Source organism: Macaca fascicularis, chromosome 6 (genome assembly GCF_037993035.2).
Source record: "Macaca fascicularis isolate 582-1 chromosome 6, T2T-MFA8v1.1".
NCBI classification, from domain to species: Eukaryota; Metazoa; Chordata; class Mammalia; order Primates; family Cercopithecidae; genus Macaca; species Macaca fascicularis.
The window spans coordinates 15,310,713-15,381,572 of NC_088380.1; the positions used below are offsets into that span (position 1 = coordinate 15,310,713).

Genomic DNA, 70,860 nt, shown 5'->3' on the forward strand with positions numbered 1-70,860 from the left:
GGTGTGCGTTGGTTATTCACCGGTCCGGGGGCTGCCGCACTATGGCCTCTAGAGTATGTGGGGTAATAACAGTCAGTGGCTGCCCAAGGGTTAACTTAGCAGAGTTTTTGACCAGCATAGCGGTGGCTGCCATGATACGGAGACATGGGGGCCAGCCGGCCGCCACAGGGTCTAGCTTTTTAGACAGGTATGCTACCGGTCTTTTCCAAGGCCCTAATTTTTGGGTCAAGACCCCTTTGGCAATTTCTTGCCTCTCGTCCAGGAAGAGGGTAAAGGGCTTTGAGGTGTCCGGTAACCCAAGGGCCGGGGCAGACAAGAGTGCTTGTTTTAGTGCCTCAAAAGCCAATTGATGCTCTGTCTGCCAGGTGAAAGGGGTGTTCTCCTTGGTGAGTGTATAAAGGGGGGCGGCCAGTTCAGCAAAACCGGGTATTTACAAGTGACAGAACCCAGCAGTTCCCAAGAATTTACGTACCTCCCTGGGATTTCGTGGTGGTGGAAGGTGAGCCACTGTCTCTATGCGCCCAGGGGTGAGCCACCTTTTTCCTTTACTCAGGATATACCCCAGATATGTTACCTTGGTCTGACAGAGCTGTGCCTTCTTGGCGGATGCCCGGTATTCTTTTTTACCCAGTGCCTGGAGTAGATGCCTGGTACCTTGTATACAGATTTTCTTTGTAGGAGTAGCCAAGAGGAGGTCATTTACATACTGGAGTAGAGTCACGTCTGGATTTTGGGTCCGGAAGTCGGTCAGGTCTCGATGAAGAGTCTTATCGAAGAGAGTGGGAGAGTTTTTGAATCCTTGGGGAAGCCGGGTCCAGGTCAATTGGCCCGAAATTCCTTTCTCAGGATCCTTCTACTTAAAGGTAAAGAGTTCTTGGCGGCCGGGCGCGGTGGCTCAAGCCTGTAATCCCAGCACTTTGGGAGGCCGAGACGGGCGGATCACGAGGTCAGGAGATCGAGAGACGATCCCGGCTAACACGGTGAAACCCCGTCTCTACTAAAAAATACAAAAAAAAAAATAGCCGGGCGAGGTGGCGGGCGCCTGTAGTCCCAGCTACTCGGGAGGCTGAGGCAGGAGAATGGCGTAAACCCGGGAGGCGGAGCTTGCAGTGAGCTGAGATCCGGCCACTGCATTCCAGCCTGGGTGACAGAGCAAGACTCCGTCTCAAAAAAAAAAAAAAAAAAAAAAAAGAATTCTTGGCTTTGGGGGGCCAGAGGTAAACAGAAGAAAGTATTTTTTAAATTTAATACTGTATACCAGTTATAGCCTGGTTTTAAGGTGCTGAGTAAGTTGTAAGGATTGGGGACCGTGGGATGGATGTCCATGGTTTTTTTGTTAATTTTTTTTAAGTCTTGGACAGGCCTGTAATCCTGAGTACCAGGCTTTTTTACTGGCAAAAGAGGAGTGTTCCAGGGCGAGCGACAAGGTCGTAACACTCCGAGTTCTAGAAATTTATTAATGTGCTGCCGAATTCCTATATGAGCCTCTCGGCTCATGGGATATTGCTTGATAGACACGGGCACCGCCGTGGGCTTTAGATCAATTATGATTGGGGCTTGATACTTAGCTAGCCCGAGTCCTCCCGTTTCCGCCCAAGCTTGGGGAAAATCTTGCAACCAAATATTAGGGAGGCTAGTGATGACCGGAGCGTCGAAAAGCCGATGCTCATCTTGCAGAGACACAGTTAAGATTTGGATGGGCTGACCGTCCTGATTTAATACCTGGGCCCCTGTCTCGGAGAAATGGATTTGGGCTCCGAGCTTGGTCAGAAGATCTCGCCCTAGGAGGGGGTAGGGGCATTCAGGTACCACCAAGAAGGAATGTGTCACCATTCCTTGTCCAAGATTAACTGTCCGGTGGTTAGTCCACTTGTGCAATTTTCCCCCTGTTGCCCCCTGGACCCAGGATGTGCGGGAAGACAGGGGCCCGTCTGCCTTTGTCAAAACTGAATGTTGAGCGCCTGTGTCCACCAAGAAGGTGGTGGGTTGCCTCCCTACAGAGAGAGTTAGCCGGGGCTTGGGGGGGGCTCCAGAGCCTTGACACCCCTATTCGCTATCTTCACCTAGGGTGAGGACAGCGGCAGGTTTCTTTTGGTCTTTAGGACGCTTGGGGCAATCTTTGATTTAATGTCCCCGTTCTTTGCAGTAGGCACACTGGTCTTTTTCCACTTTTGGCCGCCTTCGCTTCTCTCCCTCTCTCCCTGGTCCTTTCTCTTTCACAACTGCCGCCAGGATTTTTGTTAAATGCTTATTTCTCACTCGGTCCCTACGATTCTCTCGCTCCATCTGTTCCTTCGCTAACCTGGCTTCCCTTTCCTCAGGGGTTTCTCTCTTATCATATACTTTTTTTGCCTCCCTAACCAATTCCTGTAATCCATAGGTTTGGATTCCATTTAGTCTTTGGAGTTTTCCTTTTATATCTAATGTAGCTTGGTCTATGAATGCCATAGCTACGGTAGTCTTACGTTCTAGGGCCTCTGGATCGAATGGGGTATACATTTGGAACCCTTCCAGAAGCCTTTCCATGAAGGCTGCCGGGCTTTCGTCCCTTTCCTGAGTTATGGTCCTTACCTTGGCCAAATTTGTGGGGCGCTTTCCTGCCCCTTTGAGACCCGCCAACAGAGCCTGGTGATAGATTCGGAGACTCTCCCTACCTGGTGCCGTTTCATAGTCCCAGTCTGGGCGGGTGAGGGGAAATCCCTCGTCTATTTTATTGGGAAGTTGGGTTGGGAGGCCTCCTGGTCCTGGCACATTTTTCCGGGCCTCCAGGAGGACTCGCTGCCTTTTTTCAGTGGTTAGGAGGACCTGCAAGAGTTGCTGGCAATCATTCCAAGTGGGCTGGTGAGTGAGGAGAATGGATTCTATTAACGAGGTTAGGGCCTGGGGGTCTTGGGAAAAGGAAGGGTTATGGGTTTTCTAGTTGTAGAGGTCAGAGGCAGAGAAGGGCCAGTACTGGACCGTGCGATTGACAGTACGGAGGGGAAAAAGGGAGGATTGCCAAGTAGAAGGGCCCTCTGGGTCCTCAGTCTGCCGCAAGCGGAGACGAGGAGGTGTCGGCGGCGGCGTCCAAGGGGTGAGTTTGGGCGGGGCTGGAGAAGGAGACGGGGTGGAGGGAGGGGCCGAGGGAGAAGTTGGAGAAAGGGTAGGGGCCGAGGTGGTAGAGGAAAGAGCTGGGGACAAGACAGGGGGCAAGGGTGAAGCGTAAGGTGGAGGTCCCAGAAGGGGGTTCTGAGGTGGAGGAGGCAGGGGGTCAAGAAGGAGGAGATCTCTCTGGGGTTCATCTGGGAGGACTGGCTTAGGCGGGTCCGGATTCCGATTCTTTGGGGCTTCTAAGGCAAGGAGGGTAGATTGGGATGGGGAAGGGGGATGGAGGAAGGGTTTCACCTAAGAGGGAGGATTTCGGACCAGATCCTCCCAAATAATTATGTAGGCCACCTGGTCCGGGTGTCCGAGTGGCCCAGGATCCATTACTTTTGCTTTAACCTGCAAGATAATTGAGAGGTTAAATGTTCCGTCCCGGGGCCATTCCCCATGGAGGGTTGGCCATTCGGACGAGCAGAATGTTTTCCATCATCCCTTACGGACTTCTACAGAGAGATGGTGGGCTCGAGCCCGGACGTCAGGGAAGTGAGTCAAGGTTAGAGACAAAGGAGTCGTCAACGTCTGTCCCATTCCGTCCACGTATAACAAGGACAAAACTAAAGAAACAAAAACAAAGACCAGACAAGTAAGGAGAAGCCGCGCGGCCAGAGAGTGGCGCCACAAGATCACAAAATATTCAGATGGCAGGGGCGACCTGCCTACAGATTTGAGGAGGCTGACTGAGTCATTAGCCTTCTCCCAGACTACCGCCAGGGCGTCCCCCGGGGCGTGAGTGGGAAGGTGCCGGACACGTCTGTCCCCCTTCCCCACTTAATTCAGAAGGAGTACTCCCCAGAGTTCAGAGTTAGCCGGCAAGACAGACAGAACAAAACGAAAGTACCTGGTAGGTCCGTTCAGTCAGCAGTCCGTGGCCCGGGCCAGATGGGTCTCCGCCGGATGGGTCGGGGGTCCTTGGACGACCCCAGTTCCCGGCCAACGCACCAAATGTTGGAACTGAACTGTCGATTTTCTCCTGGGCAGGGGTCGCCGTGAAGGATTACCGACACGAGATTCACAGCAGAGAGTTATTTATTACTAGCGCGCTAGGGTCCCAAGTTTTAAGTTGGCCCTGGGACCCCGACTGCTTGTTACAGGTTGTTTATATAGGCAAACACAAGTTTAAACACAGTTTATGGCGCGAAATTTAAACAAAGCTTAAGGCGCAAAATGATTGGGTCTAGCTATGGCCTGAGTAAGGTGTCTTATGCTAATTGGTTAGAGCAGGACCTTATGAGTTTTTTTTCTGGAGTTGTTGATTCCGGGAACTTTGAGGCAGGGTGGGACCCCCGGAATTGGCAGGGTGGGACCCCATGAGGTTGTTTCCTGGAATTGGCAGGGTGGGACCCTATTAGGGTGGGTCCTTATTGAGGCAGGGTGGGACCCTATTTAGAGCCACCTGGTGTTAATTTTTTTTTTTATATGAGGCCTAGTTTCTAAGTTTTATGAGGCCTAGTTTCAATCACAAGGTGATGTCCCACAATAGGCTGTCTGCAAGCTGAGGAGCAAGGAAGCCAGTCTGAGTCCCAAAGCTAAAGAACTTGGAGTCCAGTGTTTCAGGGCAGGAAGCATCCAGCACAGGAGAAAGATGTAGGTCAGAAGACTAAACCAGTCTAGTCTTTTCACGTTCTTCTGCCTTTTTTTTGGTGGGGGGTGGGGGAGGACGGAGTCTTGCTCTGTAACCCAGGCTGGAGTGCAGTGGCGAGATCACAGCTCACTGCAAGCTCTGCCTCCCATGTTCATGCCATTCTCCTGCCTCAGCCTCCCGAGGAGCTGGGACTACAGGTGCCCACCACCACGCCTGGCTAATTTTTATGTATTTTTAGTAGAGACAGGGTTTCACTGTGTTAGCCAGGATGGTCTTGATCTCCTGACCTCGTGATCCGCCCTCCTCGGCCTCCCAAAGTGCTGGGATTACAGGCGTGAGCCACCATGCCTGGCCTTCTGCCTGCTTTTATTCTAGCCACCCAGATTAAGGCTGGGTCTGCCTTTCCCAGTCCACTGACTCAATGTTAATCTCCTTTGGCAACAAACATCCTCACAGACACACCCAGGAACAATACTTTGTATCCTTCAATCCAGTCAGGTTGACACTGAATATTAACCATCACAGTAGGGTAGTGCTTTTCCTTGTGACTACCAAGGAGATGAGATCAGGCTGTGAGAGAATCATTAACCTAACATCAGACTACTTGAGGAGGTGAAGGTTTCCTGTGAGTGACAAAGGGTCTCTTCCTTACCTTTATTTTCTTAGGAAACATCTATGATTTGCCCCTCTAGCTCTTTTTAAGTTCCACTATGTGCTATCAATGATGGGTTTCCTTTCCAAAGAAACCCATATGCTTGTCCTAAAAGGTAAGTGTAGGGAATTACTCTGTGGGGAATTACCTGGCCCTAGCAGACCAAGATACCAAGACCAGATGGATTAAATAACAGATATTTTCTCACAGTACTGGAGACTAGAAAGTAAGATTGAGGTGCCAGCTGATTCAGTTTCTGCTAATGGCTTTCTTCCTGGTTTTCAGATGGCTGTCTTCTTGCTGTGTCCTCACATAGTGAGCTCTGGTGTCTCTTCTTCTTATAAGGACGCCAGCCCCTTCATATTAGGGCCCAACCCTTTTGACCTCATTTAACCTTTATCACCTCCTTGTAGGCCCTATCTCCAAATATAGTCACACTAGGGGTTAGGATTTCAACATATGAATTTTGGGGAGACACAATTCAGTAATTCAATCCATAGCAGATACTAAGCTACCAGGAGTATGGAATTCCATCCATAGCAGATACTAGGGTACCAAGAGTATGGAATTCCATTTCAGAAGCTTTCCAGACAAATTAAGATTATCATCTGTCTGGAGGATTCTTAGAGGTGAAATTCTGTTTAGCTAGAGGCAAATGACTGATTTAATATTTTCCGGAACTCCAAGTCTGTGAATTGTAACAGCATCATTCTCTCTCCTCCTTATATACAAAACGGTTTCATTTTCATGATAACATAAATTTCATTATGACCCATACTTCTCCCAATAAAAACTCTTGGGGAAAGTTTTGGGGGTTTCCAGGTAAACTAATTTTACAGCAAGATATTTTTTTCTATTGAGCTATTTCCTCTATTTTTTCTCTATAAAGTTATTTCATTTAACTTCAGAACTACAAAAAGCACAGTAGGTTTTCTTCCCCCTCTAATTCTGTTTTTAAAAAATGGGCATTCAATTAAAACCTAGATGATGGGTTGACAGGTGCAGGAAACCACCATGACACATGTATACCTATGTAACAAACCTGCACGTTCTGCACATGTTTCCTAGAACTTAAAGGAAAAAAAAAATACAAAATACCAAAATGGGCATTCAATAATCAGGAGGCATTTTGAATAAGTCTTTAAAATTAATACTTGAGTATTCCTAGGGTAGTTAATTTCTAAGTGAAACTAACAATAGTTTCTTCCAAAGCTTGGTTACAGTCCATGAACCTATAAAACTAGAATAAACTAAAAAGTACCTTTCCTGTGAGTACTTTAGAGATTGATGTACAGAATACACTTCAAATCTAATTGTTAGTGCTGTGGTACTGGGAAATTCCAGAGAGTATAAAAATATAGGGTATTTTAACCTGACTGTAAATTATGAGTTTATGGTACTGAAAAGGGGGACTATGCATCCAACTTGCGTTAAGCTCCTTAAAGAAAATTTTAAAAAATAAGAACACTGTAATGGCTTAGCATTGTTCTTTGGGAACAGTTATTACAAGTAAGGACTACAGCATTCAATGAAAAGGAATGTGGAATCTTTCACATATTAACTATTCTAGGCAAGGCCACTGAAGCAGATATATAAATTTAAGGTGATTAATTGAAAATATAAGTTACCAAGTATTTGCAAATTACAGTACCATCATATATATTTATCTGATGTTTGATTCTAAGAAGAAACTGAAAACTGATGCATTGTCTGTAAGTTATTACATAGGCTTTTACTTAAGCTTATGGGTTTTTATGTTATTTATCTTGACATAAGAATAGGCTAATTGTTGTAATTATATCACAGTTCATGGGCTTTATTCTCATGACTGCCTCTAAGAAACTCTAGTGTTTGGCCGGGCATGGTGGCTCATGCTTGTAATCCCAACACTTTGGGAGGCCGTGGCGGGCAGATCACTTGAGGTCAGGAGTTGGAGACAAGCCTGGCCAATATGGTGAAACCCTGTCTCTACTAAAAATACAAAACAAAACAAAACAAAAATTAGCCAGGCGTGGTGGTGAGTGCCTATAGTCCCAGCTACTTGGGAGGCTGAGGCAGGAGAATTGCTTGAACCCGGGAGGCAGAGGTTGCAGTGAGCTGAGATCATGCCACACCCTCCAGCCTGGGCAACAGAGAGAGACTCTGTCTCAAAAAAAATAAAATAAAATAAAACCCCTAGTTTTTGATTTATTTAATACACATATACATTCCTCTAATCATTTCATTCTGTAATAACAGTAAAAAATTAGCATATCTCAAATATGAATATATTAAAAACTCATGTTGCCTCTCTGTATTTATTATGTATACCAGAAACATACACACCATAGACGTTTTAAAAGATAAAGACAAAATGATTTAACAGTTAATTTTTAATTTTTTTTTTTTTTTTTGAGACAGAGTGTCACTCTGTCGCCCAGGTTGGAGTACAGTGGAGCAATCTCGGCTCACTGCAACCTCCACCTCCCAGGTTCAAGAGATTCTTCTGCCTCAGCCTCTCAAGTAGCTGAGATTACAGGTGATCACCACTATGCCCAGCTAATTTTTGTATTTTCAGTAGAGACAGGGTTTCACCATGTTGCCCAGGCTGGTCTTGAACTCCTAACCTCAAGTGATCCACGGGCCTTGGCCTCCCAAAGTGCTGGGATTACAGGCATGAGCCACCACGCCTGGACAACACTGAATTTTTTAAATTAAAGGACAAAGTTAGAACAATGACTGGATATTCTTATTTTGGAAGGTCTTGGTTTAACACTTTATGATATGGTGGTTTATTTATTTATTTGGAGACAGGGTGTCACTCTGTCGCTCAGGATGGAGTACAGTGGTATGATCTCAGCTCAATGAAGCCTCCACCTCCCAGGTTCAAGTGATTCTCCTGCCTCAGTCTCCTGAGTAGCTGGGACTACAGGTGCATGCCACCACACCCAGCTAATTTTTGTAGTTTTTGGTAGAGATGGATTTTTACCATGTTGGCTAGGCTGGTCTCGCACTCCTGATCTCACGTGATCCACCCACCGAGGCCTCCCAAAGTGCTGGGATTATAAGCGTGAGCCATCGCAGCCCACCTGGGTTTTATTTTTGATTAAAAAAAGAGACCTTATTTTTTAGAACAGTTTTAGATTTACAGATAACTTGAGAAGATAGTACAGAGTTCCCATATACTCTGCATCTAACTTCCTCTATTACTAACATCTAACATCTTACATTATTATAGTATGTTACTTTTGTGGTGTTGTTGTTGTGAGACAGGGTCTCATTACGTCACGCAGGCTGGAGTGCTGTGGCGCGATCATCACTCACTGCTGCCTCAAACTCCCAGGTTCAAGAAGTCTTCCCACCTCAGCTTCTCGAGTAGCTGGGACCCCAGGTGCACACCACCACACCTGGCTAAGTTTTGTCTGTAGAGGGAGGGTTTCACCATGTTGCCTAGGCTGATCTTGAACTCCTGGGCTCAAGCAGTCCTCCCGCCTCAGCCACCCAAAGTGCTGGGATTACAGGCATGAACCACTCCATTTGTTACAATTAATGAATTAGTACTGATATATTAACTAAAGTCCATGGTTTATTCAGATTTCCTTGTTTAACCTAATGTCTTTTTTTTTTTTTCTTTTTTTCTGTTACAGGATCCCACCCAGGACACCAGAATTACATTTAGTTGCCATCTCTCCTCTTCGCTGTGCGTTTCTCATACATTCCTTGTTTTTGATGACCTTGACAGTTTTAAGAGTACTGGTATTTTGTAGGATGCCCCTCTAATGGAATTGTCTAATTTTTTTTTTTCTAATTAGACTGGGGTTATGGGTTTGGGGGAGGAAAACCATAGAAGTATAATGCCATTTTTATCAGATCATATGAAGGTTACATGCCATCAACATGATTTATCACTGAGTTCAGGTCACATATTAACTTGGTGGCCTATTGTTAACTTTTCAGTTTCTACTAAGGTCCAGTAGCAAACCAAAAGTTGTTTCTTAAAAGCAGAGTAGTTACCCACAGACAATGACAGATATTTGCTCCAGAATCCTAAGGGTTTGTACTGTGATTCACCAATGGTTGCTTGCCAAAGATTATAAACAGCACTTACTTATTTTTTGGGAGAAAGGGCCTTGCTCTGTTGACTAGGCTGGAGTGCAGTTGCATGATCATAGCTCACTGTAACTTGAATTCCTGGGCTCAAGGGATTCCTGCCTCAGCCTTGCAAGCAGTTAGGATGGACTACAGGTGTGTACTACCATACCTGGCTAATTATCTTTTTTTTTGTGTGTGTGTGTGTGTGGAGGTGGGGCTGGTCTCAAACTCCTGGGCTGAAGTGATCCTCCTGCCTTGGCCTCCTAAAGTGCTGAGATTACAGGCGTGAGCCACTATGCCTGGCCTCTCAACAGCATTTAAATCTGCCACTGACACTAAGCACCATCAGATCTGCTGGATCATATGGCCCAAATGGCAGAACTTGCCCAATAGCCTGGACCTGCTGTAGAGCCATCTCTTCTCCTACAAGGTATTGTGTATGTGTTTTGGTTTTTTTGGTTGTAAAAGGGGCCAAATGCAACAACTTATTCTTCAGCTTGCAAGTGATATCTTGACATGTCCCATACTGGTCCCCTAGAAATTTCATGAGGTGGAGGGTCCCAGATGTTTTGTGAGACTTATTTCCTGTCTTCAGACATGCAAATATTTTACCAATATGTCTAGAGTAATTGCTACTTCCTGCTTACCATGAGTAATCAGCATAATATCATCAATGTAATGGACCAGTATGAAGTTCTTTGGAAGGAGAAGACTAAATTATGACATAGGGCAACCGTTTAGGTTGCTATATCCCTGTAGAGGGACAGGAAGTTGTATAGTGGTCTTGCCAATTGAAGGTAAATTCCTTCTGATGGTATTTTCTCATAAGTATAGACGGAAAAAGCACGTGTCTGATTAATAGCTGCATACCTAGTACTAGGAGATGTGTTGATTTGCTCAAGTAATGAAACATCTAAATGGCAGTGCAACTGGAGTCACCATGTAATTAGGTTTATAAGAATCTATTGTCATTTTTCAAGATCCATTTGTGTTTTGCATGTGCCAAATAGGTGAGGGGAAAATAAATGTAGTGGTTGTCACCACCTCTGCAACTTTCAAGTCTTTGACAGTGGCACTAATCTTTACAATCTCTCCAAGAATGTGGCATTGTTTTTAGTTTGCTATTCTCATAGATATAAGCAGTTCTAGTGGCTTCCATTTGGCCTATTACAATAGTCTTTACAGGTCAGGGAAGCAATGTGGGGATTCTTCCAGCTGCTGAGTATATCTCTTTGTGGTTTTTTTTGAGACAGAGTCTTGCCCTGTCGCCCAAGCTGGAGTGTAATGGCATGATCTTCGCTCACTGCAACCTCTGCCTCCCAAGTTTAAATGATTCTCCTGCCTCAGCCTCCCAAGTAGCTGGAGTTACAGGTGCCCGCCACCACGCCCAGCTATATTGTTTTTGTATTTTTAGTAGAAACAGGGATTCACCACGTTGGCCAGGCTGGTTCTAACTACTGACCTTGTGATCTGCCCACTTCGGCCTCCCAAAGTGCTGGGAATAAAGGTGTGAGCCACCGTGCCCGGCCGAGTATATCTCTTTTAATTATGCATTCTGGAACTGGGGAAATATAAGCACAGGATGGGTCCAGGGACTCAATGGGTCTAATGAGAGATGAACCTGAGCTGAAACTCCATTGATCACTCCACCTCCCTTAGGCCTCTAGTCTGACTGGCAGGCAGAGTAAAGTTTCTGGTTTCCCCAGATTAGTATCAGATCAGAGCCACTGTGTAGTAATCCCTGACAAATCTGATTATTTCTCTTCCCGCAATGCACAATTACCCTGGTAGGTAGCTATTGGTCTCTTTGGGGGAAATAACAATATACATTTTTGGCAATGTAGCAGAGTCCTTCCTCAAGAGGATCCAGCCTCTCCTTCATTCAGAGCTCTGAGAGTGTAAACTGGCTCATCTGGGAATTGATTGAGAGGTTGTGACTCTTGTTTTGGTGATGCAAGTTAGGATGTCTGTTTCCTAGATCTAGAACTCTTGCACTTATACAGGCCAATAAGAACTTAGTAGATTGCCTGTTTATTTTTCTAGGGACACAACGATTAAGTGGCCAACAGCACAGGTCTCTGTAAAACAGACAATATTGTTTTAGCTCTGCTGGTAATTATAGTAATCATGCCCACCTACTTTTTGGCAATTAAGTGCCACCCTGGGGTGGCACTTAGGAATCCCAGTTTGATGGTAGCAGTTTCCACTGTAAGATATATGTGACTAAAGAGAAGGGCAGCCACAGATCTCTTCAAGGATGCTAGGGTTCTCCTCACAAATTTATTTCTTACAGTCATGGTAAAAGGTATGTCCTCTGGACCCTCCTGGAGTGGGTAAGCAGGTCTTAAATGATAAATCCACTCTAACATTCCAATCTCCCCAAGCCTGTGGATACCTTTCTCTACAGATAACTAGGCAGTTCTGGCACTTCAACTTCATTTAGCATAGGTCCTTCTGGGTGGATGGAGGTTAAACGATCAATGGAGTTTTCACTCAGATCCTTCTCACGGTGGGCTCAGTGGGTCCCCAAACCCATCCTGTGGTTATTTTCCTAGTTTGACATGCATAATTGGAAAAGACATACTCAGCAATTAAACACAGCATTAGGGCTTTTTCTAAGCCTCTGAGATAAAACATTGAATCCAGAATCTCTGGTGGGTCCAAATCAATAAATTTGGCCTGAAAGAATTTATAATTTTTCCACCTTGATCCCTATATGAGTTGCCTGGAGTGGTCAAGACAAAGTACCACAAACTGTGCATCTTAAAACAACAAAATTTATTCTCTTGCAGTTTTGGGGGCTAGAAGTCTGAAATCAGGTTTTCGGCAGGGCCAAGCTTCTTCGGAAGGTGCTTTGGAATAATCCTTCTTTGCCTTTTCTTAATTTCTGCTGGCTCCTGGCATTCTGCGGCGTTTCTTGGCTTCCAGTTGCATCACTCCAACTTCTGCTTCTGTCTCCAAATGGCCTTCCTCCCTCTGTGCTCATTTATCTATCTGTTCTCTTCTAAGGGCACCAACCATTGGATTTAGGGCTCACTCTATGCCAGTATGACCTTATCTTAACTACTTACATCTGCAAAGGGCCTATATTTCCAAATAAGTTAATATTGTGAGGGTCTAGGTGGACATGAATTTTGGCAGACCCTACTCAACCCTCTACAATCCCACACCTTAATAGTCTTTGTATATTCTTTTGTATGCTCTGAATTTCTTAGCATGGGCATTTATTACTTTTTCAAGTAAAATTAAAGGAGAAAACAATACCCCCGGAGTTCTGTGGCACAAAATATAAATATTCTTTCCGTTTCAGTTTTTCCCTTGGAGGTCACTACTATTTAGTCTCCCTAAGCTGGTCTTCCAAAGTCTTGCCCTTCTCCAAACTTTTACCAAACTGAAGACAAAGTGATTGTTCAAAATGATCTCAAGATCTGTCAGTGAGGATTAAGCATAAGCTCCACAGTTAGCCTAATATGGCTTTTCATGATCTGGTCTCCAGTACCCCTCTTTTCAGTTTCATCTTTCAGTACAATCCCCTGCTCCCTACCTGTTCCGTCCTGGACTCCTCGCGGGTTTCTGAACTGCCCACGCCATTCCATTCCGCCCTGTTCCGGCACTGTACTCTGCTTCACCCATACTTCTTGCACCCACGATTGCAACTCAACCTTAGAGGCTACTCCTCTACTCCATCCCAGAGATGAAGCATTTCGCCCTTGGATGCTTGAAAACGGTTAGTATTTTCCCTTTTGTTCCTCTTAAATAAAAATGTTTACATGAAATACTATGATCCAAGAACACACACTGCTGCGCTTGCTTAACCGGTCTGAATTGAACCAGTTCGCCTTCTCCGCCCCAACTCCGGTGCGGTAACTCCCAGCCCCGGAGCGACCGGCCTGGCCCGACAGCGGAGGCCCAGGCCCGCTGGGCTCGGGCGTCTGAACCGTCCCGGCGGGCGACAGCCCGGGCAGGCCGCAGCCACGCTTCACAGCTGAGGAAAACCCGTTCCGGCGGAGGGCATCGCTCGGAAGCCAAGTGTGACACCGCAAGGCGCCAGAACGCGTCAGCACCCTTCACACCTAAGACCGGCCTTCCTTCTCCTCACCCAGGACGCTCCCCGCCGCTCGTCCGGTAGTTTCCAGCTCTCACATCCTCTGCCAGTCCCCACACACAGCTGACGAGGGAAGCAAGCCAGCGGGGCCCGGGGACAGAGCATGCGCAGCAGCCGAATCGCGCGGTTCCCCCTCCAGGCCCCTGCGGCTCAGCCCGCGCACGTGTATGCGCATGCGCCGCGTCCGCGCCTCTCCGCCTCAGGCCGCACCTCCTCGCGCAGGGTCAGAGGCCGTGAGGCGGGCGGCGCTGACGCGCGCGGAAGCACCCCGCGGACCCTCGAAAACCGCCCGCGCAGCTGAGCGGCTGCGACCACTGCCTGGCACCCCGACGGGAGAGGCTCCGGGTCGTTCGGAGCCGGCTGAACCCCTTCGGCCCCGAGCGGCCGCATGAGTCGGGGGACTATGCCTCAACCCGGAGCGTGGCCAGGCGCGAGCTGCGCCGAGACGGCGGCGCGGGAGGCTGGGGCCGCGGCGCAGGAGGGCGGGAAGGCGGCGGCCAGCGGGCAGCCGCTGCCGGAGATGCAGTGCCCGGCAGAGCAGTGAGTGCGCGGGGCGCGGGCCGTGGGCGGCGGGCTCGGTCCTCTCCGGAAGCCGGGCTGGGGTGGGGAGTCGTCAGCAGAGGGTCCCTGGGCGTTCTCAATTCTGAGTGAGGCCGTTGGCGACAAGGAGGAATTGGCAGACAGTTTTGCCCAGTGTCTGAGTGCAGATTTCTTCCCCAGGGCCCCTCACAATTCTGGTCACACAGTGTCTCCCCTCCCGTCTCATTTTTGACATCTGCATATCTGAAGTTAAAGAAAGTTCCAGAAACTTGGGAAGCAAACCCGAGAAGTGGTGTGTTTTATTACTAGCTCCCGCTAGATCTTTCCTCCAGCCTGGCACAGGGAGGAAGTGAGGTCGCCCTTGCCGCAGCCGCGGGAGAACGGAGCCGCGCGACATGTTCTTGGAGGCGACGTCCCACCTGTTGGACAGACTTTGGACCGAGTCTGATCCATTCTTTTTGACCCTTTAACGGCCTGAGTAGTATCCCTCCCCGCATATCCTTTTAAAAAGGAAAGTCAGTGCTGGTTACATCAGTTCCTTACTGTATTATGAAGAAGACGATTTGGGAAGAGTTCCTGATTTCTGCAAGGGTCTGGGGGTACGCGTGGAAGCAGAATAGAAACTCGAGTGAAACTTTTCTACACTTTCAAGTTCTAGGCACCTATAAATGCCGTTGGAATTTAAGAAATTATGAAACCACTCAGACAGCCAGTTTGACAGATATTTTAATTGGCTGGAAAGTTAAATTTAAGATGTGTTGAAATGCAAAAAGCACTGCTAGAACTTTCGAAAAAAATTCCTGAAAAGGGGTCTTTTGGGGCCCTGTTAGGTAGATACTGTGTTGTAATAATGTATTTGCGTAGTACTTAGACATTCTTATTTGTCGAGAACAGCCTTGGGATGGTGTTACTCGCACTTATTGGGTTAATGGCCACGGGAAAATAAGATTGAGAGTCAGTGGTCTCAAGCTCCTGCCTCCAGAGCTAGGCAGTAAGTGAAGTAGTGAAGTTGGCTAGGACCTGGAGAGCTTGTCTCTGTTGAGAGGCAGGGTCCCCTAAGCTCAGGCCTGTAGTTGCTGCATCTTCTGTATTTAAAGAATCCAGCTATTTGGGCCTTGCATGAAATACGCTGCTTTTTAAATAGTGGCACCTATTTTTTTTTTTAAATTGAAACCACTGTACAGGCCCATGTGTGAGCTGATGTGTCCTGTGGTGGCCAGTTTGCTCTCTGGGTTAGAGTCTGTATTAGGCCATTTTTGTGTTGCTATAAGGAAGTTCCTGAGGCTGGGTAATTTATAAAAAGAAAAGAGGTTTAATTGGCTCATGGTTCTGCAGGCTTTACATGAAGCTTGGTGCCTGTATCTGTTTGGCTTCTGGTGAGGCCTCAGAGGGCTTTATTTAACTTACCTCGGAAAGCCAAGTGGGACCAGGCAATCACGTGGTGAGAGAGGGAGGAAAAGAGAGACTAGGGGTGCCACAAACTTTGAAATAACCAGATCTGGTGTGAACTTGGAGTCAGCAGTCGTCTGTCACCAAAGGCATGGCACTAAACCATTCATGAGGGATCCAAATACCTCCCACCAGTCCCCACCTCCAATACTGGGGTTTATATTTTAACATGAAATTTGGAGGGGACAGATATCCAGGCTATATATCATTCCGCTCCTGGCCCCCCAGATCTCATGTCTTTCTCACATTGGTTAATATAATAATCTCTTTCCAGCCATTCCCCAAAGTCTTAACTCATTCTAGCATCAAGTCCAAAGCCCTAAGTCTCATCCATGACTCACCTCTTTCCACCTATGAGCTTGTGAAATCAGACAAGTTATTTAATTCCACAAATTCCTGGGACATGGACACAGTGCAGCCAAATTCTTTGCTAGGACGTAGCAGGGGTGATCCTTACTCCAGTTCCCAAGAACTTCTTCATTTCCATCTGAGCCTCATCAGCGTGGCCTTTACTGTCCATATTTATTTTATTGTATTTTAATATTATTATTTTTTATTGAGATGGAGTCCTGCTCTGTCACCCAGGCTGGAGTGCAGTGGCGCAGTCTTGGCTAACTGCAACCTCTGCCTCCCAGGTTCAAACGATTTTCCTGCCACAGCCTTTGGAGTAGCTGGGATTACAGGCGTCCACCACCATGCCTGGCTAATTTTTGTTTTTGATTTTAGTGGAGATGGGGTCTCACCATGTTGACCAAGCTGGTTTCAAACTCCTGACCGCAAGTGATCTGCCCGCCTCAGCCTCCCAAAGTGCTAGGATTACAGGCATGAGCCATCGCGCCCAGCCCACTGTCCATATTTCTATCAGCATATTGGTCACAACCATTTAGCCCATTTCTAAGAAGTTCCAAACTTTCCCTCGTTTTTCTGTCTTCTTCTGAGCCCTCCAGACTTTTCCAACTTCTGCCCATTACCCAGTTCCAAAGCTGCTTCCACATTTTCAGGTATCTTTATAGCAATATTCGAGCCCTCAGTACCAATTTTTTGTATTAGACTGCTTTCGCATTGCCATAAAGAAATACCCGAGGCTGGGTAATTTGTAAAGAAAAGAGATTTAATTGGCTCATGGTTCTGCAGGCTGTACAGAAAGCTTAGTGCCTGTATCTACTTGGCTTCTGGTGAGGCCTCAGGGAGCTGTTACTCATGGCAGAAAGCCAAGCGGGACTAGGTGATCACATGGTGAGAGAGAGTGAGGTGGGGGTGAGGTGCCGCAGACTTTTTAGCAACCAGATCTTGCATGAACTCAGTAAGAACACACTCATCACCAAGGGCATGGTGCTAAGCCATTCATGAGGGATCTACCCCCATGATCCAATCACCTCCCACAAGGCTCATCTGGAACCCTGGGGATTACATTTTAGCATGAGATTGGAGGGGAGAAATATCTAAATCATATCAGAGACTTAACCTCAGACTCTGCAGAGGGTTAAATAGGGGGTCTCTTGCCCCTAACCCCTGCTCCACGGGCCCATGCTGGTTCCTAATTGCAGCTTTGCCTGCCTTCTACCCTGGTGGTGAGAACCATGCGCTTAATTTAATGCGCTGTCTCACGTGCTGCACCTCAGCCCCAGCGGTGTCGTGCTTCCTGAGCAATGCAGAAACTTTGAAGCCAGACCATGTTCTCAAAAGTATACATAGTTATTTGGCAAGTTTTCTGGTGGATGTGATTCTCAGTCAGAACACCTATGAAAATAGACAATGGTAGGAAGAAGTGCGCTTTCTTGAAAAGTTTTTGTGGCACAGGTGCCTCTTCTGTCTGCTGCTAGTATAACTATATAGACTTAGAGCTGAAAGGAATGTAAAAAAAAGCTAGGCTAGGTTTGTCATTTTACACATTCACAGATTTTTTAAGTGTAGCTTGACTGGAGAGACCCTGATGCATCCATGGGAACCTCCCCCTGCCTCTTCTGGGCTTCCTCAGCAAAACCAGGCAGAGAAACATGATTTATAGTGACAGCCAACTTCACCTTTTTTTTCCCTTGGTTTGCTTCCCATGTTTGCTTCCCAGTAGATGTTCTGGTTTGTGTGTGTGGGTTTTTTTTTTTTTTTTTTAGCAGCTTAATTTTGTTTTCTCTTTATTTTTGTTGTGTTTGATTATCTCATTCTCTTTCACATCTCAAGATGGGGCAGAACAAGAGAGGTGAGTTTAAGATGTCACCTTTTAAACATCATGTCTCAAGTTTTGGACTTTCTAGCCTTTTTCCATCTTTCTGACTCGGCAGTATCTGAGTAGTGGACTGTTTCTCTATGGTATTTTCTCATGGGCTAGAGAAACTGTGCCATGGGTGTCATATAAACAAAGTTTGCAATATAAGGTATTCATGTCAATTCCTGCATGATGATATATATAGCTTAATAGTTGAGTATCAATTTAAATAGTGTAATGTCCATTTTTAGTCTACGTTTTTTGTCATTGGCGCCAAGGCCTTTCTTTCCACCCAGATAGTTGGGTTTGCTATGAGGAGGAATCATTTAAAATGTTTACACTTAGAAGTATGAACACTGTAAGACTGTAGAAGTTTTGAGATATCCTACAGAGTCATTTGTAATACATTAAGTGGATAGTAATTACAAGTACAGAGCATAGCCCAGCTTCTGCAGCTGAATTAGACATTCGGGATATGTCTCTGAAGGCTGTGGTGATGGGTAGAGAAAGAGATGGCTTATTTCCTAGGCAGCACAGTAGATTACTCTGATTCCTTTCCACTAAGCTCATCACATTTCACAAGTGAGAGAAGAAGAAAAGAAACATATAAACCACATGGATAAGCTGCTTTATTTTCTTGTTTGTTGAGACAGGATCTCTCTCTGTTGCCCATTCTAGAGTGCAGTGACAACCATGGCTCACTGTAGCCTCAACCTTCCAGGCTCAAGCGATCCTCCCACCTCAGCCTCCTAAGTAGCTGGGGCAACAGGTGCACGCCATCATACCCAGCTAATTTTTTTTTTTACTTTTTGTAGAGACAGAGTCTCACTATGTTGCCCAGGCTGGTCTCTAACTCTTGGGCTCAAGCAATCCTCTTGCCACAACTTCCTGAAATCCTGGGATTACAGGTGTGAGCCACAGTGCCCAGTGATGAGCTACTTTGTATACATCTCATTGCAGGTTTTCTTTCCCTCCCTCCCTTCCCTCCTTTTTTCCATCCACCCATCAGCCCATTTAAGAGCTGAGGTTGGCTCACATCTCCTAGACAAGCCCTAAGGATGGCTTGAAACATAACTGAGGGTCACATTTGAAGAAATCTTTTGTCAGACCAGATTACTTGGCCTTCTTCAAGCTCCCTCTGCTGCTCTCCTATGCTCTATCCCCTGCTCACTCCACCCCCAACATCTGACTCCTGCTGTATCTGGTCCTGGGACATGGTTGGTGACTAGGCCAGAAATGCTTAGGGAATTGAGAAGAGACTACTCCTTGGCCCTTCTCTGCCTGTCTGAGGGTGAGACAGGGTTTGAATCTGTGGAGGCATTCTGTCGGTGAACCCCTCTGAAATTGAAAGCAATTTTATGTATGTTTCTGGGCTTAGGTTCTGATGAAATCTGAATTCTCAAAGGGGCTGTGAACAAAAAAAGTGGTACACGGTTGTTCTTGTGGATGTATTTTCTGCCCCACCCCACCCCCAGATGCTGCTACAGTTTGGAGTAGGGATGAAGTCCACTTTCTCCCAACCTGATGAAGAGCCTGCTTTGGGGTCTAGAACTAGGATGTCTCTAAGAATCAAACGTTATTGAGAGTGTATGCATTGACCCCAGATACCTCTGTAAGTCACATGGAGTAGCATGAGCCAGTCGTGGAAAGTCCACTTGCAGAAGAGGGGTGGAATTTTGGCCGGGGTGCCGGTACTTTCCTGTAGTTGATGTGTTGTTCACCCATGTCTGAACCACAAAGTGGTGGAGAACGGCTGGGTTGGTGGTCTTTGCTTTTCCTGTGCCTGTGTGGGAAGGTGTGTTAGTGTCATATTGGTTGACACTGTCTCACCAACATTGCCTTAGTGTTGCCATTAGTCTCATAGGACAGGCTGAGTTAAGTATGAACTGCAGGGTTCAAGTCCAGAGAGTTGAATTAAAAAAGGCCATACTTAGTTCTTTTAGAAAACTAAGGGGAACAATTTTTAAAAGTTTCATAATGGTGAGTGATTAAAATATTCTGTCTTGTTAGCTTTGCATATGCATTAGAATTGATTTTTTTCCTATTACGTATTTACTTGAATCAAAAATTGAAAAATTGGCTTCACAGAAATGCCTTCTGCTTCACTAAGCTCTGCTTTTAACTCACGGCTTTTACTCTTGGGAATAGTATAATTTTGTGTCTGTATAGTGAGCATGTTTAAAGTAAGTTTTCAAAAATTGGTTGGTATGCAGGTCTTTTTGAACAGAGCAAGTGGTACCAGTTGTAATTTAGTATGTAATGTTATATAGCTTACTCAGTTGGATGTGTTGTCTTAATATCAAAAATAAAATATTTTATCTCTAGGTTAAGAGAAAATAGGTAAATAGGCTGGGTGTGGTGGCTCACGCCTGTAATCCCAGCACTTTGGGAGGCCGAGGCAGGCGGATCACCTGAGGTCAGGAGTTCGAGACCAGCCTGACCAATGTGGTGAAACCCCATCTCTACTAAAAATACAAAAATTAGCTGGGTGTGGTGGCACCTGCCTATAATCCCAGTTACTCAGGAGGCTGAGGCAGGAGAATCGCTTGAACCCAGGAGGCGGAGGTTGCAGTGAGCCGAGACTGCACCATTGCACTCCAGCCTATCCAATAAGAGCGAAACTCCGTCTCAAAAAACGAAAATAGGTAAATATTGTTTAATAGGAACTTGAAAATATACACTTTAAAATAATGCCATGGTGCAAAACTAAGAATTTTCTAACTAGGAATTGTTAGCATTTGGTTTTAAAATTTAGGCTGAGCATGGTGGCTCACGCCTGTCATCCCAGCTATTTGGGAGATCAAGGTGGAAGGATCTCTTGAGCCCAGGACTTTGAGACCATCCTGGACAACATAGTGAGACCCTGACTGTATAAAAAATTTTAAAAATTAGCCAGATGCGCTGGTGCATGCCTGTGGTCTCAGCTACTTGAGCCTGAGGTGGGAGGACTGCTTGAGTCCAGGAGGTTGAGGCTGCAGGGAGCTGTGGTGGCACGGCTGTAGTCTAGTCTGGGCAACAGAATGAGACCCTGTCTCAAAAAACATATATATATATAAGTTTTTTAAATCGGCTTAATTATTATTATTATTATTATTATTTTTTGAGACAGAGTCTCGCTCTGTCGCCCAGGCTGGAGTGCAGTGGCCAGATCTCAGCTCACTGCAAGCTCCGCCTCCCGGGTTCACGCCATTCTCCTGCCTCAGCCTCCCGAGTAGCTGGGACTACAGGCGCCGCCACCTCGCCCGGCTAGTTTTTTGTGTTTTTTAAAGTAGAGACGGGGTTTCACCGTGTCAGCCAGGATGGTCTCGATCTCCTGACCTCGTGATCCGCCCGTCTCGGCCTCCCAAAGTGCTGGGATTACAGGCTTGAGCCACCGCGCCCGGCCAAGGCTTAATTATTTTTAAGTTGTACGTATTTATGGGACATTTAGTGATGTTTTGATACACATAACTATAGTGATCAGGGTAATTAGCGTGTCCATCATCTCAAACATGTATCATTTCTTTGTCTTAGGAACACTTAATATCCTTCTCCTAGCTGTTTGAATCTATGTAATAGATTATTAACTGTAGTTATCCTACAATGGTACAGAACACTAGAACTTACTCCTTCTATCCAGCTGTAATTTTATCCTTTGTTTGTATCCTTTAACAAATTTTAACTGTGGAATTGAGGGTGACTATCAGAAAATCAAGTCATTTAGACTTTGGCTTAACTTTCCTTTATCACAAAACTGTTTTCTGTGGTGATCACCTGAGTCTCTGAGCTTCAGTGGTTTCTTTTGTGTCAGAGTGGGTACCTCCCCACTGCCACACCAACTTGACACACAAAAGGTTGCCAAATCCCTTTTCCTCTCATTGTTTTATTATCTTCCCATCCCATAACAAAAACTTAAACTTAACCTCTACTTGTTTCAGATTCCCGGCCTTTAATATAATTTCATTTTGTCATTGTTTTCAGCTTTATTATTTTAATACATAAAAAATTAAAGCAAAAGTTTATTGAGTGAAGTATTTTTAAAATAAAATTATAATTTTTTGCTCTGTTTCTTCCTTTCTTTCTGTTTGCTTATCTTTATATTAGACGGGTAACTATTTCATTCTGCCTGTGAAATATCCTCCTTCCTGAATATATTGATTGAGCTTCATTGCTCAAACTTAAAACTTATTCTTCGGGATTATTTTTTAAAATTTAATTAATTAACTAATTAATTAATTTTTTTTAGTGACAGGATCTCACTCTGTTGCCTGGGCTGGAGTGCAATGGTGTGATCATAGCTCACTGCAGCCTCCAACTCCTAGGCTTAAGTGATCCTTTCTCCTCAGCCTCCTCTGTAGAGGGGGTTGCAGGTGAGTGCCAGCATGTCCAATTAAATTTTTTTTTTTTTGTAGAGGCGGGGTCTTGCTTTATGCCCAGGCTGGTATTGAACTCCTGGCTTTAAGCAGGATTATTTTTATTTTAATAGTGGCCTTTAGTAAAGGCTATATTACATTTTCTGTACGTTCGTGGTGGCCATGAAGTTAGCAGATATTTGTGCACAGAATCTGAGTGAAATCCAGTTGTGGTTAAAGCAATTTGGTTATACTCTGATTCTCTTATTCTTCCATTTCTGCTTTGCTTTTTTCATATATCTTGAGTTTCTTCTCTTTATTTCCAGTAATTTCCTGTTCAGCTTCCCTTTGCGTTTAGTTCTCCTGTTTGTTCTGCTGTTTGTTTCTTTCCTTTCCTTTCCTGTTGGCCTTTGTAGGAATTTGTACTTGTGGGACGGAGAGTTGCTTGTTTAGAGAACCTCCTCTGGGCATTGATGTTGGATTTTGGTTATTTTGTAGATTAAAAAGAGAACAAAGTGGAGCCAAATGTGCACACAGTATAGCCACAGATTTTGCTCAAAGTACAATTTTCATGACAAATTTATTCACAAACTTAGACTAAAGAACTGGAAGAGGAACCATTTATATGGCCTCTTCCAGTCTTCTCATTTTGGAGATAAGAAAACTGAGGCCTTGGGGAAGTGGTTTGCCCAGAGATACATGCCTCCAATAATGACACTGTGAAAGTGCTCTGCTTAAATGACTGTTTTACAGGATTAAATTTGTCTCTTATTTTATAAAGCCAGGAAAGAGGCTGAAAGATGTTGTTAAATGGTTGAGAGAAGAACGAACACATTTGGTCACTTTTTATTTTAGACCTTTGATGTATGGTCCCCATGAATCAGGTTTCTGTTTGTTTTTAACTCTGGCATGGGCTCTAAGGGTGACATCACACTTTTTACTTGAAATCTCACTGGAAGCAAGAGCACATGGAAAGTACCTTTTCCTGATACTTGTTCCCTCACCCCCACAACATTAAGATACACACAGTTACACATTTATAGAGAAAAAAAGAAATAAAAATTGATAATTGGTCAGAGTGTTCATTAATACTTTGCACCAGTGGATATAAAATGAGAATAAGAATAGCTTACTTAATTTTGAGTGCTAATTATTTTCCATGTATCTGTTTGTTAAAATAGCCCTTTGAGGTGAATACTCTTACTGCCCTTTTGACAGGTAGTTAAATCTAGATGCTGAGAGGTGTAGTTACTCTAGTCATAGTTATACATACAGCTAATAAGGACCGGAATGAGGGCTAGGTAAATAAACCCTGGCAGTCTAATTCCTGGGTCCCCACTCCAACCATTGCACTCTGCAGAGGGCTGACCCACATGGCGTGTATTGTGATATATTAGGCAGGGGGCAGGTCAGGAGTTGTGAGCCATTCAGGAAGAGGGAACATCTGAGCAAATCACAGATGTACGGGCACACGATAGTGTTGGTCAGGCGTTTGGACTGAAGTGTGAATACTGCATAGGGAAATAATGGGATATAGGCTAAAGTGGTGGGTAAGGTCCTAATTTTGACATTAGTTCCCTGAGTGTTTGGGAACCACTGAAAGGTTTTAGTGGGACATGTGAGACTTCCTCAGTCTACCCCTCCCAGTACCCCTTCTTCATCTGTCTCTTGCCCTCTGACTCCTTCTTCTTGCCCCCAGCTGTACTAGGCCATGTACCAGGAGCAGGGGTGATGAGGGAATTGGAGGTAGGGGTATCTCAGTCATTCACTGAAATTTTTTTTTTTAAGCCTGGCACCTCCTCCTTCCTGTGTTCCATTGGGTCTGCAGTCTTGTGTGAGGATGGGGTATGCTCTCATGAGGCAGGAGTTTGGGGGAATCAGGGGTCTGATCATTGCTTATGTGAAGGTCAGCTAGTCTCCTTGTTTTCCACTCAGTGTGTTACTCATGCCCCTGAAGGACTTGATGCCTCCAGTTCCTGAGCCTTTCTGGGGTTCTGCCAGGTTTTCTGGCTTGCCTGCCGTGGATGCCCATCCACCAGCCTTGGCTTCCCTGTCCTGTGTCATTTACCACTCCATCTGCTTTCCAGCTCTTTGGACTTTCACCTGTCTTCTGGTTTCATGAAAGATAGAATTGGGGTTTCTGTTTCCCTTTATTGTCATTTTGGGGTGAATCTTGAAGGAAAAAGGGGGCATCTTCAAACCAGAAGTCCCATTCTTCATCTTTGTCTAGCATCTAGTGGATTTTTTCCCTTTGTAGTACTTAGTGGGCTCTTTAAACTAAAGTACTGGAGACTAGGAAGCTCTGAGTAAGAAGTCGGTAGTAGTGGACAGTGGGAATATATGTAACAGCTGCATGTGTGGCTGGTTGAATGTGGTGTCAGGAAGCAGGAGGATTTTAGCTTTGGCGATTTGTAATAGTAACATAGTCTCTTCTTGTTTTTAAGGTAGCTATTGTCAAGTTTGCTTGTGACATGTTACAAAGGTCGGCAATGGGCCTGCATTCCTATATAAATACTTTTATCAGCACTATCTCCATTCTTGGAACTTGACAGAATCCGTTCAGGAGCTTCACTAATAAGATGCATGCTGTGACATCTAGGTATATAGTTGAGGCATTAATAGGCATTGCAATTAAAATGGCCTCAGAGCCACCTAGCAAATGAAGTAATGTAACTTGTCTTATTGAAAGTAAGAAATGCTGAAGTAGAAGAAAGTGGTGAGATAGAAACATAAGCATCTTTATTCTTAAGATATGAGACCCATATTTTATCAGGTTATCATCATGTAAAGTGAAAAAAGTTAAACCCTTAGTGTGTTGTGCATTTTATAAGCAGCTGTATAATAGGATGGAAAATGTCAGTGCAACAAGTGTTTGAAAATGTCTGCTTTGGTGTGATTTCAGTGAGGAGGACATGTACCGTGCTGCAGATGAAATAGAAAAGGAGAAAGAATTGCTTATACATGAAAGAGGGGCATCAGGTATGTTTGGAATTGTTTTATTTATAGAGTTCTTATTGTTTATAGCAGAAAATGCAGTTAAATCAGTATATCCATTTTCATAAAATATCAATAAAATATTCTTGTGTATATGGTCTTATCTACATTGATTGTTTTGCCGAAGTATGTTTAGAGACTGTTTCCTGAGGTTTTTAAATGTTCATGCAAGCATTCTCTCTGCATTCTTTACATTCATATCATTTTTCACACCTATGAGGATTGTTTTGTTTAATCTCTTGACACCGTCCTCTCTCAGTTCTTGATTTCCTTATATTCTTAGAGGGAGAGTTCAGATTTGAAGTGCATTTTTCATTTCAAATGGAAAGACTTAACTGAGAAACTGGCTGTGTACATCTTTGCCTGCAGATGGCTATATAAATGTGATTAATAAGAAAGACAGTGATGGGATCAGTAGCACAGCCTCATCGTTTTGTGATTTCATGTCTGTGTATTTCTTGTCTTGCCTGATCTTACCCCAACCAGGACCCATTGCTGCTGGAGTGAGGTGTTTCTCCTGGACCCCTCCACTGGTCTGTGGAGACTTGGCTGGCAAGGTTGCATGTGGTGCACGTCCTTAGTTCCATGACTGGTCTCATGCAGGAGCTGCATAGGGATACTCTGATTTTGGGATACCTCATGAATAATCACAAGTGGCATGTTCTCTCTCATTACCTGTGTAATGTATAAGGGCACTTCAAAAAGGTTGTGGAAAAATGGAATTAAAAGATAGAAGGCTGGGTGTGGTGGATCATGTCTGTAATCCCAGCACTTGGGGAGGCTGAGGTGGGCGGATTGCTTGAGTCCAGGAGTTCGAGACCAGCCTGGGCAAACAAGGAGACCTTGTGTCTACAAAAAATACAAAAATTAGTCAGGCGTGGTGGTGCACATTTGTGGCGCCAGCTACTCAGGAGGCGGAGGTGGGAGGATCGCTTGAGCCTGGGAGTTTGAGGCTGTAGTGAGCCGTGATCTCATTACTGCACTCCATCCTGGGTAACAGCGAGACCCTGTCTCAAAAAAAAAAATAAAAAAATAAATAAAAATATAAACCTTATTTCTCAACATAAGCTCCATCAGTTTCAAGCCACTTTTTTTTTTTTTTTTTTTTTTTTTTTTTTTTTTGAGACGGAGTCTCGCTGTGTCGCCCAGGCTGGAGTGCAGTGGCGCGATCTCGGCTCACTGCAAGCTCCGCCTCCTGGGTTCACACCATTCTCCTGCCTCAGCCTCCCGAGTAGCTGGGACTACAGGCGCCAGCCACCGCACCTGGCTAATTTTTTGTATTTTTAGTAGAGACGGGGTTTCACCGTGGTCTCGATCTCCTGACCTTGTGATCCGCCCGCCTCGGCCTCCCAAAGTGCTGGGATTACTGGCATGAGCCACCGCGCCCAGCGTCAAGCCACTTTTAAATGATGATACCAGCCATTTGTTCATCCCTAAAGAACTGACAGGCCTGGGAATTTAACAGTGTAAATGCAGCAGTCTGTTTTGCATTATAAGCTGAAGAAAAATGTGTGTCCTTTAAGGGCTTCTTAAGATTAGGAAACAAAAGGAAGTCAGAAGGAGCCAGATCAGTACTGTAAGGTGGATGCCTAATGATTTCTCATCAAAATTCTTGCTGTTGTTTGAGAGGAAGGAGCAGGAGCATTGTTGGGATGCAGAAGGACTCTCAGTGAAGCTTTCTGTGGCATTTTTCTGCTAAAGCTTTTGCTTTCTCAAAACACTCTCAGTTATTAATTGTTGTTTGGCCCTTCTGAAAGTCAACAAGCAAAATGCTTTCAACAGCCCAAAAAACTGTTGCCCAGACCTTTGCTCTTGACCAGTCTGCTTTTGTTTTGACTATACCCCTTCCATCTCTTGGTGGCCATGGCTTGGAATGTGCTTTGTCTTCAGGATCGTACTGGTGAAGCCATGTTTCATCTCCCATTAGAATTCTTCGAAGAAATGCTTCGGGCTCTTGATCCCAATTGTTTAAAATTTCCCTTGAAAGCTTTGCTTCTGTCAGCAGCTGATCTGGATACACCCACGGAGTAGAAAGTTTGCTCAGCTGTAATTTTTTTGGTCAGAATTGTGTAGCCGAACCAGGTGAGTTGTCTGTGATGTTGGCTATTGTTTCTGCTGTTCATTGTTGGTCCCCTTCAGTTAGGGCACAAACAAGATTCGTATTTTCCTCCTGAGTTGATGTGGATGGTCTGACGCTGCAGGTTTCATCCTCAACATCGTAATGTTCCTTCTGAAAACGAGTTATCCATTTGTAAGCTGCTGATTTCACTGGGCCACTGTCCCTATAAACTGTTTATAAATCATAAGTGATTTCGCCATTCTTTCACCTATGCTTCACCATAAATTCAACATCAAATTTTAGCAGAACTCACGTTGCTCTATTAGCGGTCTTTTCAAACTGATGTCTTATCCTTCTTAGTGCCTTAGATGAGATCCTGTTCATACATGTTATAACAAGTTAGTATGAGTTTATCATGGTGCAAAAAAAAAAAAAAATTGAAATCCATCCATAGCTTTTTCGTAAAAGTCATTTTCCATGAACCTTAGAAGACTCTTGTCTGTGCTCTTCTGGTTTTGAAAACTGCCTTCTGTTTATGGTGAACAAAAGCATTGTCATGTGTGATTAGGAACAAATGATACACCGTGTGGTTTTTATAATACTTTTTGAGCCCTTCTCAAGGAATTGGTGAATTCTTCACTGTGGTAGCCACAGGAGATATTCTTTGTAGTAGTGCGTTCCGGGGCTGCACCGTTCCAGTCTTCCATGAAACTTCAGAGAATACTCTGTCTCTACTGCTGTGGTTGTTCAAAATTTCCTGTGGAGTGCAGTGTCCTCATTAGTCAGATTCCTAAGAAGAAAGTGCATATTCAGCTGGTGTTTGTTACCGCTGACAGTCCTCCACCCTATAGGCTCTCTGTTGTGATTCTCTTCTGTCTGGCATTGTACCCCACACAGGCTGTGAAGCTTTTCAGTGGGTCTTGTAACTCCTAGCTTTACTCTGAGAATGAAATGGATCCCGTTACACTTCTCACATCATCTCAGACCTTCTGGGTTCATTGTCCTTCCTGAAATAACATTTGCTACCCTCTCCCCTGAAGCAGAGCCCAGACTGAGGCAGAAAGTTTTCTTATCCTCTCTGTTAGTGAAAAGATTTTTTTCCACCTCGCCTGAGAGTCAGCAAACTATGGTTTCCAGGCCAAATTTGACTTGCCACCTGGGTTTGTAAATAAAGTTTTTTTTTTGAAACATGTTAGTTTACATATTGTCTGTGGTGGCTTTCGTTCATGGTAAAGTTGAATAGCTGTGACAGAAACCTTATGGCCCTCAAAGCCTTAACTTATTTCCTATCTGGCCCATTACAAAGATTGAGATTCCTGTCCTATTTGAGAGTCCCTGCTTTCCGGAGGGGTTTCAGTTTTAACTTCCCACCTCCTGAGGGTCTGATTCTTGTCTTTGTCACCCATGTGGTGGCTAAAGATCAAGCCTCTTGGTTATTTCGACTCCTGGCTTACCGCTCTGGTTTTCAACTTCCCTATTTTTGTATTTTTTATTTTTTTGCCATTAGAAATGCCCTTTTTTGAAAACAGCAGAGTCTATGTAGTTTGCAACTAAAGAAAGTTGCTTTTGAACTCTGTAGTCTGCTCGAGGTCAGGCACTGCCTTGTCCTGCATCTCCAGCTCCTAGCCTGGTACCTGGCATGTAGTAGCCATTGGAGTCCTCCTCAGAGGACCACAGCAGAATGGGAATTCAGGTATTTGATGCTGCCAGCTGTGCTGGTACCCATTTTCCCAACCCTCACTGCCTACGTAGGCCTCTGATTCAGCACTTGGCTGTGGCCTATGGCTTGATCTCTTGGCCCGTGTGAGGCTTGCGCCTTCCCCCCTCAGTCATGGGGTGCTGGGCTTGCCCCACCTTGCCCAGGAGGCCAGGTCTTGTCCTGGTGTGCACGAGAATGAGGACTGCAGGGAGGAGAGCAGGAAGGTAGATTTCCTTCCCAGGAGGCCCGTTCTGAGCTGGACATGCTTTCTGTTCAGGCTCATAACCCTAACTGGAGGAAAATGTGAACCAATAAGTGTCCTGACTCTGGACATTTGCATTTCTTCCCTTTTGGGCAGGTGAATGGAAAGACAGATACATGAGAATGCTTCCATCCACTAAGTAGACACACAAAAATATATTTCTCGAATTAAAAAAATGAAGGTTTTTTAAGGATTGGCTGTGCAGCATTGGTCTCTGTGGTCCCTGTATATTATACCTCAGGAGTCTGCTTCATTTTTAAGTGAATCCTGAGGTGTGCCACAGATAAATATGTCTGTGTTATCTGTATATGTATTATTTTCCCTTTTATGTAAAGGGTTACTTCTCTTTGTAAAAGGATTCACAATGAGATTTTTAAAAATCGACAGTTCTTAAGAGTTTACTTCATTTTTTTTTTTTTAATTTACCTAAACTGCAAGAAGGATTTAGGGCCTCTTATGTGCTCCTAATCATCCTGGCACCCATCACACCCTGGTTTATAAGTGCTTGTTGTCTTTTCTTCTCCAGCAGTCCAGAAGCCCCTTGAGGATAGAATCCTGTCTTCAGCACCTTTGTATCCCCAGTTCCTAGCTCAACGTTTGGTACATTTTAGACACTCAGTGAATATTTGTTGAATTTAGTTGAGTAAAACATTTTTATTTTATGTATAACTTGCTCAGGAGTAATTATGTTGTCAGGTACTTCTGTATTTATATTCTAAAATCATCACTAGCATCTACGTCTTCAATAATTTAAAAAGGAAGTCAAGATGTGCCTGAGAATTTACCTCCTTTTCTTCCTGAAACATACACGCTAACATGTGCATGTGCGTGTATATGCACCTACCACAGAAGCAAACCCCAAACCATATATATTAAACTAGGGAAAATATAAAGGCCATTTTGTTTTTCGCTGTAACATTTGTCTGATGGTGAGTTGTATTTTTAATTTTTGGGGATGTGTTGTTGTTAGAGTCAGGTGAGGTCTGTGGATTAACAAACATGGAGAGTTCTGTTAGTTTCTGGTTTATTATCGACTACTTTTGGCTTTTTGGGATCAGGGAAGGACATAACTACATTAAGATAACTAAAAGTAATTTTTGTTATAGTAGATGTTATTTCTTTGTATAATGGTTATAAAAAAACTGATTACTCATTGTTAGAAGTGTTTTCTCATAGTTCAGACTGTCGCATCTTTAATTGATTAGGAAAGTATTCATGAGCACCTGAGTGTCAGTGCAGCTCCAGATCCTGAGGACACAACACAACTGAGAAACAAAACAAAGTCCCTGCCCTCAAAGAGCTCGTGTTTTACTGTATTTTTGTATGGGTGTGTGTGTGGAGGGGTGGGGGAGTGGTACAGAAAAATATTTCAGGTGTCGAGTGCTAAGAAGGAAAACCAAATAGTAAAAGAGGAATAGAGAGCAAAAGTGTATGTGATATTATGATACAAGGTGCTAGCTGACCCTGGAGCAGAGGCCTGCATGGAGCCGGGGAGCAGCCCTGCAGGTGTGGGGAAATGCAAGCCAGGTGTGTTGGAGAGTATTGGGAGGCTGTAGCTGGGGCAGGAGTCCAGTCAGTGTGAGGAATGGTGGGAGGAGAGACCAGAGAGGCAGAGAGGGGGACTGTATGAGGAATAAGGCCATGAGGCAGGAGTCCCTGGAGCTCTCTGAGCCCAGGAGTGATCAGTACCATCTGATTCATGTTTAGATGGATCATCCTGGCTAGCTACCATGTGGAGAATGGTCTGGAGAGTGTGGTGATAAGGGACACCCATTGGGAGACCCCTGTGGTTATCTAGGGGTGAGGTGATGGTGGTCTGGACCAGTGGGTAGGCAGTGGTTGAATTCTGGATTTTTTTGAAACGAAGAGTGAAGGGTAACCCCCAACTGAAGCAATATTCTGATTATGCTTTGATTTATTATTATTATTATTATTTTTTTAATTCTTTAACAGAACCGAGATTAAGCGTAGCTCCTGAAATGGATATCATGGACTACTGCAAAAAAGAATGGAGGGGAAATACACAGAAAGCAACATGTATGAAAAAGGTACGACACAGAGGTGCACATATTTCAGGTCTTTCAAATAGTCTATCGTAAGTTGTTTCATATGTCATTTGATATTTTTAGATATTAGTTAAAATGACTGCTATAGACTTTATTATTGGTGTTCTTATCTTAGAGATAAGGAAATAGACTCCAAAGATAAGGATTTTGTTTTAAGTCACAGTGTTAATATAGAATCAGCATCAGTTATTCAGTGACACAGTTTCTTTGAAAAACACGTAAATGACTCTGCTGTTCAGAGTTGGGCCAGCCATTGGTTGTCCTCTTGGAGCCATTTGGGAATATCCTTTTTGGTCTGGTGTTGTAAAATAAAAGCCTCAGGGATGCCTCAGGCCGATTCCACACTCCTGCTTTCCACAGCACACTGGGTTTGCTTACACACCCTCTGGTCCTGGGGCCTAGAACCTTCCTCGACTCCCTACATAGGGGAGTCAGGAACTGCTCCCTTCACTTAAGGTGTCCCAATCTCATTGCATAGACTGGTGATGTGAAGATAGTCTCCAAGGCTGTGGGATGACATTGGGGGTTCATATGATGTAGTCCTGCTGTGGTTTTTTGGGCTGGTTCATTACTCAGCTCAGACACCATGGCCTACATATACTATGCAGGTGATCAAGTAGCAGGGCCTGTGGGCTCTACCCTCAGATGTATACCAGATCCAGTATTATCAGTAGGAGGAACCATGTGAATTGCTCAAAAACAGTCAAATAACAGATTGAACCTAAGACTTCCATGACCTCTTGAAACCTTTACATTTATTTTTTCTCATTTTTATCTTGGGATTATTTACATTATGAATTTGAATGCACTTCTTATATATTAGAGATACTGACCGTCATATTTAATAGAAATATCTTTAAAATTTTTTTGGTTAGGATTTTAAGTTTTTAAGTATTTGAATATTTAGTCTTTTCCTCAGAGCTCGTTTTTATAGAAAATAATTGCTTATCTTTCAGCATGTACCTCAACTGCCCATGGGCTGACCTTAGTAAAAATCTAGCTGCCACTTGTAAAGCTCTGAGAGCAGATGATAGCTCTCTGCAAATCTGAAATGTAGATGCTTTGTGTTTTAGGCGTTTATTAGAGAACTCAATTATGAAACACCTGGAATTCTTAGTTCCTGCCAGAGGTTAAGAACATTTATATTTTTGCTGAACGTGCTGTTGGTCACTTGCAGATTTTCCAACCTCCAGCCCATCACGACCCATGGCAGTAATTAGAGCATCTCAGATGCCTGAAAACAGCTTTCACCTCCATTCTATTTTAGTCGTTATTTGCGTAATTGTCTATTTTTGTTTCTAATATTCTTTTGGAAGTAAGTTTCTATAAATTCAGATTTAATTTTATTCTGAAATAGCGTGAGTAATTTATGCATTTGGAAAGGTACAATTGCAATTGAATTTGCCATCATAAGTATTCTGGGGTAATTAAGGTTTACCATAGGCAAGAAATACATAATTATTAGTAGGTGTGATTCTGCCTGATGGAACCTTATGTGTTACAGTGGTTGGACCACTGAATAAAAATGCAGTCCTCAAAATGTTGTTATTGGGGGAAAAAAGTACTTTTGTATTCACTTAAAATATCATCCTATGACTTGAACCTTGAAAACAGCTAAGAACGAGGTTTTAGTACCTGGACACACAGGACAGAGGTGGTCTGCATTGCGCCCATTCCACAATGAGGGTAACACTTCTTTCTTATTGTGAGTGCAGGGTAGGAAGTGGGTCTTCAGTGACTATCAAGGAAGAGTGGGATGAGTTAAGGGGCTGGCTGGACCCAGGGCCAGGGTGATGGTGGGCAGCTCAGTCAGTCTCAAGGACTGCATGTGCCTAGCTGGAGAAGCCAGGCATCATGCATGCTGGGGAATCAGAGTCACTAGGATTTTATGGTGTCTTTTCAGGGTACGTTTCAGAATGGTCCATTGGATGGCTGTTTTTGAGTGCCCAAGCATGTCACTGAACATTTTCATTTCCTTGTTTCACTTCCAGACTGAGCAAGAGTGACACTTCACTTAAAAAAAGAAAAGAAGGCGGGGCGTGGTGGTTCACACCTGTAATCCCTGCACTTTGGGAGGCAGAGGCAGGTGGATCACCTGAGGTCAGGAGTTCAAGACCAGCCTGGCCAACATGATGAAATCCCGTCTCTACTAAAAATACAAAAAAAATTAGCTGGGCGTGGTGGCTCATGCCTGTAATCCCCGTTACTCAGGAGGCTGAGGCAGGCGAATTGGTTGAACCCGGGACGCCGAGGTTGCAGTGAGCCGAGATTGTGCCATTGCACTCCAGCCTGGGCAACAAGAGCGAAACTCCATCTCATAAAAAGAAAAGAAAAGAAGCCTAACAGAATTATTCAGCCATCTCTTGGCATATAAACTTTTATATATACATGCACATACACAAAGCACCCCCGCCCTGCTTTGTGTTTTGGAAACTTGGGGTTTTTCTGTATTTTTTTAATATGAAAATATAAACTTAGTTTAGCTCTCTTTTTTCTTGCCTTTTTGTTAAAGAGTTTAGGGTTAACTGAAACACAGATTAAACCCTTCAAAATGTTGGTTGCCAGGGAGTAAGTGTTAAAACATTTGCCTAGGAAGGGACATAAAACTCCAACTTTGGGCTTCCCAGTGGTCCCAGGCCAAGTTTTTTCCACAGGAATGAAACTTTCTCTGCTATCTCAAGTCAGTAACAACCATTTTGAATTCTTTCATACCTTTTCCCAGGGCTATGAGGAGGTTTCTCAGAAGTTCACCTCCATACGGCGAGTCCGTGGTGATAATTACTGTGCACTGAGGGCCACGCTGTTCCAGGCCATGAGCCAGGCTGCGGGGCTGCCGCTCTGGCTGCAGGATCCAGAGCTCATGCTGGTACGCTGCTGCTGCAGGTTTGAGTCCAAAATGTTTCAAACAATTTTTGTGAGAAAATTTTCCCTTTCTGTCCATGCTACCTGCTATTATCTTCTGCAGTATGATGTCAGCATGTGCGTTTATTCAGTTTTGTGTGGCTGGGATGATTTCACATAGTTAAATGACCAAAAATAATTCATATTTCGTAGAAGAGAAAAATGATAAAATTTATGTGAACAATTTAGTTGAATTAGAGAGCAGATGTTTGTGTAAAGCACTTAGGAACAGTTTGATTTCAATTTTGGTGTTTGTTTTAAGTAGGCTGTATATGTTACTGTTTGAGAACCTACTGGGGTTTTAGAATACACATTTCTTTCGTTTCTAGCTATAATTCAAGAAATTAGTACTTTTGGCAAAGTGTGAAGATTGGCTTAGTAGGTGGCAGAACAGCAACACTAGAAGAGAGATGATTACTGTCACATGGAGAGGGACTTCCTGAGGAGCTGAGACTCAACCTGTCCCAGGCCTGGCCCTCTTTAGCGTTTTAAATGTACCACATGGCAGACCTGCACTGGAAAGTCATTTGTCTGCACGTCCTGACACAGATAAAGTCATATAGTCGTGTGGGTGATAGACGACTATCCTGAAAGATTTTTTGGTCAGGAATGGTTGGTCAGAAACAGCAATATACCCATGTAACAAATCTGCACATGTACCTCCTGTATCTAAAATAAAAGTTGAATTAAACAAAAGAAATGGCCACAGCCACCCAACGTTCAACAGTCACCACCCTGCTCAGTCAGCAACCGTCAACGTCGAAGCAAGACCCTCCACCAGCAAAAAGATTACAGCTTACTGAAGGCCCAGATGATCATTAGCATTTTTTTTTTACCAACAAAATATTTTTAAATTAAAAAAAAAAAAAAGGAAAGAAATGGCAATATGACATTAACTGGAAGAAAATTGAAAGTCTTGTGCTTAAATTTAAAAAATCCAAAACCCAGAAATGCCAGCTGTGGGAGATTGGCCTTATAGCAGTTTATGAAAAGAAAGAAAAAGATGTTAGGATTCGAATTGATTGCAAGCCCGCTATGAGCCTGCATGAAATGCGATGTCCAGCAATGATCACAAAGCCCTAGCTGCATTTTATTTTTATTATTTTTATTTTTATTTTTTTAAAAAGACCAACCTGGCTGCATTTTAAAAGGAATGATTCTAAGAATTAGACTGTGACAGCCCCACCTTGAACTGGGCTGGTCAGAGGCTGTCTCGAGCTCGGTACCTGTATCCTCAGCAGACGGAAATGTGGCCAGGATGCTTCATCGCATTCTGGGAGCAGTTGAAGGAGCTGGGGTATTTTCCTAGAATAAAGAAGACTTTTAGAGGAACTTGTTGTTGGCTAAGGTAGAGGTCTTTTAGGTGGATGAGAGATCACACGCTCGGAAGGGCAAAACCAGGACTGGTGGGTAGAGGATACTCCCCGTCTGTTCCACGATTATTTAATAAACCAGCACAAAATCACCACACCTCTATCAACTGTCAAAATGACATCTGGAGCCAAGTGTGGTGGCGCCTATAGTGTTAGCTACTTAGGAGGCTGGGGTGGGAGGATCACTTGAGCCAGGAGTTCAAGTCCAGCCTGGGCAACATAAGGAGGCCCCTTATATTGGGGAGTCTATTAAAAAAAAAACAAAACCAACATCTGGGAAAGATATTTTCTTCTAAGCAAAGATGTATGCCATCTTAAGCAGATTTTTCAGCATTAGCTTATTTCTTTCATATAGCGGCAAGAGAAATGGGTATACTAGGCTGTTTTTTCTTTTGTAAATGATGCCATTTATTAGTAAAGTATTTCAGAATTGTTTGTCAGCTGGCAAAAGCATTCCTATGGTTGGATATAAGACCCAGCTAGAGAAGCAAACAGTAATTTCACTGTTTTTGCTTTGCCTTGTTTTAACTTCTGTACTTGACAACTGTAGCTATATATGACACAATTTCTAGATTGTGGTGGCGTGTGCCTTTGTTCTTAGCTACTCAGGAGGCTGTGCTGACAGTTGTAGCTATATTATATTAATCTACAAATCTATATTTCTAGGTTGGATGTAATATCCCCCTCAATTTAAGCAAAATTTTCCTTTTGAGGCTTTAAGGAGCTATTTAGATTTATGGACTCACTTGACACTAAATTTGTGTTTTTATACTTTCTGAGAATCTGGGGTAAATAGTGTCCTAAGTAATTAATTAAAGTATAAAATTGCTTTAAACAAAGTAAAGTACAGAGGCCGGGCGCAGTGGCTCACGCCTGTAATCTCAGCACTTTGGGAAGCTGAGGTGAGCGGATCATGAGGTCAGGAGATCGAGACCATCCTGGCAAACATGGTGAAACCCCGTCTCTACTAAAAATACAAAAAAATTAGCTGGGCGAGGTGGCGGGCGCCTGTAGTTCCAGGTCCTTGGGAGGCTGAGGCAGGAGAATGATGTGAACCTGGGAGGCAGAGCTTGCAGTGAGCAGAAATCACGCGACTGCACTCCAGCCTGGGCGACAGAGCGAGACTCTGTCTCAAAAAAAAAAAAAAAAAAAGTAAAGTACAATGGCCCCGCCCCCGCCCCCTTTTTTTTTTGGTAGCAGGATATATTTGGGTAACATTGTCTGCCATATTAAAAATAGTCTGGGTAGATTACGTTCAAACTGTTCAAACTCTAATCGCTGTTAGAGTGTGTTGCATGTGTGAGTGATGGGGTTTTAAGGTGGTTTTTAAGGTGGTTTTTCACATTAATTTGAGTAATGTGAAAATAGTTTTAAAATTCTTAAGGATTCTTTCTAGTTTCTTTCCTTTTCTATGTGTATCAGCTATTCTATTTTTCTGGGAGCATAATTTAATTAGTTGGTCACTGTGGTTTGGTTTTTGTCATCTAACTTTTATTGAATGCCAAGAAGCCTCTGTCAAAGAGAGAAAACACAGTGTACCTGCCTGTGGGTTTGGTATATATGTTTATTAAACGTTGGGTCTAAATGTTAGCTGAAGAATATCTTTGTTCTTTCCTTGCTGTCATCCAGCCAGAGGACTTGTCCTTGTGTTACTGTTCCAGCCCTCAGCAATTTAACATAGTTTGAAAATTTCCTTTACCCAGTTCGTTTTGTGGTGTCACATCTGAGACATGATTGGATGACAAATTCAAATTCAGGACATGCTTCGCGTTTGAGGGGCTGGTGAAGGAAGGAAGGGACCCATAAGCTTAGTCTGGTCGTGCAGATCTCCCAGGTGGCCTGCAGACCTTCCTGTGGATGCCTTTCCACTCCTGTTCTCACTCTGGCCCCCCTCGCCCCACAGCCCTTCCCTTGGAAGGTCCACTGTGACAAGGGCTTTGTTGAGTGAGCGTTTCTTGCAGTGTGACCGAAAGAAATCAGGGGTGGAACCTTTAGCTAGCTTTATCTGCTTCTGTTTGCAGATTGAGAGATGTTCTCTGTGGCATGTTGCTGTCTTCTCTGTCTTTTAGAACATCATTTGGATTTAGGGTATTAAAGGGAACTGGGAAAGCTAGACTGAGTGAACCTCCCCTTAATCTGTGGTCAGTGAAGGAGACCCAGGCTTCCTTTCTGCTGCTGCTCAGCTTTGCTGGCCTTGCTCTTTTCCCTGCCTATGAGGCAGAGCTTTGTCCTTATTGCCCCTCTGACAGTTTGGCTGTCCTTCACCTGTCATCCTGCCCGGGCATCCTGTTTGTTATTCACATTTCTGCCCAGATCCCAGTCTCTGTGTTTGGCTGCAGCCAGATCATCTGACCCTCACCCCAGCTATGGAGATTGCCTAGTCTGGCTCTTAAATGTGGGACAACACTTTGGTCCCTGAGAGGGGTGTCCTCTAGAGCACGGGTCTTTTGGTTTCCAAGTTCGCTACATTTTATAATGTCTCTGAACTGGTTAGACTGTGACAGTGTTTGCTTAGAGTGAGATAGACTGTGTGTCAAAATTTTTTTGTGAGTTTTGGGGATGACACATTTTTATTTGCTGTATGTTGTATCAAGAATTACCAGCATATGCTAGAGAAAACAGGCTGTTTTATAGTTTAGTCACAAGCGAAATGACAGCTAAAGCTAATTACCTACTTTATTCTTGAATATTTCCAATCACTGTTTCTTATTTAAATCTGGTTTCTTGCTTAAATTTTTTTTATTCTAATAGAAGTCCAGTTTGCGCTTAGTGGAAAACAAAGGCTATTTACATGTGTTCCATGTGCTATGACCTCTGAAAGCATTTAAAGTTGTATTCACTTTTTTCTTCTGAATAAATTTGACTTCATTCTTTTCTGATGGCTTTTTTCATGCTTCATTTTTTAAAATTGTCTTAAGGATTTCTGCATTTCCTGGAAGTCTACAACCCTGAACTGTTTGACCAGTGTGTGAAAGGAATCAGAGATAGTTGTTTCTCTCTGTGTAGTTAGGTCTTCAGGGTCTCCTGAGTAATTCAGTTGAGTACTGCACCTACTTTTTAGATAACTGTATCGTGTCCCCAGATGCTCAGCCGGTCTTCTGGGCTTCCCTTCACCTCGTTTCCCAGCTCACGTCTGTGTGGCCAGTATTCTCTGCGCATTTGTAGTTCTTTGTGCCCAGTTGTAATTTTAGCTTGTTGCCACTTGAGGGCATGTGAGGTTCTTGTGATAAATCTGAGAGACCGAATTGAGGGTTTTGCCGCAGAATTGCCACATGTTGCCTAAATGCAGGGCAGTGTGGGCACGGAGTGGGCTGGTGTAGCCCTTAGGTGAGTGGTCATTTGTTACTCTAATAAGATGAGGAGGAGAAGGCCCTCTCCACCCTTAGTGAGTGATGTAGTTCGCCATCACTGTGGTCACAGTGAAAAGTAATTTGCATCCCAATCGTGGTTCTGTGTTTTGTAGAAACCACCTTAGTTTCACATTGCTGTAGGTTGAGAAGGTACAACCAGAATTACTATTTATGAAAGGGTCTTTTAGTCTTAACATTCCAGTTGAATGGAAGATTTGGCCTAATTTAAAACTGTATTTATTTTATTTTATGTATTTATTTTTATTCATTTCTTTCTTGCTATGTAAAGTTTTTAATTTTTTGGAGATGAGGTCTTGCTCTGTTGCTTGGGCTGAAGTGCAGTGGTACAGTCATAGCTAACTATAACCTCAAACTCCTGGGCTCAAGTGATCCTCCTGCCTCAGTCTCCTGAGTAACTGGGAATATAGGCACATGCCACTGTGCCCAGTGAATTTTTAAATTTTAAAAAAAATAGAAATGGGGTCTTGCTATGTTACCTGTATTGGCAAAACTGTATCAATAACTGCTAAAGAAGGTTCCTCATAGGATATTGTAGGATTTAATTATTCTTTAATGATCTGTTGACTTGGAGGTGAACTTGTTTTCCTTTCTAAATTTTATAGCAGTGAAGTGACACACCTGTGCCCAGCCTAATTCTAGGATTTTTCTCCTGATACACCCAAGACTATTGGAAGAGTCTTACTTCCCATGCTGTCATCAGTCAGGCTGTGCCTCAGCTTGCCTTTCAAACTGCAGATTCTGTTGATAACTAGAGGGAAACAAAGTGACAAATACTCCAGGAATTAAAAAAAAACCCGGAAACTAGCAATGTAGTTCAGCTGTCACTTCTTTCATGGACTAAATGAGCACAGCTCCCATAACCCCTGCCTCTGATTTTCAATGTATGTTTTATCTTAATATATCGATTAGACAGTTAAACTAGACATAGTGTCATTTCTCTGAATGTTAAAACTTTGAGTATATGTGTTAACATTATTTAACAAACTTTTTCTACCTTTTTTTGGTGGATTTTTTAAATACCAGAAACTAGGTTTTATTTTTCTTATTGAGAAAGGAGCAGGTTTGGCTTCACCCTGGACCTTCTCACATGCTCAGAAGCACTGTCCTGAGCCATGTGTTAGGTGGTGGTTGAGAGGCTGCAGTGAGTCCTGTAGCCTGAAGGTGGTTGGTGTGAGGACGTGCTGTGGGCATGGCCTTAGCTCATCTGTACAACTGCTGTGGAATGTCCTGGCCATGGTTGGAGTCCTGCAAGGCAGATTGTGCTTTGGCATCTCAACCAAAAGCACCATTTCACTCCAGCAGCCCTCCTCAGGATGGTACTTTCTAAGTTCCTGACTTCTAGATTTAGGTCCTCCGTCCTAAACCCACATGGCAGATTTGCAGGATTAATTCTGGAAACAAAGGTAGGTTTTATAGACTTTGTGGTATCTTACAGCTTGGATCGTGTGGTGGATTTCTTGGAATGTTAACACCTCTTTATCTCTTTGTTTCTTGATGTTGTAGTTACCAGAAAAACTCATAAGCAAATACAACTGGATCAAGCAATGGAAACTTGGACTGAAATTTGATGGGAAGAACGAGGACCTGGTTGATAAAATTAAAGAGTCCCTTACTCTGCTGAGGAAGAAGGTTTGGAACCTGTAGTGTCCTGTCTGATAAGGGTGAAGCTCTCGTTCCTGCTTGCCCCAGAAGACCAGTTTTTAGTCTTCACTCAGTGGATTTTCAAATGCTCTTGGCTGATTTTTAGGCAAAATGGTTTTAAATGAACTCAAACTTTTCCCATGAGGGCTTTGGTAAAATGGGAAGTACCAACTTTATATATTCTTAGAGCAGATGCCATGTACTAGGGTATCAAATAATGAAGTGTTTAACTTTCTTAAAAGGAAACCTTAACAAATATAGTCTTTGTTCCAAGTCATATTTATGTTTCAAGAATATCATTTGGTTCCTATTTCTTATACTAATATCATTAGTAATTCACATTTATTCTTTCCAATTACGTTCATGTTTTAAGATTCTGCCCATATTTATCAGACTTATTTTCTTTCTCAGTGATTTTCCAGTTAGTAGATTTAGTAACTTGTCTTTAGAAAACTGTCCTGAGAGGCCGGGCGCGGTGGCTCAAGCCTGTAATCCCAGCACTTTGGGAGGCCGAGACGGGCGGATCACGAGGTCAGGAGATCGAGACCATCCTGGCTAACACAGTGAAACCCCGTCTCTACTAAAAATACAAAAACTTAGCCGGGCGAGGTGGCAGGCGCCTGTAGTCCCAGCTACTCGGGAGGCTGAGGCAGGAGAATGGCGTGAACCCGGGAGGCGGAGCTTGCAGTGAGCTGAGATCCGGCCACTGCACTCCAGCCTGGGTGACAGAGCGAGACTCCGTCTCAAAAAAAAAAAAAAAAAAAAAAAAAAAAAAAAAAAAAAAAAAAAAAGAAAACTGTCCTGAGAGTTTTTCTGAAACAGAATTGTAGGGAGAACTTGGTCTTCTGATTCCTATTGATTTGGTCTTTAAAATTCTACCTTTCTGTGGCTTTCCACTGTCTCCTCTGGATTGGATGTCCTGCCTGCACACTGGCTTACATGACCCCTAGCTTGCCTGCATTGAGCAGCTTGGAGCTCTTCTGACCAAGAACCCTGATTGAGGGCCTGTCACTTGCGCCAGGGTGTCAGTGGAGGGTGGTCAGGTAGAGAGGGGGTCAAACATGGACTTTTCAAGGTCCTTCCTAGCATGTTTCAAGCAGTGATTTCTTTACTCACATATGGTCTGCTGCTCCCATTAGACTTTCAGCTCCACGAGAGACTGTCCTGTGCATTCCTTGACACCCTGTGCCTAGCAGCAGGACTGGCACGTAGTAGGTGTTCATTTAGTGCTTTATTGAGTTAGTGAACTGAGGGCCCTGACTTCTTGGAACCTAGTTTTTGCTTAGAAAGATAAGAAATGTTTACTGGAAAATATGAAAATATACTGTCAAAGAAAGTCCAGTAGTTTTATCTTTCTTCTACTATAAAGAAATGGGAGCCAGAGAAGGGAAGAGGGAAATACCATTCTTGTTACCTGTTGGACTAGAACGCAGGATTTTGTGTTCCTCAGTCCTTGGGTTAGTGGAAGGTTGAGGGCAGGGCTCTAGCCCTGTGGGAGTGAACGAGAGGGCCCTTCAGCGCAACCACAGGTCATAATTTCGTTTTCATTTTTTTAAGGTCTTGTGAAATTGCTATTTCTGCTTTATTAGGTGTTTCTACTATAATTAGACCCTCATTTTTGGGAATGCTTGAGTGGCGCCAATTTTCAATAAGATTAAAATTACTCACTAATAATCTGAGCCAGCATTCCTAACACTTCTATGCCAGGCTCCAGACTAAAATTTCATGTGTTACTTAATTCTCACGACTATGAAGGTGGTGTTGCTGTGGTCATTCCTGTTTTTTAGATGAGGAAACTGAGGCCAGGAGCTCAGTTAAATGCCCTGCAAAAGCCACCAGCTGCTCTGTGGTGAAGCCTTGATTCCATCCCGACTGACTCTAGAGCCATGTCCATGATTGGTAACTTGGTCTAGTTTGGAAAATATGAGATATAGACAAACATGTACCAGCCTTCAGCCCAAATATTAGAGGGAATTCTATGCAGTCATTACCATTAAAATTCACTCTTGGATTTAAAATCCATAATGGTGTTTGAGAGGGGCACTAGTTATTGTTTATTCATAAGGAATGGTATTTATGTTGGCATCTCTTACTCTCACTCACTGTAACTTAAAAACACATAAATTTATAGGTTTTCTTTTTTAAAGAGTTTGCCTATATTCACTGAATACCTAACACATGACTTGATTCTTAATCCGGAGTCAGTAAGAGTTTCCTGAATGGATTTATTCATTTGAAGTTCATACATATTTTTGAGGTTAGAGGGATAAGTTTAGTAAATTGTTATTCAGGAGCCCCTAGGCTCTTCCTTGCCTCTCTTCCATTTTGGAGGGTTGGCTTTGTGTTTCTGGGTGCTAACCCTCCTGTAAGCCCCTTGTAATTGTAGCTGCCCTTCACAGCTTAACACAGGCTTCATACATGTGTGTTAGCTCTTCTGTAAGTGTCTGTGATTGGCTGGTTCAATCTCATTGCCTGGGAGGTTAAGGGAGTAAAAATTTCCACAGCCTCAGTGCTTCTTACTACATTGTATTTTTCTTTCAAATTAATGGGAGAAAAAGCTGAATAAGGATTTTGTGTGCCTTAAAGTGTACCATTTTTTGATCTGGAAACCTGAATATTGTGAGCATTGTTAAGTGACCCATGAAAAATAATTTTGTGCTCATAGTATGGTACTATACCAGGGATTTTTAGAACAAAAATTCTAATTATTACTTAACTTTCTTATTGTAGTGGGCAGGCTTGGCTGAAATGAGAACTGCTGAAGCAAGACAGATAGCTTGTGATGAACTATTCACAAACGAGGAGGAGGAATATAGCCTCTATGAAGCTGTAAAATTTCTAATGCTAAACAGAGCCATTGAACTATATAATGATAAAGAGAAAGGAAAGGAAGTACCGTTTTTCTCTGTGCTTCTGTTTGCTCGGGACACATCGAATGACCCGGGACAGCTTCTGAGGAACCACCTCAACCAGGTGGGACACACTGGTGGTCTTGAACAGGTAAGTTATGCTTTTGAGCATGTATTACCCCAAAATAAAGCAGCTTTACCAATCAAACTTGATGTCATAGTTTTTGTAGGTTAGAAAAAGCCGGGCGCGGTGGCTCAAGCCTGTAATCCCAGCACTTTGGGAGGCCGAGACGGGCGGATCACGAGGTCAGGAGATCGAGACCATCCTGGCGAACACGGTGAAACCCCGTCTCTACTAAAAAAAAAATACAAAAAAAAACTAGCCGGGTGAGGTGGCGGGCGCCTGTGGTCCCAGCTACTCGGGAGGCTGAGGCAGGAGAATGGCGTAAGCCCGGGAGGCGGAGCTTGCAGTGAGCCAAGATCGCGCCACTGCACTCCAGCCCGCGCGACAGAGCGAGACTCCGTCTCAAAAAAAAAAAAAAAAAAGAAATTCAGGGGCAGCTTAGTTGGATGGTTCTGGCCCAGGATCTCATGCAGTTGTATGTTCAGGGCTGCAGTCATCTGAAGGCTTGGCTGGAGCTGGAAGATCTGCTTCCAATGTTGTTCACTCACGTGGGTGTGGGCAGGAGGCTTCAGTTCCTTACTGGTAGGTAGTAGGAGGGTTCAATTCCTCACACATAGGCATTCACAGGGCTGCTTGAGTGTCCTTACAACATGGCAGCTGGCTTCTCAGAGTGATCTAAACAGAGAGCAAGAAAGAAGCCAAAATGCCTTTTGTGACCTAATCTGGGATATCACACACTGTTACTGTTTTCTACTTTTTAGAAACAAGTTACTTAATGCATTCCACTCTCAGGAGGGGAATTTGGCTCCACCTTTTGGAGTGAGGAGTAGCAAAGAATTGTGGACGTACTTTACAGTCACCACCATTATCTCCACCTGGGCTTTATTCTTCAGAGGGGTGGATGGGATTAGTACTCTTGGCTCTGGGAGGCTACAAATAAATGAAGTACTTGGAAGAGCCGTTCGAAGGATCTTGTTTAATCTTGACAACTGTAGCTGCATTAAAAAGAGAAATGGAGTCACCTTAGCCAGTAGAGTTCAACCTGCTCTTGGATCTTTTACAGATAAGTTAAGTGTGGAGTTTTACACAAACCCAGTGCAGTACTATCTCTAAGCCAGTATAGTTGAGTCACCACACCTTGTGCTATCTTTGATGTGTTCATTTTCCTAAAAAGTCTTAATGAGGTTTTTTTTAGTGGAATAGTCAACCACTAAAGTAGCATTAAGGCTGTTCATCAAAGTGCCACCCTCCTACTTACATAATTGACTCTTGTACCAGCTTTTTTCTAAAAAGGACCAAGTGCCAGGACAGATACTGCAAGGATTAGAGAGCTGAGTTAGGTTCCATTCTGAGCTGTCCTGGAGTGTGAAGCTCTTCTTCTTATTGCCAAGTATGTAGGAAGGAGTGTAGACTGATGGTCACTGCTGGGTCAGGCAGGGCTGATGATAGTTACTTTCAAAAGTTATCTGTACTCATAATGTGGGTTACTTATGTCTCCTGAACCATAGCAAGTACCTTGCAGTCAAAAGGCTTATAGAGGATGGTTTGCATATTAGACTAAAGTTAGTCTTTTCCGAGACCCTATAAGGTCTGCTGTGATGGTAAGTTCATTCTTTTTTTTTTTTTTTTTTTAATAAGATATTTTCAATTTCTTTTTTGAAGTATATATACCATAAAGTTCATTCTTTTAAAGTTTTGCAGCCATCACTACAGTCTAATTTTAGAGCATTTTGTCAAAAGAAACCCCATGCCCATTAGTAACCACTTTCTCTTCTAACCTTAGGCAGCCACTAATCTACTTTCTGTCTCAATGGGTTTGCCTAGATTCTGGACATTTCATATGAATGGAATCATATATTATGTGGTCTTTTGTTTATGGCTCTTTGATTTAGCATAATGTTTTTTAAGATTTCATCCACATTGTACCATGTATTAGTAGTTCATTCCTTTTTATTGATAAGTAATATCCCATTGTATGGATGGATCACATTTCATTCATCTGTTCAATAGTTTGATGGGTATTTGGATTGTTTCTACTTTTTAGTTCTGTAAATAACCCTGCTATGAACGTTCATGTATAATTTTTTTATGTGAACATATGTTTTTAGTTCTTTTGAGTATACACCGAGAAGTGGAATTGCTGGGTCATATGGTAATTCTTTAACATTTTGAGGAACTGCTAGACTGTTTGCAAAGCAGCTGTACCATTTTACATTCCCACCGGCAGTATATCAGTGTCCTGTTTCACCATATCTTCACCAACACTTCTGACTTTTTTTTATTGGGGTGAAGTTCATGTAATATAAAATTGACCATTTTAAAGTGTACATCTCATTGACATTTAGTACACTGCCAGTGACCACCACCTATATGAAGTTCTAAAACATGTCACCCCCAAAGAAAATCCTGTGCTCATGAAGCAGCCACTCCCTGTTATCATCTTACTGGTTATAGTCATTCTAGTGGGTGTGAGGCACTATCTCATTGTAGTTGGATTTGGATTTCTCTGATGACTCACAATGTTGAGCATCTTTCCATGGTCAGTTCTTGGTCAGTTGTATATCTTCTTTGGAGAAAGGTGTCTGTTCAGATCCTTTGCCTAATTTTTAAGATGGTTATTTGGTTTTTTGTTATGTTAATTGTTGTAAGAGTTCTTTATTCTGGATACAGGACCCTTATCAGACATATGATCCATTCTTTGTTCTGCCTTTTTTTTTTTAGTAGAAAAGGATGGGGGCTGGGCCCAAAGCAGGAGGAAAAAAGGTTGTGGCTTCACCATTGCTGTGCACTGTGGGATAATGGGTGGAACATGGTGTTAAGCCACATCTTTCAGTGTGATCTTCCTCAGATACCCGTTTGTTCTTCTTCCCAGGTTGAAATGTTCCTTCTTGCCTATGCTGTGCGCCACACCATCCAGGTGTACCGGCTCTCCAAGTACAACACGGAAGAATTCATCACAGTCTACCCCACCGACCCACCCAAGGACTGGCCAGTGGTAACGCTCATTGCCGAGGACGATCGGCACTATAACATCCCCGTCAGAGTGTGTGAGGAGACCAGTCTATGACAGACGCATGCTCCTGACAGCCTGGCGACGTGGCGAAGATGCACAGGTGGCTTCTGGGCTTGGGCTGCAGGCTTGGGGGTCTCTTAAGAACAATCACTGAGAAGAACCCTTGGGCCCCTGGGAGCCAAGTTGGACAGGATGTCCTGAAGACTAGCTTTTGATAAGAGAAATTAACCAAGTCTTTCCCCTCATCTATGATGCAGTATATTTCAGTGGGGGCCTTCTGAGCACACCTGTTCGATGGTGCAAACCATATCTTCTCCAGAAGGCAAATACTTTTGTGTCAGAGGAAACTCAGTTTTGGAGAGGAATATGTTCTTTATATCTCAAATCAAAACTCTCTCTAATGGTAAACTGGCTTCTCATTTTTTTAAGACAGTATTTTTTTTTTTTTCTCTAGTAGTAATGGGTTTCTATAGATCTCCCTATACAGTCTGCTTTAACTCAGGACCTTGAGGTTATGAGACTGATGTGCTGCCCACTGCACTAAGGGGGCCTCTAACAGTCTGCTGGGTATAATTCTGGGATGGATCTGTTACTGGCATAGTCATGACAACCTCTGGTAATCTTATCTTCTCTTTCTTATGAAGGGAAGAGCAATGGTTTGGACTTGCATCTTAATTAAGCCTATTTTAGGCAGATTGTTTTGCAGTAGATTAAGAATTGGGTCCCAAAGTGGGTTATTTCAAGGCATTTTTGAAGACTGGAGGAGCCATAGGAGGGAGTAGTGAGGGAACCTAGAACTTCTTGCTCCTTGTGACTATGACAGGTGTCTGATACCCCCAGCACACTGGAGTCTGGGGCTTGGTGCAGGTGGTGCCCCATCAGTGTGGACAGACACTACTTGCCTTTGTGGTTTAGTGTTGGAAACTTTAATTACTCTGCAGTTCCATAGATTCACGATTTTATAGCCAGACAGTTTGTATCCACCTATTTTCAGAGGAGGGACCCAAGGCCAAATTACTTTGAGGTAGAGCTTAGCTGGAGCTGAGTTTTCCTGTGCTCTTTTCATGCTGTGTTGAAGGGTGTGCCCATTGCCAGATCTGTGTAACCCATCTGGGGCAGGGGTTGAGTGACAGCAAACCATCTTAAAATTTTTCATGAGTATTTAAGGAGAAGCATGTAGGAATATGAGTACAAAAGTGTGGCTGAGCCACGTATGCCCTTGATTGGTTTTGGGAAGCCTGAGGGAGGCAGCCTTCCTGGCTACGAGCCATCGCCTGCCCAGTCAGGCTAAGGGTGGTGGATGGGGTGGTGAAGGGGCAGCTCTGCTGAGCATGTTCTGTCTTATGGCCTGAATTGTCCTCAAGGGGTGTGGACTGCAGATGGTGTTCACACGAACCGGAGACATCACTGTTTAGGATTCTACTGGCAGCCTCTGAATTGGCTCGATGTTCGTGGAGGTGGTGTTTCCCTGAAGTACTGAGCTTTGTTTTATAATAATTAAAATCTTTATTTGGTCCAATTTAATATAGTTTAGAAGCTATCTTTTTTTTTTTTTTTGAGGCAAACCTTTTTTGAAAAGGTAAATTTTGTTTTTAATTAAAAGTAAAGTCTTAGTTAAGAAAACTCAGGATGCACAAAACTATTCAGACTGTTACTTTAGCTTTCTCCCATTACCTCATCAGTAATATTCACCACATTTTGCTAAATGTTTATTGATTAGAGTGTCGGAATCAAATTCTGCTCTAAATGTGTGTGAATACATTGGAGAGGCTTCGTGTTTTTCACTGTGAAATGCAATTGTGCCTTGAATAAGAAGGTACCTAGAAGCCAAATTAAAGTAATAATGACTTCTTATTGGCTTTGATTTTTCATTGTAGTATATGGGATTTTACAGCAGGAAATGCTTACCATTCATTTCTGGTATTTTTTAAAGCACAACTCGAAACATTCAGATTGTACATACATAGCAGTAGGGATCTGTGCCCTTCAGGTACATTGAATCTGACCATTAGTTCATATATGTCATCGAATTTTAAGAATACTCATGTTAATAATAGTCATCTATCCTTGCATTTTGAAAATGTTCTTATCTTTGTGAACTTGAATTGGATTTCTGGGCAAAAGAATGTGTTTCTTTTATGTGGCTTTCTGTCTGAAGGCCTTGTCAGAATCTGTCGGGCTCTTGTTTAGGTTTAGTGGGATCATGGCGTTAGAGAAGCAAAGCTTTCAAAGATACAGTACTTCAGGAAATAGAAATGATTGACCAACTTTAAAAATAAATATGCAGCTTCAGTTGCCCAGAATCTGAGTTCCATTTCTCATTCTTGGTCTTGAGCTGGTCAGGTGACATCAGCAGATTAGAAGTTGAATGGAGATTAAATGGATTCAGGAGGATGTTCCACTTAGAGCAGTCTTCAAAATGATAAGGTGTTCTAGAAGAAAGGAATATAGTAGGAACTAGACTATGCCTAAGTTTCTATCCCAGAGTTTCTTGCAAGAGTTTAGGAGTTTTGGACCTTGGGTATTGGCAGAAAAGTTATCTCCATCTTTTGCAAGCATGACTTTTATACCTGTGAGCTCATTTAAGGTGCATTTAAACCTGAAATAATTTCCCTGTGTTATGCTTCATGGAATTAACATTGCTTTTCCAGAACATTTTCAGATTCCCCTCCTTACATCCTGAGCTGCTTCTGCGTATACATCTGTTGATTTTACCCATGCAGGAGGAACAATGCTAGTCACATTAGAGAACAAGAAACCAGTAATACATGGTCTCTAACTGATGATTTGGGCCTGGATTTGATTGAAAGTGTTTGCAGTTCCTCTTCCTTAGAATACAGAGTGGATGAAAATGTTTTCAATGCACAGAACAGGATGAATCCTTTTTTCTTTATATAGTGACTTACACTTTTGTTCCTCTATTATATATTCAGTTAGTGTCTGATAAGATTTTCTTTGCTTAAGGATAACAGACATTGCTTTGGTATGTTTTGTTTTTTTCCCTCCACTTTTGGAGCTTATCAGGTAAAAATCTCAAGCCACATGAATTGTTAACACCTCTGTTGGGAAAAGCCTTTGTGAGTTTTTATGTACTAGGTCTTTGTTTTTGTTATTCATCCTGTGTTGTTATTCATCGTGTCCTGCTTCTTTTCCCAATGTGCTGTTTTACCTAAGAGTTAGTCTACTTTCTGAAGATCTTTTAGAGAGAGGCTCTGGAGTGCTGAATCACCTTTAATGATATAGCATTCCTGCCATCTCGGCATCTACGTAGGACTTCCATAGACTTCCTGAATGTGTCTTCTTCAGACACTAAAGTACAGTTGGATCATTTTCTTATCTCTTTTTCTTAAGCAGTACTTTGCAGGTACTCCCCTTTGAAAGCCAGAAGCATAAACCCTTGGGGAATCTAACTTGTAGACATGCAGAAAAAGAACTGCCTTTATGTGAGATCTGTGAGTACTTAAAAATAAAGCCCTCAGTGTGTGTGAAGTGTATGAGAAATAAATAGAATTCCCAAATAGTTTAGCAAAGGCAGGGCACAATATCAAATAATTTAAAAGTGGTCCAAGGAACTGTAAGAAGAAGGAACTCATTCTAGAATAAATGTTAAAATGTTAAATTCAAGAACAAAACCACAGATGCCAGACAAACTTCCTGTGCTTAAATTATAGAAGAATAAAAGTCTGAATGAATGGAAAGCCTTACGTGTATACAGTTTACAAATTCCTATTTCTAAAATTTAAGTCCCTTATTTAACAGAAGTATATATTTTAATGCTTAACTGTCTTGGGAAACCTGATTTGTGACATCATCTAAGAGGATGGAAAGACCAGGGAGCCAGTGCCACGTTGAACAGAACAGTGGTTTAGTGAATGTGTGAGGAAAGACACGGGCAACTGATTACTAATGTTTTTGTAATTCAGTTTATAACTTGGAGCCATGAAAAGCAACAAAACTAAACTGTTTTGACAGGCTTTTCCTGTAAGTCACTAGCAGTAGGTGTGAGGTGGGCTTGCCCATGACCAGAAGGGGTGCGTCTGTGTGTGCACATGCATGTGTGTGCACGCATGTTGGTCTGCAGTCACAGCATACCTTTATGTGCATGTGTCCTCGCAGCTTGGAACTCAGCAGTATTCTGGGAGAGTGGGGGTGGAGGTGAACTGTCCCATGTATTGTATTATATATTTTTTGAGATGGAGACTTGCTCTGTTGCCCAGGCTGGAGTGCAGTGGCGCAATCTCAGCTCACTGCAACTTTTGCCTCCTGGTTCAAGCAATTCTCCTGCCTCAGCCTCCCGAATAGCTGGGATTACAGGCATGCACCACCACTCCCAGCTAATTTTTGTATTTTTAGTAGAGATGGGGTTTCACCATGTTAGCCAGGCTGGTGTTGAGCTCCTGGCCTCAGGTGATCCACCTTCTTTGGCCTCCCAAAGTGCTGAGATTACAGGCGTGAGCTACCGTGTCTGGCCCCATGTATTGTATTTTTTTCAGTGTATATTGAAATCTACTACCGGGAATGGTGGAATGGGTTTTGGTATGTATAATGGAAATACATAGAGTGGTTATTAAATCTAGAAACACATACATTAATTGTATTAAAATGCTATATCAATACATCATTTATGATGTGTATCTGGTCCCAGATCTCATGGCCACCAGTTTGTTTAAGCATTTTTAATGCTTTTTAATAGCATTCAGTAGCATTAATGGAGGAGGACACTGTGTTTTCTCAGTTAATCTCATTGATTTGTTTGGTATAAGTTTGGGTCAGAAATGAAACTGCCATAACATGGATCAGTACAAGGAAGGGATACAGGGCTTAAAATGTCCACAGTCTTGGCAGTGGACTTGGCAGTTCTCCCAGTAAGCAGAAGTACTTGAGCTTAATTCTGAACTTCAAAATAATATTTTATACTTAATTTTAGGAGCTTTCATTTACAGATTGAAAAATGCCTTGACTGTATTCACATAAATGGTGCTCAAACCTTGTACCCCTTATAAGAACTGCAGCAGTCCACAGTAATGTTGGTTACTTCTGAGTATTTTGATAAAGGAACAAAGTCAAAATGAATGTATTTAATAAGCTTCTTTCTCATTTCCATTGTTTTTATAAAAATATTTTGGTATTGTTGCCTGCATTTTAGCCACTACTAACTTTTTGTATTATGAATTCGGAGAGGATAACAAGCCAACTTTAGACCTTCTGCCAGGGGCAATGGTGTTTTTCTTCCATGGGTAAGCCATTGTGAATGGAGGCCAGCGGGGCAGCACACTGTGTGAACCTGGCAGCACTCATCTTGGCTTGTTTAGCAGTCCCTCTGTTTACACCGTAAGATGTTCAGCATGGGTCCAAAATTCCGCCTGCTCTGAAAAACATGCCCCCGAGGCTCTAGGCAGTTTGGGGCCTTGGTTTCCACCTGCAGATGTGGTCAGATGCCTGGCTTCTGGGGCCAGAGTTTCCTCTGTTACTTGTTGAGTCTCTTGTCTTCGCTGTCAGAAGCTGAACCGACTTGGGGGCTTTGCTGTTGATCCACTTTAGCAAACCTTGCTGCAGAGGACTGTAAAAACAAATAACTAAAAATAAACTTAGAAAATACAACTCAGAAGCCTGGCTGTGTTGCTGTGGTAAAATGTTTGCCTTTGAGGACTTTGGCAGATTGTGCTACTGCATTGGGCTTTAACTTTCTGGCACCCGCAAGGCAGACCTATGATGTCCACATGGCTGACTCTTGACCCCTGGCCATTGTGAGCAGAGGAATCAAGGGTTTAGTGAGGCAGTATTGGGCAGTGCAGAAGAGTTAGATGAGATGAAGCAGTTAGCACAGTGCTTAACCCATACTAAGTGCCCCCAACCCTGCCAACCAAATTAGGTGCATAGTTACCAGCTTGGGTCTGAATTCAACAGCATTCCCACTGCCCACTGAAAGGGTGGGCTTGGACAGTTCCTGAACCTCCCTAAATCTGTTTCTTCATCTTTACCACACACGGTCTGTCTCAGTGGTGGTGTGGATTAAGTGAGGTGCTAGCACTTATTAGGGGAAGATCCCCCAGACCTGCAAAGCAGGGCCGCTGCCGCAATTCTGACCCAGTCTTGCTGTGTGTTTGCCACAAAGAGGTGTGGTGTGTGCGAGACATTTCTTTATGAACCATTTACACTGCTGGAAATGTACCCAGCAATGTGATGGCAAGAACTTTAACAAATTGCTAATGAATCAGACTCGCATTGGAAGAAGTTAATCATCTGAAGATCGGGGAAGACTGGACTTTCAGAGGTATCTTGGAGCTAGAGAATGAAGTTTGAGTCAGCCGAGCTCTGCCTTCCTGTTTGTCGAAGAACTGGAGTCCGGGAGTCTTGCAAAATGGAGCTGGGCTTCTGAAGAACCCATTGGATAGGTACTGGGCATCCATTAGACAGCAGTGCTACGTTGGTCACGTGTAGCAGAAAGACCTCCCCACTGTGAACAGTAAACCACTTTCCTCCTCCACTGGCCCATTCATTTGGATTGATACACTTCTTCAGTGTCAGAAATGCACTTTCTCCCTCTACCTCTCTGAATTACGGTGCTCTGCTCAACTTGGTGGCCAGTGGTTCTTGAATTTCCTTTTCCACCGCCTTCTCCCACTCAAGAAAGTAGAGAGAAAAACAGGGATGCAGGCTGTGGGTCTTATGGAAGCCCTTTCCAACCATTAAATAAAGAACACCAGCTGCATTATGTGTGTTTAAAATGAGAGGTTGTTTATACAGTACTTTTCTATTGACCACTTCCATCTTGCCTGAAACCTGGGCATTCTTTCCGTAGCTTCTCTGAATTTTCTGTCCCACGTCCTCACCCCTACCCTTGCCTTTTGTCTGGGCTCGGTTCCCTGTTCATATTCTTTTCTGACATTAAACTCTTGCTAGTTGAGTGTGTGCTTGAAACGTCTTACCAAGTCGTTCTTTAAGTGGTACCATTGATGTACAGTCCCATTGGAGAGCACGTGTACGTTTCCTTAGGCCCTTCCAACACTGGCTTTATCAGACATTTTGATCTTTGCTGAGCTGATGGTTGGAAGTCTGATTTGCATTTCTTTACTTGAGAAAGGCTGAGCGTGTTTTCATTTGTATAAATCATTTTCAGGTCCTTTCCTGGGAGCCATCTGTTCATGTCTTTTATAACCACTTTTGAGTGTTCTATCTGAATTTCACAGAAATGAGATAGATGTAGGGTGGGAGCAGCAGGAAGGAACGGCGGACCAAGGAGTGTTAGGGATTCCATGTCAGGCCCTTTGGTTGCAAGTAACAAGAACTCAGAGTATTTTAGTTCAAAAAGGGTTTGGCCTTCTTTATGGACAAGAAGAGAGCACTGAAGACCAGATGGTCACGGGAGGGAGGGCTGTTGTGCTTGTGTCCTAGAGTTGCCATGTTCAGGGTAGGAATATGAGAATGCCTGCATCCATTCATCAAAGAGTGCCGACTCTGGGGCCAGGCATGGTTCCAAGCTTGGGGATGTAGGGGTGAGCTGGCCGAGGCACAGTCTTCCCAGCCCTTTCCATCCTCACCCCAGCCCTCCCCATCTGCACCTCCCGCTGTGCCCACCCTCCCCAGCCCTCCTTTCTGCAGCCCTCCCCACCTTTCACAGACTCTTGTGTATTTGTCACTGGTGAGCAGAACTGGCATGACTCCAGGGATGGAATCACAAAGCAACTATTTTTGTTTAAGACATAATTCAGTCGGAGACCTTCTACCCCTGGTGAAAACTCAACTCAGGGCGACCCATCACCTTTTTGAGTGGAATCTTTGAGGCCCCCTCTGCCTTCCCACTTCTTGTCCCTGGCTCAGGGCCTTCCCATGTGCCTTGACCAAGGCAGCTCCTGGGATGTGCTAATGCTGTTGCCTCCTACCACCACTTCCTCCTTTGCAGCTCCTAGGAAGCCAGCGATAGCTCCAGCTTCTTTCTGCTGAGCCCTGTCCACCCCGCTAGGTGGCCTTTTGGGGCAGGCCTTAAGATGATTCCAGGCAAGCTTGTTGATCTGAGGCCAGGGTCTGGGCCAAGGGAAAGACTTTTGGACCCCCTGCCGTGTCAAACTCGGGATTTGCCAGTCGGCTCCAGTGCTCTTCTATTAGATTTGATGGGTGAGTCAGACACCAGCCCACTGTCTCCAGGACCCCATTTCAAGCTTTGAGTATTGCAACCCCCTGCTTCAGAAGGAGTAGGACTCAGTGTCGCTCTCTGCAAAGAAACCATCTCTACAAAGTCTTTTCAAATATCTACTCTTGGTCCTTTTTTGCCCTCCTCATGGTGAGGGATGGCAGAGTCAGGGAGTTCAGATTCCTGCAGCAGGAGGCCAGGTGCCATCAGGAGTCCCCATTTTGTGTGGCCACCTTCTCTTTGGTGTGAGTGTCGTCCTCTCTGGCTGGGTTCTTATTTTCTACACGTAGCCCAGGCGTAACCTGGTGCCCACCCGTGTTAAGTGTCAGACTGGTCCTGCAGCAGCCCAGTGCCTACAGTGAGGAAGGACCTGCCGGGCAAAGCAGGGGGCTCATCAGGCCAGGGTTTCTAGAACTGTATCCCGGGCTGCTGAGAAAGGGTGTGTGGGTTGCGTGATGCAGAGTTCCAGGAGATGTCATTTCCATCATAGTCCAAGGAAACACTTGAGCCTGGTGGAGGGAGATGGTTCTGGAGGGAAGCTTCTGTAGCATCCAAGCCCAAGGTGGGCAGGAGCCCCTGAGCCGAGCTGCTGGGACTGAAGAGGAAAAGGAGGGAGTGGGAGTGAGATGCTAGGAGGCAGCGCTGATGGGACTGAGAGGAGTGGGACATGGAGTGGGTTTCTGGGTGGGTACCTCTGTGACTCCTCTAGATGGGGGAGACTGGAGAAAGTGTAGAAGGGGTGAGGAAAGAGTGTGCAGGGATGGGCTGAAGGCCATGGCCCTTCTTGGACCCTGAGGAGATGTTGGGAGGTGACTGGATACACCCAGTGACTGGTCTGAAGATTGGGAACAAGTTAGGGCTGGAAAAACAGACTTGGGCATCACCGCTGTATTTGGAGCTGGAAATAGGCCCAGATTAGGGAACCTTGGCGCATGAGGACTGGATTCCCAGTGAAGGTGGAAGTCGGCCTGCCAGCCGTTTATATACTTTTCTGAAGAGCATGGAATTAAATAGCATTGGGCAGGTTGGCATTGGGAGAAAGAGAAGAACCAGGCGAGGTTAGGACGTGACCTTGCTGGCATGATGGAGGAAACGCTCTTTACCTCAGACCACACATGAACTGCAAGCATCTGCCCTGATGGGGCAGTGGAGATACAGGCCGCTCTCCTTAGCCGTTTCCTTTAGACCAAGAGAACTTTTATCATGTAGCAGATGAAAGACCCGATGAGAATTTGAGATTTATAGTATAATGTAAAGTTCGGAAATAATGATTGCATTTGTTAATTCTATTTCTGTCTTTGGAATCAAGGGTTTCTGAACCTGAGATAAGCAGTTTTTTTTGTTTCATAAAAGCTCTAGTCATTTTTCTTTGTTGAAAGTGGACCACAGTAATGTTCTTGGATTTGTTGGCTGAAGCATTTCCATGTGGCTTAGAAGCTTTGCAGACACAGCACCCCCGCCTTCCTGAACTGCCATTGGCCACTGCAAATCCTGGTGGTACAGTAGATAAGAGCTGTGTAGAAAAGATCTTGTTCTAGAGGAGAGGAGGCTGATCCACAGGCATCTAGTCACTTGCCTGAATCACAGCTAATAAGCAGCAGACAGAATGAGGACTCACAGCGCCTGATTTACTTTTTCCTTTTGTTCGAAGCCCAGTGTATTGAACTGGGCAATCAGCATGGTATTTACTGTCTTACATTGTCCAGGTAAGAAACCTGGAGCTTGTTGGGAGCAGAATTACAAATATATATATTTTATACTGACTGCTGTAGTCAATTTGAATCAAAAACTACGCAAATATTTTATTTGTATTTTAGAGATGGGGTTTTGCTCTGTTGCTTAGGCTGGATTCCAACTCCTGTACCTGGAATTCCAATTATAGCCTTCCCTGCACCTAAGCATTTCCTTTAAGTGTCCAAAAAAAAAAAAAAAAAAAAAAACAACTGAGAAGAAGGCATAGTTTTCTCCACGATTTTTGAGAAATTCTCCATGATTTTTCTCCTGAGCTAAGCAAGTGAGACTACAGAGGATAAAGAGGAAGGTATGGAAGGCAGAGATACCAGGGGGCAGGGCTTGGTGAGACTCCACTGGCGGTGGGGGGTCGTGGAGGAGGTTTCCAGGTGGGAGGTAAATGTGCCTCCTCTTGATGGAGATGTCAGGGGAAAGCATGGGTTGGGGTGTAGATTTGCCCCTTGTGGTATTAACAGTACCACTCCCCACAGGGACAGTCAGTGATGTTGGGGCCAGCGCAGCTCTGCACTGTCTTTAAGGCAACCAGGAACTGAACACACCTGACCCGAGAGCTAGGCCTGAGGACATGGCATAGCCCATGCACTGGGGCCAGGAGCACAGCTCTGAAGCCTTCAAAAACATGGTTGGTGTTTGAGGCAGTAAGAGAGAAGCACAGTGGAGGTAGGACTGAGCTCTGGGATTTTAACAAAAGGAGCAGTAAGGAAGGATATAGGCAATCCCAAATGAGTCTGTAGGATGCCTAGAATCTTACTGACTACAGGTATGTAATGAAACACTTTCTACAATGACTTATGAGGAGCTAAAAAAAGGTAGAGCCATCTTTCTTTGAGGTTAACATGTGATGCTTTAAGAAAAGTGATGCTGGGCGGGCACAGAGGCTCACGCCTGTAATCCCAGCACTATAGGAGGCAGAGGTTGGTGGATCACGAGGTTAGGAGATCGAGACCATCCTGGCCAACATGGTGAAACCCCGTCTCTACTAAAAATACAAAAATTAGCCAGATGTAGTGACGCATGCATGTAGTCCCAGCTACTTGGGAGGCTGAGGGAGGAGAATTGCTTGAACCCGGGAGGCAGAGGTTGCAATGAACCAAGATCACGCCCTTGCACTCCAGCCTGGTGACAAAGCAAGACTCCGTCTCAAAAAAAAAAAAAAAAAAAAAAAAAAAAAATTGATAGAAGAGTAATGCTTTTCCCATAAAGACTAAGAAGAGTAAGAATCTCTTAGATGTGAGCAGGAGGATTGTCGGGCTCTGCCCCTCTCAGGCTCACTAAACATTTGCCTCATTTTGGCATTCCCATTTGAGAAGGTGTATAGAGAAGTTGGAGAGGGTTCAGAGAAGCATTTTCAATATTACTGAAGTTAGGGGAAGTAAAAGTAATTTTAATGCAGAATAAAATCTGAAGAAATAGGTTATATTTAAGTAAGACAGGGAGTTTAGAGAAATTTCCCAGTGGTTAGAGGTTTTAGCAACCAAGGCAAAGGGCAAAATGTTAATATCTCAGGTAAATTTGATTAAAAGGGAAACTAATCAGGATTAGGAAACCACGTAAGTGCAGTAAGTAAACAGATGCATGGTTAGAATAAAAAATCAAGAAACTAAAAGCAATCTCAATTGTATGCCAAGTGTTTAAGCTTTACTTGAAGTAAAATTAGAGTATGAAACCTATTTGACAATATATGAATACAAATCGATAAACCCTGAAACAAAGCATATATAAATGCTCTTACCAATACAAAAACTTCCATCTGTTAGATACATAAACAGCACTTCCTTAAAAGCGACATATATTTTATACTGACCGCTGTAGTCAATTTTAATCAAAAACTACACAAATATTTTATTTGTATTTTAGAGACGGGGTTTTGCTCTGTTGCTTAGGCTGAATTCCAACTCCTGTGCTTAAGCGATCCTCCTGCCTCAGCCTCCCGAGTAGCTGGGACTACAGATGCACACCACTGTGCTCAGCTAAATATTTTAATGTGATTGGTTTCAACAGTTTATACCCACAGTTTTGATGTGAAACTGACAAACCTATGAGCTGACAGCCACAGCCCATGTAGAGGAATGACTCTAAGCACACTTAATTTTGTTTAAAAAAAAAAAAAAAATCTAGATGACTGCTAACATTCAGATCTGAAATGAAGAATGAGGTAATTTTATTCTTCCATTGTAGGATCTCATACCACGTTCCAAATCCTAGATCATACACAGAGTGTTAGACCAGGAAGGGACCTTAGCAATAATGGCTTAAGCCTCCCATTGGACAGATGAGCGAGGTGAGGCCAAGAAGCGTGAATGATATGGAAGCCTCCAGCTTGAATACATTCCTTAAATGAATGAGTGTTGGCATGGAACAGAATCGCGTGCATGGCTCTTGTCCACTTTCCCGAAGCCCTTCGATTAACTCCTTGGTCCTACTAGCTTCAGACAGTTCCCTGATCAGTACATCGTTAAGCAACCAAAATATCTCATTGCATCCAAGGAGCGGTGTATTTGCCACTGCAAGGTTTGTGGATATGGCAGCCCTGGGGTAAGGGGCCTGCCGCATAGTGACATGACCAACGCTGTAGGGTGCTGGGTGATTGGTGGTGATGTGTACCCTGTACTCCTTTGTTATGCAAGGGTGGTTTGAACTTAGCTTTCAGAGGCTGGATTATTCAAACCATGGGTCCCCGCATGTTTATGGCCCCACACTTCAGGGAACCAGCATCTACCTAGTTGTTATGTTCCCCAAATGTTCCCCAACGCCAAAGGTGCCGTTTCTTGCCCTGGCTCATAGCTAGGGAACGTTGCCTCTAAATCTTACAGTAAGAATTTCCATGAGGTTGTACAGTGAGTGGTACAACCATTTTTAGCTGGTCTGTCCCCTTCTTTAACCTAAGGAAACCACCACTTAAACTCTTGGAGAGAGGAAGGGTGCCTAGTTCTTGTGTGCTTTTGTTTACATATACATATTGTAGATGCTGATGTCAAGTCTTGTTAGTGAAGTGCACTTTAAGTTACATAGCCTAACTTAAAACAGGTACTACATAAAAAACATTTGCTGAATCGGTGTGTAGCTGACAGCCATCTATAAAAGTGCATATATCTTATGCAGTCTTTTAGAGATCCTGGTTGTTTGCAAATGAAGCTGAGAAAACCATTATCACTAAAATGAAATATTTTAAGAGATACTGGCTATAAATTCTCCTGGAACCACTTGGACTTGACAAAGATTTTTCAAAAATGATTTAGGAGGCCCACCTTTGATGCTCTTCCTAGCGGAAAGTTGCAAGTTAATAGATTGAATGTCCCCTCGAGAAGAAAATAAAGTCTAAACTTTCGGTCTCGCCAATCTCCTTTTTCCCTTTTGAGATCAGATAGTATACTATGTATTTGTGACTTCTCTGACTTCTGAGTGCAGTTTGGGTTGATTGCACAATGCAATTTCTCTCATTTTGAACATTTGCATGATTTTAGACATTGTGCCTTTAAAAGGGCAGGCAACAGGCCCTTTTACGTTTCTTTTCAGATTTTTCTCTACATCCTGTTTTAAGTGTGGTTAGATCAGTGGATGAGTCACATGATGTTTTTTGCTGCTTCAATGACAGAAATAGAGATTCAAAATAACCACACAGAGGAGTATCCTGAATGGTTACCAAACACGTTGCTCAAAAACATGCTTTCCTACGGTTCCAGTGCTTTATGTGAGAGCCGTCAGAGGGCTGTGTGTGAGGGCGCTGTCTACAGAATGCAGGCAGGAGCTGCTGGCTTTGAACTGGCTGAATATGCAATGCAGACATCTCAGCACTCCACATCTTTCAAAGCCCTTCCTCACACTCCACTGCAACTTTGGTTCCAAAAGAAAGATGGGGAGCAGAACTTAGAAGATAAAGGACCCCTTTTCCTGGACGTGCAATGGTCTGATTGATGAAGACGTCATCCTAAGTTTAGAAGTCAGCTCACCTGCAAAGCTGGTACTAACCGGCACATGCTGTCCTGGGCACTGTTCTGCTGAGAGAGTTACTGAAGTAGAAAGATTTTTAAATACAAGAAAATATTTCTCAAGGAAGTGTAATTACAACAGTATAAATACTTGCTATTTTGCAAAACACACTCTCCCACTTCAATTTGAAGGGGAAAAACAGTCAGCTACTGAATCTGGAAATCGATGTTTCTAGAAAGCAAGGGCATGGAAAACTCTCCCCCTGCCCCTTCCCTCCAGAAGATCCCCAAATGGGGAACAAGTGAGAGCAGGGAGCTGCTAACATTTCACACTTCTTCTTCTGAAGATTTAAGTGAATAAATTTTCTGAGAGTTATGATATGTAATGATTATTCCAACCAGGAGAGAGATCCAGAGGGCTGGGAGTGAGCACTCCTGAGCTGGCCCCACTGCGATGCACCCTGGTGTCTGGAGAACTCGGCCCAGCTCTGTCATTACCCTGGGAGCTCCCAGGCCTCCCCATCCGGGGCCCCCCACCCCTTGTACCTCCCAAGGTTCTTTATTGGGAAGACTGAGGGAGTGAAGTATAAAGTGATTTTACTATTGTAAAGCAGCTTTATTTGGCCCCCTCTGATACATCCTAAGCCAATATTAAATGTTTCAGTTTCTTAGGGAATCGGCTATCCAGGACATTTCCAAGCCAAACTACTGGCTAATGCTAAAAATCAAGGCAAAGTGAAAACAAGGGAAGAGTAACTTTGGCACAAGACAAACCCGATGCAGGCAGTCATGGGGGATGACTGGTTTTTATCCAGAAATGCAAACAAGTGGCCTTCTGCACCCCATTTGAAGAATCTCAAATGGGAGGGTTTCCTGCCAATGTGCAAATCCATCAATACTCCGTGAGCCATGTGGCTGGCAGGTCCAATCCTACCATGACTTTCCGAGTGCAAGCCTCGTCTAGTTCTTTTTGCTCAATTGTTGAGTGTCTCACTGACGCCCTTTGCCACTGAGATCCCTGTAAGTCACTACAGAACAAATGACAACTGCACATTTAGGATGACCTCGTTTCCCTCAAATAGGCCAGCAAAGGAGGAGCTCTAGCCTTGGCTTGCTCAGAGAAAACCCTCACTCTCTATGTTCTGTGCTTTGAACTGCCCAAACCTGTTTCTCAGCATCTAAATGAAAAACTACTTCATGGCCTTGTATTTTCAGATTGTATTCGTCCACAAGCAGTCACTCAATTTTGGAGAAAGTCACACCTGGTCTTTCCATGGTCTTCGACATGAGAATCTCACAGGCATGGTACCCTTCTAAATGCAGCTGTCAGCTGAACACCCTGCAATGAAAAATGTTTTGGGGGAATGTTTCTTTGGTCACAAAAGTCAAAAGGTTGCCCCTAATGACTCTGAAAAGTGGGAAGAAGAAAGGTCACTCTCCCTGGTTTGATCTCCTCTCATGTCTAGCTGGATGATGGGACTCGGTTAGAACAAACGCAGGAGAATATGCCAATTCTCAGTTTTTGCCTCAGAAGTTGTTAGGCTGTGACTTAAGCAGCCCAAGTGAAGAAAATGTATGAAGAAGGATCACATGCTTTAAGGTGAACGGTTTGGACAAGTCCTGCCAAATCAGCTCCATTGTGGTGGCCTGAGTGTGGCACTGCTTCCTGTGTTCTCAGAAACTCTAACCAAATATTATGGCCCACTGATCTTGATCCCTGAAGGGATCTCTGGAGTTATATTTCCTTATTTCCTTATATCATAATGAGGAGGCCCTTGCTGATCCTTCCTGGATTTAGAGGGAAAGGATTCGCTTTCTTTTTTTTGGGGGGGGGGGGGGACGAAGTTTTGCTCTTGTCACCCAGGCTAGAGTGCAATGGCGCTATCTCAGCTCACTGCAGCCTCTGCCTTCCGGGATCAAGCGATTCTCCTGTCTCAGCCTCCTGAATAGCTGGGATTACAGGCATATGCCACCGTGCCCAGCTAATTTTTATATTTTTAGTAGAGACGTTGTTTTGCCATGTTGGCCAGGCTGGTCTCGAACTCCTGACCTTAAGTGATCCACCTCCCCGCCCCCCGGCCTTCCAAAGTGCTGGGATTACAGGCATGAGCCACTGTGCCTGGCCTGCTTTCTCAATTTGGATCTTTAAGCTCCAACCCCAGAATCATGAAAGAGTCACACATGTTAAAAAATACTGCTGTTTAATTTTCTAGTAATGTCCTTTAAAAAAAGCTGATACATTGAGTTTTATCTTCTCAGATCTGCCTCTGAAACCACTGCAAAGCAGCTATGCAACTTAAGTTTTCAGCACTCATATATATATTAATGGAGGAAAAGCCACTCTGAGGAAGCACACCAAGGACATGTCCCCATGTGGGCACACCCCGTCGGCACTGGGTACCCAGGAATGTGAATGCAACCCTGGCATGCCCACGGCTAACTTCATGCCCTTGCATTCTTTTTCGCTATGAGGAACAGTATGATCACACAGCACTGAAAATGGTAGACACAAAGGGCCTACCTTTTTCTTTCTCATTTTTGCCCTTCCAGCTTACACTTCTATTCCTATTCCAGTGACCCGTTTATTCCCCAGTTACCCATGATGAAAAATAGTTCTGTCATTTACTGAGCCTTACATTCAAATGCAAATGACGGACGTTATAAAACTGCTGCAAATAAGGTACAATGTTCATTGATACAATACGTTTCAACTGCAGGTATGTTGAGCCCACAAGCAATCACCGTATTGTATTAGAGACATTTTATTGAAAATGCGAAAATAGGAAATGTATTATAGCCTAAAATAAATTACATAACATATACAGCATATATTTATATCTTTAAAATATTTTTTTTGTTTAGGTTCTTTCAGTCTAGGAATTTTGACTAAATCAACAATTTAGTGAACTGTGTCTATAATTTTTTAAAGGAAAAAACCTGCTTTCCAAAACTTAGAAAAATATACTGCGCTGCATGGATTTCGAATGTGTTATTTCGGGGAGGACCACATAGTGACTCTGGTATCATCATAAAATGTCTTGCTTTATCGTATGGTGTGGGAGGGAAGTACCGTAGTACATTCTGAATTACCTGTACCGCAGAGTTACGACTTAAGGATGGCAGAACCAGGTAATACATCTACTTCAAAAGTTACCCTACAGCAACCTGGAATTAGAATGCTGGATGAGACTTAAAGCTTCAGTTCACTGGAAAAACTAAAATGCAAAGTTAGAACGCTCCATGTGACTCGCTCTAGTGCGACCTTCAGGAAAGGCGAGGGAAAAGCAAGCCTTCAGGAAAAGTCATGCGGCAGGGGCTGGAAACCGGAGATGCGCTTTTGTGACAACTTAAAAGAGTTAGCTCATGTATATACATGGTGGGGGTGAGAACTGACAGCTCGCTCGGATCTAGGAGAACACAGAGTGATATGCTATCATTCAACCGTGTCAGTTTGCTGTCCCCGGGGCATTTCCAACCTTTCTACAGGAGATTATGTCCGTCTGTCAGCCCGCTGTGGTCACAGGTCTCCCTGTTCCTCAGTGTGAACGGGGACTCCGGGCTGCAGCCTGCCGCCCGCCTCCTGCATGTGTGGAGTAGATGGGTTTGAACTCCATGGCGGAAGGGACATTTAAGAGGCCACCGGGGCTCCATCTCTTTGTACGGCCATGTGACTGGGAAGCAAATCAAAGGAAGCCGAGTTTTAACCTGTTGATTCTTAAGAGCGATGAAGGGGCACAGGAGAGTCTGTGGCCTGCTGTGCGGGGTGCCCGAGAGGCGACGGCACAGCTGCAGTCCTTTGGTTCCAAGAGGAGATTGTCCAGGGGAGGAGGACACACCGTCGAGCGTGAGGCAGCTGTGTCTTCTGGGTTTTCGTGAGGCGGGCATGAAGTCAGTTGCGCTTGTTTTTACATAGCAACAGTGAAGACCATTCACCAGGTCCCCCCGTCAGTGTGAGCATACTCAGTATGCTAGAGAATTGACACGAAACCTTTAAATCAAGGCCTCTTTCATCACCAAAACAAAACAAACAAAAAAGGGAACAAAATACGATGGGAGAGGGAAGAGATGATGCCGAAGTGTCATCCTGACTGTCCCTGCAGTGCCCATGGCGTCCCGTGCCTTATTCATTCTCCTCTCTCATTTCCACGATGTCTGTCACCTCCTCTGTCGGAGGCATGTCCGTCATGGCGGAGTCTTCCCCCTCCGTGGCCGACTCGTTCTCCATCTTCTTTTTCTAGACCAAAGAAGACTCATCAGTGTGGGGCTGTGGACAGGGACACTGCACAGCAGAACCACGAGTAGGGAGACACCACCAGGGTCTTGGGGGGACCCCCCGCTGTAGGCTTAAACCTTCTTATGGTTGGGGTGGCCTCACCTCTTCTGCATCTTAGTTCAGCGTGTTCCTTGCAGTTTCGTGTCTGTGCGCCTGCCACTGAGCTAGGCAGGCACTTTGGAGGACACTGTGTCCCACTGCCCCGCCGCAGACAACCCACCCCCTGCTGCCCTTTCCAATGAGGGCTGTGCTCTCCCCGACTCCTCACAGTCACCTGCAGACTTCTTTTCCTTCCTCCTCCCTAAAGCCTCAAGCTTGGAACCTCATGTTATCAGAATATTGCACCTTGTACAGCCTCCGTCAGTCACCTCTGGGACAGCTCCAGGCTTGCTGTCATTCTCTCCCACTTACTGCCTGTCCTAATTCCTGGTCACTTCCCTGCCATGTTGCCTGTTCTTACAATAAATGGCCTCTCAGGGATCAGGTTCACAGCCCCAGCTCACCTCAACCACTCCTGGGTCACTGCAGACCTTGCCATTATCGACATGTTGGGCACCACCAACAGGCCAAGGCAAAGACACTGTCCTCTGTCTGCCAACCCTGCTCGTCCCCCATCAACGGATCCCACCAGCCCTTCACCGTGGCCACCTTCTCGATGTCCTCCCTCTGCTCTTTCCTCAGCTTACATGACATGCTCAGTAATGGCCATCATTTTCCTATCCTGCTTTTCTTCCATCATATTTGCCAGGCAAAGCCCCACCTGTGCTGAGGTTCAGATCTCTCCCATCTCAGCCCACACCACCCAGCTGCCATGGCTGGGGAAACCCAACAGCAGGGGACAGCCAGTGTCCTGAGATGCGCGTCACGCACCATGAGCAGGCCCTCTGAGTGGCCTGGCCGTCACCCTGCTGTCCCGGCCTGTTCACTCTGCCATTCTCCTGACCAACTGCTTCCCCACCCATGTGTCCTCGTTCTTCCACCCTCCAACACCTCCCTTTTCTCAGACGATGATCTGGCTTCCTACTTCACTGAGAAAAACAAAAGCGATCAGAAAGGCCCTTGCGCAACCTCTTGGACTGCATCTCTGCTCCACCCGTGACCAGAGAGGCCGCCCGAGCTCCTGTCTTGGACTGCCTGGTCCTCGTGTGCACAGACACATTTGTATCACTGTCCCTCTCCCATCGGCAGCATCGCCTGTCTGTGGGTCATTCCCCCGAAGCAAGCCATAGGCTGAACTTTGCCCCATCTTCGCTGGCTTTCTGAAATCCATGTCCACACCTCTCTCTCCTTTGGAGCAAAACTCTTCAAAAAGACTGTCTCTACTTGCTGCCTTCAGCTTTTCCCCTTTTCTCTTACCCCACTCCCATTAGGCTTCCAGCCACCCTAAGCCACGAGACTGGGCAAGGTCACCAAGGATCCCCCACTGATGAGTGCCACCATCCAACTCTGGTCAGCGGCTGCTCAGGTTCTCCTGCACCCAGCAGGATGCACCCGGGAGGAGGCTCCCGGCGTGGCTGTCTCACCTGCTTCCGGTAGACATAGCACGCGGCGATGGCGACCATGGTGGATTCTCCCACAAAGCCCGCCAGGAGGGAGCCCACACCCAGGGTTGCACCGTGCACCCTGCAGATGAGAACACAAAGGCGATTTGTCTGTTAAGGCCAAGTCAAGGCACAACCGTCCATACCAAAATCCAGGAAAGTAAGTGTAGCCTCGAGATGGCTGAGACCAGCGGTGTTCTCCATCTGTTGGCTTCGTAAGGGCGCAGCTAATAACCTAATGTGTGAGGGGAACTGGGAACTCAGGGTTGGGCCGCCTCCCTCCCGCAGCACACGGACCCCACAGCCCTTCCTACCCTCCCAGGACACTGGGAGCTCCCTGAGCGCGGGGACCATATCCTCCTCTTCTGGTTTTCATGTCCAGCATACGCTCGAGCCCGTACAGGGCCAGCCACACCCCAACAGGAGCTCAGTGGCTCTTACTCGTGTCTGGGCCTGACCCCAAAAGCCCTTTTCTAGAATGGATCCCAAGAGCCTCCACCTGGTGCCTGGGCACACACACAAAACATCATTCTGAATTTCCAATTCTAGACATGCCTAGGGATTTCCCGTGGAAATGTAGATCTTAAACCTCTGGACACAGTATTGAAGGGGCAGAAGGACCCACAGCCCCAAACTCCCTGACGACATACCCCAGGTAGGGCAGGACCACGAGGCTGGCGATGAGGACGATGATCCGCAGCACAGAGCTGGGGGCCAGGACGAAGGTTTTCTTCAGCGTCATGAGCCACCCAGTGAGATGCGCCCTCACTGTGACTGTGGGGAGGAGCAAAGGACTCGTCAGGCGTGCCCGCGTCCCCTCCCCATCCTCTGGACCAGGGCAGCACGTCCAAGAGCCAGAGGCTGCCTGGGACCCTGGTCTTGCTGCTGAGCCTCTGGCCACCCCGTCTTCCTGCCAGGGCTCCCCATCCCTGCTCCTGAGCCTAGGCCCGCCTCGGGTCCCCACCTCCTCACAGCCCTTTGGGTCTAAACGGCTGGGGACCGGCAGGCTCCTTGCTCCACTGGGACCACATCTTCCAGGCAGCCTAGCTGCTCCTGTCCAGTCCTGTCCCCACACTTGCCCAGCCTCACCCTCGATCATCCACCTCTAGAAGGGAACACTCAGAGAAGAGTGGCAATATGACGGCACTCTGGTGTGACGCTGGGTGAGCAGAAAAGCTGGCACCAGAAGTCATCTTCCCTGCCTGCGGTCAGAGGTATGGAGACCAGAGCAGTGGGGTTGGAGGAGGAAGCTGCACGTCCCCACTTCCCTTTGTTCCCTCCCTGAGCTGGTCCTGACCACTTCCACCGAGGTCACTTCCCTTTCTCCCTCTCCTAATGCTGTGGCCCTCGGTGCGCTGCCATTACACCACAGGCTGCGTGGCCTCCCCGTGCCTGCCTCCTCACTGGATCTCTGAGCTGCAGGAGGGCCGTGGGTGGACAGCGGGGAACTGTGGAGAGCACGGAGCTTGCCCTTGTCAGTAGGAAGGTCCCTGAGCATCTAGATTCCATCTGAAACTGGAAAGGCTTGAGGAAGCGCAGGGCAGGGCCTGCTCCTTGAAGACAGGGGCCCGTCACCTCCCTGTGGACAGCACCAGGCAAAGGCCCTTGGAGGAGGAAGTGCTCATTCCTGGGATAAAAATTCCTTTCCAGGATTGCTGGTTTGGAAGGAAGCCTCTGCCATCTTCTTGGTCTAACATTATATGTCCTGCCTTCCTCTGGCTGGAAGCCTTATATTAATACTAACAAGGCTAATTTTCTTCTCTTAGGCAGACAGACCCACTGAGGTTTTTGACCAAAGGAGAGAGTCGGTCCCAGGCATATGCTAAACTGGGTAGCCCAAATCCAACAGATTGCAAAGAGTGGCAGGGCCTGGCAGCTGTCTGGAATCCCTTCATCTTACAGACAAGAAAGTGGAGTCAAATGGAGATTGAAGGTGAATCGCATACCCAGCTATAGCCTGCTCCCAGCTGGGGTGCTCCAGGCTCCTCCTCTGGTCACTACCATAGGAAATTAGCTGCATGTGTCTCAATCTGTGAGTGCAGCTCCTTCTGGATGGTGACACCTTCCCCAGCTTGGTTCACCCTGTGGCTACCCAAGTCCAGACGCCATCCCGGTGCTGTGATCTTCCAGCCACTTCTCCATTTCTGCCACAGCCCAGAAAGTGATGCCGCAAGGCCTTGGAACAAGGGCTGCTCCATCAGCCCTGGCCTACCTGGGCTCCGTGGCTCCTTTCTTTTTCTCTTTTTTTCTTTCTTTTTGAGACGGAGTTTCACTCTTATTGCATAGGCTGGAGTGCAGTGGCACAATCTCAGCTCACTGCAACCTCCGCCTCCTGGGTTCAAGCGATTCTCCTGCCTCAGCCTCCTGAGTAGCTGGGATTACAGGCACGTGCCACCATGCCCGGCTAATTTTTTGTATTTAGCGGAGATGGGGTTTCACCATGTTGGTCAGGCTGGTCTCGAACTCCTGACCTCAGATGATCCACCTGCCTCGGATTCCCAAAGTGCTGGAATTATAGGCGTGAGCCACTGTGCCCGGCCCATGGCTCCTTTCTTAACATGTGGCTTTGTAGATTCTGGCTTCCCAGTTTAATGATTTAAGTGGATCTTTTGGGGAAACTGATTTTTGACTAGCTGACACACCTGGTACAGAATTTAAAAGGTACAAAAAGGAATAGAGTACAAAGGTCTTCTTCCCAGTGGTGACTTCCCAGGCCCTTGTCCTGCTTCCCACAGGCAACTACTGTTAGCAGCCTGGTGAGTTACTTACAGAAAAAGAATGTAGCTATGCAAGCACTTAGCACATCCATATGACAATACAGACATACATGTGCTACATATTTGCTATGGAAATGGTTGCATACTAATCAACCATTCTGCAACCTGCTCTTCTCATTTAATCTAGAACGACCTCATTCTTGTCTGGTACACCTCACACCACTATATCGGCTTGGTGTAATAACTTTCCAACTGGCTTTTGTCTCAGCCATGAGCAGTTTCCTTTCTGACCATCCATCATCTGGCCTCAGGTTGCCCTGGAATCTTCCTTTCTCCAGCAGTCCTTCTCTGTCTTTGTATATCTCCAGGCTTTAGCAATAAGCTCACTCTATTTTTCTTTTTTTCATTTCACTTTTTAAATTAACGTATTGTAAAACTGGCTTTTTGGTGCACAGTTCTGAGAATTTTAATACATGAACACATTTGTGTAACCACCACCACAATCAAGACAGAGGGCAGTTTTATTGTCTCCAAAACTCCACATGCTATCCTTTTGGGTCTACTTTCTTTTTACTGTTTTTGCAATCACTGCACTTTTAAAAACAAGTTATACGGCCAGGTGCAGTGGCTCACGCCTGTAATCCCAGCACTTTGGGACGCCAAAGAGGAGCACTTGAGGCCAGGAGTTCGAGACAAGCCTGGACAACATGGTGAAACCCCATCTCTACTAAAAATACAAATATTAGCTGGGTGTGGTGGTAGGCACCTGTAGTCCCAGCTACTTGGGAGGCTGAACAGGAGAAGTGCTTGAACCCGGGAGGCAGAGGTTGCAGTGAGCCGAGATTGTGCTACTGCATTCCAGTCTGCATTCCAGACACTCTGTCTCCAAAAAAAAAAAAAAAAAAATATATATATATATATATAAATATATAAACATAAATATAATTATATATAAATATATAAATAAAAAATATATAAAAACAAGTTATACCTATTGATTCATTTCTTGAACTTTCACCTTACTGGCTAATGTTTTTGCATCTTTCTAAGCCACAATGAAATTTTACACTTGTGTTGGTGACATGATTGCAAACATTTCCAAAGAAAGATTTAATTAGGCATGAGGATAAACAAGAATGTTTCTTTCATTCTGTTTTTCTTTACCTGGAACTGGGAAGAAGGAGAAGATCCGCAAAGGAACAACACAGAGCTCTGCAAAGGCAAAGTCCACTCCAATGATGTCTATCAAGATTTTCTCGGACACGTTGGGTGTCCAAAACATCACGAAACAGAGCTGGGGGAGAAAGACATCGAACAGGGTTGTGAGGAAAAAGGTGGAAGCGAGTGAAATGAACAGGTCAGGTGTGGCACAATCCTTGGAGAGTTACGAAAGGGGGACAACTGGCCCGACTGGGTGGCGGGCATGCTGGTCCCAGATCTGCCACCTGCCTGCTTGGCTGTCTCCTGACCACAGAGGCCCTGGTCCATTAGCCATGGCTGTACCCAGGGGACTCCCATGGCAGAGCAGATGTGGCTCCTCCAAGAGTGGGTCGTTGATTTCTGAATGGGTGAGCAGGCCCGTTCAGAACCAATGTGCTTTGGGGCAAGGCTTAAGGAGATTGCCACACAGCTCGGCCAGTTCCGCCTGGACATGTTTATTCATATAATGTTTACAGCTTTAACAAATAAAAAAAAAGACCTGGAAGTTCTTGGATGTGTACAGAACCACACAGAATCAGCACACATAATGAAAAGGGAAATGTTAGTGTTTAGAGTAAGGATCAGCCTATGAACCTTTTAAAGTCTAGTTACAAGAATAAGAGATGAGACAGCAACAGAATTGGAACTCTGGAAAGCAGATGGGAGGTGGTAAACTGATGTAATAGATGCAGGAAAAGGGAATCCTGAACCCAGTGGGGAAAGTGGAGCTCTCTCCCCACCTCCCTTCCCCGCAGATCAGGAAGTGAGGCACAGGTCCTTCCGGAGACGGGGTGAAGGCGGGGTCCAGAGCAGGATGGCTGGAAGTCAGGTTAGCAAGCAATCCATCCACAGCTCCCCTTGCACAGCTGGTGACTACATCTCCCCGAA

The 70,860-nt window shown here is 44.5% G+C and overlaps 2 protein-coding genes and 1 long non-coding RNA gene across 7 annotated transcripts in view; 1 reads left to right on the top strand and 2 right to left on the bottom strand.

Moving 5' to 3' along the window:
- Positions 1-12,206: 12,206 nt before the first annotated feature.
- LOC107129911 (uncharacterized) lies at positions 12,207-13,646 on the bottom strand. The gene is made up of 2 exons (XR_001491256.3): positions 12,994-13,646; positions 12,207-12,453 (listed from the first exon to the last, which is right to left on the bottom strand). It is a non-coding gene; the product is annotated as an uncharacterized lncRNA (long non-coding RNA).
- Positions 13,647-13,780: 134 nt separating this feature from the next.
- On the top strand, positions 13,781-52,034 carry OTULIN (OTU deubiquitinase with linear linkage specificity). Of its 2 annotated transcripts, XM_005556604.5 has the most exons (7): positions 13,781-14,094; positions 24,980-25,056; positions 31,045-31,139; positions 33,880-34,023; positions 40,306-40,431; positions 43,174-43,443; positions 46,289-52,034. In XM_005556604.5, the coding sequence occupies exons 1-7, from the start codon at positions 13,943-13,945 to the stop codon at positions 46,481-46,483; spliced, it is 1,059 nt and encodes a 352-aa protein (XP_005556661.3). In that variant the 5' UTR covers positions 13,781-13,942; the 3' UTR covers positions 46,484-52,034. The 2 variants fall into 2 exon arrangements, with proteins under 2 accessions (XP_005556661.3, XP_073849259.1); XM_073993158.1 differs by lacking the exon at positions 24,980-25,056.
- Positions 52,035-62,425: 10,391 nt separating this feature from the next.
- Positions 62,426-70,860, bottom strand: part of ANKH (ANKH inorganic pyrophosphate transport regulator) — a 156,920-nt gene continuing 148,485 nt past the window's right edge. For all 4 annotated transcript variants that reach the window (XM_005556608.5, XM_015451221.4, XM_065546103.2 and 1 more), the window contains 4 exons: positions 69,937-70,066; positions 66,706-66,829; positions 66,038-66,137; positions 62,426-64,475 (listed from right to left, as the gene is read on the bottom strand). In XM_005556608.5, the coding sequence (XP_005556665.1) occupies positions 64,362-64,475; positions 66,038-66,137; positions 66,706-66,829; positions 69,937-70,066 (468 nt within the window). In that variant the 3' untranslated portion in view covers positions 62,426-64,361. The remainder of the gene's footprint in view (positions 64,476-66,037; positions 66,138-66,705; positions 66,830-69,936; positions 70,067-70,860) is intronic.

What these genes read in the sequence shown, in the direction of transcription:
- OTULIN (XM_005556604.5), top strand. Translation starts at nt 13,943, where the DNA reads ATGAGTCGGGGGACTATGCCTCAACCCGGAGCGTGGCCAGGCGCGAGC. An exon ending in ACATGAAAGAGGGGCATCAG is followed by an intron (nt 25,057 to 31,044) that starts GTATGTTTGGAA and finishes ATTCTTTAACAG; the next exon opens with AACCGAGATTAAGCGTAGCT. An exon ending in TTACTCTGCTGAGGAAGAAG is followed by an intron (nt 40,432 to 43,173) that starts GTTTGGAACCTG and finishes TTCTTATTGTAG; the next exon opens with TGGGCAGGCTTGGCTGAAAT.